The following is a 52,403-nucleotide window of genomic DNA, read 5'->3' as shown; positions in this document are numbered from 1 at the left end:
GTGATTTCTCTCTGTCAAATAAATAAATAAATAAATAAAATCTTTTAAAAAAAAAAAAAGAGAGAGAGAGAGAGTTCTCGGCTTCAAGGAACTTACTATTCTAAGAGAGAAATAAGAGCATAAGTTATCCCAGGTACAACTCCAGAGATAAACAAATGAATTGTCATGGCAACTCCAAGAAGGGAACAGTATGGGGAGTGGGGGTGGTGGTGAGGGATGATGGGAAAAATTAGGGAAGATTCATCCAAGATGGATGTTGGGTTCTGAAAACAGGAGATGACAGAAGGGCATTTTAGGAATAAGCAAGGGCACGGGAAGATGCTTGGAGGACCAAGAAGGGTTTATTTGGTAGGGAGTCCAGTTTGGCTAGAATGCAGTGTCACGTGCAAAGGAGTAAAATAAGTCAGAAAGGCAGGTCAAGGCCAGAACATGGAAAGCCTTCGATGCCAGTCTAAGAAGTTTATACAGAATTGGGTAGGGTGGGGAAAAAGTCCAAATTATAACAGCAGATTGAAGGATATGAGGGAAAGAGACAAAGGGAAAAGGAGAGGTTGCTTGGGTGTCACTGCCAACCCTTTGGAGGGACAGGTTCGACCTGTCTCCATCCCAGCTCCATTGGCATGAAGCACCCCATTGCCATCTCACCTTCCTAGTGCCTGGGGCAGAATGTGAATTGAGAAATCCAAAGTAAGTGGGGAACAGTCTCCACCTCCCCTTCCCAGAGCCCCGGGGGTGGGCGATGGGATCTGGGGGTGAGTCAGTGGGGTGGGGACCCCACTTCTGCTCACATCCACCTCCTTGGGAATATAAAGGGCAAGTGGTGAGGCCCCGCCTCAGAGCACCCCAAACTTGACACCATGAAGATCCCAGTTCTTCCTGCTGTGGTTCTTCTCTCTCTTCTGGCGCTCCACTCTGCTCAGGGGGCTTCCCTGGGTAGTCCCGAGGTGAGCACATCACCTAAATTCTCTTTCTCTTACTTATTACCTCGCTGAGTCCTCCATTTCTTTACCTTCAATGCATTACTGGATGCATGGCTCCTATTTTTGGAGATTATCAGAGGCTGAACAAAAAAGCAGGGGCTCTGAGGAAAGGAAGAAAGGAGGAAGGAAATAAAGCATTCCCAGGAAGACATGTAGACGGAGATGCTTTATTTCTGGAGGGGTTGATGAGTGTATAGGCAAAGGCTAGACAACTGAATCCAGGGAGGAGACAAGAGGGGGCTGAGGTCGTCATCTGGGCTCAGCTTCACCTGTGTTTCGTCTGTCTCCCAGGAAATGGCTTCCAGGTGACTGGGAGCTCCCTACTGTCTCTGGAGCCTAGGCCATAGCAAGGACCCTTAGGAGGCAGTCTCCAGTCAGGAGGAAGCTGGAGACCCCATCTTCTCCCAAGGTTGGGGGAGAGCATCCATGCTAGATTTAAAAGTCTGAGATGGGGTCACATACACAATTGCTTGGGATCCAAACAAATGAAGTCAACGAGCAGGAGGGCTGGTGGAGCGAACCTGCCTGATCTAAAAAGGGACAGTCTGTGTACATCGGACACTGCTAAGCAGAAAATGTACCCAGTGTGGCCAGAATTTTTAAGTTTTTTAATTTTTAAATTTTTTAAGTTTTTGGGAGAAACCAGAAATCTGATTTATAGAATACATAAATTCTAATTTAAATACTAATATTAATTTAATACTAATTAAAAATGTTTCACTCAAACTTAAAAACAAGCCAAACTACTGAGAGTTAAAAACTTGGGTCTAGCCTATAGGATAGCCTATTGTGAACTTTGTTGTGGAAAGGAAGAAATAAGGGACAATGAAACTGGGCAACTAAAGCAGGGAGAGGGACAAGATGGGGTGCACTGAGGTCCAGGGCACTGAGGTCCAGGGCACTGAGGTCCAGGGCAGTGACTATACAGGAGAGGGAAATGGTGACTCTGATTTTGGTGGCAATAAAGTCACAAAGCAAGCCAACCTCAATCAATTAAAGGCAGGCAGGGCACCTCAGCGCCTGGCTCCTACATGCATGCCAATCTCCCCCACCCAGCTCTATGCGCTAAGCGTAGGAGTCTCGAGAACACCCCAAGTCAACTGCACAGCAACACTAGCCTGATTTTCTTGGGAGGAGTCTTCTCTTCCCCACCCCATGTACCTGCTGCCTACCAAGAATGCAGGCCTGGACTTTTAGCTTCTCTGTCTCACACATGCCATCCCTCCTCTTCGCCTTGCTGTCCACCATCTGTCTTACTGGAACAGAGCAGGCTATCTGAGGCCCTATAGTGGAGAATGGGCTACAATCTTGGGGACTGGCCTGGGGAGGAAGGCAGGGCTGGCAGAGAGGGTCTGGGACAAGGACTTGCCATTATGTGATCTTTTTTTTCCCCTTCACTTTCCAGGAAGAAACCACCATTGGTAATTATGCAGCAGGCCCTGAGGTAAACAACCTGTTTTCCCACACTCCAGCCTATGTCTGTGCTCCTTTCTGTGCTCCTTCACCATTTTCTTAACACCCCGTCTTTTTGCCTAGGCCGTTAACGCGAACTTCCTGAACATCGACAAGTTGCGCTCTGTAAGTACCATTCTCCAGGGCTGCCCCGACCCCAACAGCCCCACCATAAAGGAGACCAATGCCTTAGTAGACAGCTTGCAAAGCTGCCTGGACCCCTCACCTTTTCCAGGGCCTGGGGGATGAGCTCTGCTCTCCCCTGGCACTGACCCTCTTCTTGTCTCCCTGTCTCTACAGGCTTTTAAGCCCGATGAATTCCTGAACTGGCATGCCCTCTTTGAGGTAAGTGTGTGGGCACCCCTTCTTCTCCTTGACTGCGGTCTCTCCAATGGACGGTCAACATTTTCTAGTTCTAGCCCTTTCGGTTCTTTCCCAAGTTCTAGGAGGTAGTAACTGCCCTGCTTGACAGAAGAAAAGTTCCTTCCGAACACTGACATGGCCACACCTATTTTCCTAATGCAGCAGTGGGGGAGCAGAGCCACAAAGACAATTCCAGAAAAGACAGAAGCTAACCAGACAGGAGTTTAGTTGAGTCCTTTTATCATCTATGAAGAAACTGAGGTCCTAGGTTGGGTGTCTTGGTCACACTTAGAAGGCGAAGTCAGACATGGGCATGGGCATTGGAGCCTGTGTCACATGACTCAGCACATGCTCGCTACGTGTCTTCACACAACTGCCTCTGAGCCTCAGCTTCCTCGTCTTTGATGTGGGCTTGACAGGACCTACCTCAAAAGGTAGCTGTGCAGACCAAATGAAAGCATGCCTATGGAGCAGTTAGTATAAGGCAGACAGAGAGTAAAGGCTCAGGAAATACTCGTCCTTCCTCTAATTATAAATGATAACACCATTGCCACTCCGGAGAGCTCACTCACTGATCTGCGCTCACCTGCCCGGTATCACATCACTCTCGTTCTTTTTTCCTCTTTTAGTCTATCAAAAGGAAACTTCCTTTCCTCAACTGGGATGCCTTTCCTAAGGTAAGAGACGACAGGCAATAGGACAGAAGTTGGTGAGGAGGGAAGAAGCCAATGATGTGGGAGGAAGGGTGAGGATGGGTAACAGAGGATAAGCTGTCCTCTCACTAGAGCTACGGGAAGTATCAGCTACTGTATTTAGAGAATGAGAACTCAGAGCAAGGCAGGGATTCCTATCTCTGCCCCATGCTGTCCTGGGCTTACTCATGGGAGACTCCAGCTCCCTGCACCCAAGGGTCCCCCATCTGACCACATCCTCTCTCCCTCCAGCTGAAGGGTTTGAGGAGTGCAACTCCTGACGCCCAGTGACTGTTCCCTTCAAGACCAAGTACTGCTGACACCCACTGGAAGAGGGGCTAGTGTGCTCTCTGGTCACCATTCTATAAGCACTCTCTTGGGGCTCAGTAACATCAATAAAATGTTTTCCAACCTACCAGCTCCTGTATCTGTGTCTGTCCTTATCCCACTGGGCTCTAGAAGGGAATTAGGATGAAGTAGGTTCCAAGGCTGGTAGGCAAAAATCTTGAATTCTAAGAGGGTAGTAAGCAGTGACGTAGGAGGAAGTGGGGAGAGCTTATCAAGATGGCAGTGTGTCTTAATTCCTCGGTACTGGCTGACATACTTGAAGGGCACAATGCTGTGAGTTGTTTACTAAGATATTCAAGGAATCAGACCTCTTCCCTGAACTACTGGTGTCTTCCCCACCTGCCTTCTGAGAACCTGATTCCCTTGGTGGGGGCAATTTGGTATATGAGAGCTATCTGGAATTCAAGGCTCACAAGCTACCTGAAATCATATGAGCTCATCTAAAATCCTTTTTTTAAGAATTAGGTAGGTTAGGGGCACCTGGGTGGCTCAGTGGGTTAAAGCCTCTGCCTTCGGCTCTGGTCATGATCTCAGGGTCCTGGGATCGAGCCCTGCATCAGGCTCTCTGCTTAGTAGGGAGCCTGCTTCCCCCCTTCTCTCTGTCTGCCTCTCTGCATACTTGTGATCTCTATCTGATAAATAAATAAAATCTTAAAAAAAAAGAATTAGGTAGGTTATAAATAAAGAAAACTAGTGATGTAATTCTGGGCCTTTCTCAACCTCCGATTCTTTATCTGTGTGAGGAGAGTGGAAATAAACAAGAATGATAATAACTACCCTGTTATTACTCTGTGGTATTGTTATGAAAGTCAAATAAGATAAGGTAGGTAAAGCCCCTTGCACAGGGCTGGGCATACAGTAGGTATGCTCAGCAATGATATGTTCCCTTCATTCCCCCAGAGAGCTGCCCCAATACCCACATTCATTAATGTGGGTATTAATCCATCTCACATCATCACCAATCCATCCATCCATCCATCCATCCATCCGTCCACCCACTGCAAAGGTCTTGAAACATGGAATGGATTCCATCTTGGTTCTATACGTATGTTCTATACGGAATCTCTGTGTTTATTCTGGGTACTTAAAATGTTGACTTAGTTGAGATTATTTCTGGTTTCTCAACTGGGAAACTGGGAAAATTGGAGAGCAATGAACTTGAGATTGGCTTAAATCCAAGCAACAGCTGCCCTTTTTACAGGATGTGGTCTCCAGATCAGTAAAATTTCCCTCGGCAAGTTTCACTTATTTACACTGCCTTGTGGCCTCTATCAGTGGCTGAGTGTGCAAACTGTGGCCCGTAGCTTACTTGAGGAAGTGGACTACAAAGGGAAATTAAACTTGTGTAGGGAAGCAAAAACTTCCTTCTACCCTCTGAAATTCTGTGGCTGGCCTAAGAATTAAACTGACATAATAAGACAGATTAACAGGAGAAAAACATACAAAGTTATTTAATATATTTTTACACATACACAGGAGTCTTCAGAGGGAAAAAGAAGACTCAAAGGGGCTATTAGGCGCCAAAGCTAATACACCTTTTTACGCAACGAATGACAGACAGATTGTAGAGATCTGACAAGACAAAAGGGCTTGGACTGGGGACAAGAAGCTGTGGGAGTAATTAGGACATACATGGGGGAAACTAATGGGAGATAAGGGTTGTTTTAGTATGCTTGTCTGTACAGACTGGAGTTGACTCCCAGGCTCTGCTGATAAGAACCGTCTTCTCTTCCTGGTACAGGGAGGGCACCTTTCTCAAGGAAAATTCTATGACTTGCTTTTAGGTAGAAAGGGCAATGTCACAGAATCCTTCCTGCATCTTCTATTTCTCAACTGCCCTCAACTTAAAATAATGAATATGCAAAAAGCAGTGTATTTTGGGGTGGCATGCTCGGAACCTTCACTTGGCTTCTGCTTCCAAAGAGCTTCCAGACTAGACAAATAAGACATGTACATGCTGCTTATATCCCTTTCTTTTGGTAACTAAAAATCTGAAAAACAATCTGAGGGTTTTGAAGGGGTGGGGGGTGGGAGGTTGGGGTACTAGGTGGTGGGTATTATAAAGGGCACGAATTGCATGGAGCACTGGGTGTGGTGAAAAATAATGAATACTGTTATGCTGAAAATAAAAAATAAATTTAAAAAAAAATTAAAAAAAAATCATAGACACACAACACAAATGAGAAGCAACTTATAAATGGGATCACTGACAGAAAAGAAAAAAATGGAGGGTGCCCATGTACCACAATCAATTAAAATATTTAGCAAAGATTGAATGCTCATAATTTTGGTATAGGAACTAGAGTAGAGGAAGAAGGTGGGGAGATACTTAAGATGTATGTATTGAGTGCCTAGGTTCTAGGGGAAGCCAGGAGTCAGCATACACAAGTCAGAAGCATTTTTGATCTCAAAGCAATAGTTCTTGAAGTGTAGAACTGAGGTCAGCAGCATCAGCATTACATGGGAATTTGTAAGAAGCACAAATCCTTGGGCACTAGCCCACATCTATTAAATCAGAAGCTGGGGGTGGGCACAGCAATCTGTATTTTAACAGGCTCTCTAGATGATTTGGATGCACTACAGCTTCAGAACCACTGACAAAAGGAAAGCCAGCTAATGATTACTGTAAAATTTGGGACCACAGTTACCTCTGGGGGAGAGATCATCATGTGATAGGGGAAGGGCCCCTGGAGGGGAGTGGTAACAGAAGGCTTCTAGTGTTTATGTTTTAATTTTTTCCTTAAATATATCATAGTGTAGGAAAAAATGTCTTCTTCTATCCTAGGTTTTGGATAGGTCTATGTAACAAAAGACAGATTAACAAGAGAAAGGTATACAAATTTATTTAATATAAATTTTATATGACAATTTATTTAATATAAACTTTATAAGGAAATGAAGACCTGAAGAAGTAGTTAAAACTGTGTGTTTCTGTGCTGGGTTTGACGAAGAGTGGAAAGTCATGGAGAAATGTGATAGGACAAGGCAGGTAAAAACTCAGTGTGGTAAACGGGGAAATTCAGCAAATTCATTCAAATTCCTCTTGGGAGGGGGTGTCCTCCTTCCTGGAGATAAAAATGATCGTTTCCTCAGTGTATAGGGATGGCACTTCTCACAGGAAGGTCTTAGGACCTGCTTCAGGAGAAGGTCAAAGAGTCCCTCCTGTACCTGTTTTCTCAAATTCCTTCAGCTTGAAATATTGAGTATGCCTAGGCACCATATTATGGGGTAGCATGTCCTGAACTCTGTCAATATGTTTTATACACACTTATGTATGTAACATTTCACAATAAGATATTACTAAAACAAGAGAATATCTTTGAGTAACTTGTGAGTAATAAGGGAATTACAGAGACAAGTAATAATTTGAGTTTATGAAGATGGGAATCCTGTGGGAAAAAAGAAGTATAGATATGTTTGTGTAAGTGAGTGATGGATATACTTAAGATCAAATGAAACTGACAGAAACATACCAACATGGGCCAGGTAATTCAGAGGATTCAAAGAAGGGAAGACGAGACTCCCTATTCCCTGTGAAATGTGTTGGATGAGGAAGAAGTCAGGATGGAGTCACACTTCACTGGATACTTCACACAAGCCACAAATGCATCTTGGGCAGATACTATGCCACCCATTAAATGGGATGTAGAGATATATGTTGAGATATGGAACAAAGTCTCTAAGATATAGTAAAATGAATAAAGAAAGCAGCGGAGCAGTGTGAACAATATGTTGAAAAAAAAAGAGATGGTACAAAAAGTCTCTAAGATATAGTAAAATGAAAAAAGAAGCAGCGGAGCAGTGTGAACAATATGTTGAAAAAAAAAAGAGAGAGATGATACAAATAGATGTTCTGACACGCATAGAACAACTCTAGAATAAAACTCAAGGAGTGTGGAGAGCCATCCAGCAGATGCAAGGAGTCACGTAGACGGGAGATGGCGAGAGCGACAATTATTAGTGCCACCCCCTTGCGCGGGGAAAATGTCAAAAACGTGATGACCCACTGCTTACGCAGCTTTGCCTGCTGGGGAGTGCCAAAGCACCTAAAAGCAGACAATGCCCCTGCTTACACTTCTGCAGGCTTTCGCAGTTTCCTGGCCTGCTACAATATCCAGCATGTTACAGGCATACCATATAATCCTCAAGGCCAGGGCATTGTGGAACGCGCGCACCTGACCTTTAAAACTACTTTGCAAAAAATACAAAAAGGGGGAATTGGAGAGGAGTATCGCACACCCAATGACCTCACCAATCTGGTCACCTTTATTTTAAATTTTCTCACGGTTGACAAGGACGGCACTTCGTCCGCCGAGCGGCATTGGGGCCAACAGAAAACACAGCAGTTAATGGTGAAGTGGAAAGATGTCCTTACTGGCTTATGGAAAGGACCCGACCCGGTGCTTAGGTGGCACCGAGGTTCCCTTTGTGTTTTCCCACAGGATGCGCCCGCCCCACTCTGGGTACCAGAGCGACTCACCAGGCTGGTGGCCACGGAGCCTGCGGAGGATGCTGGTGACAATGACAATAGTGATGACGACTGTCCTACAGCTCAACCCCGCGGCGAAGGCGGAACCAGTTCAGCTGTGGACCCTGGCGAAGGCTTGGCCGTCCCCTCTACCCCTGACTAATGAGTCAGATATTTTACCCCCCTTTTTCACCACTAATGCTTCTACAGGCCTACCATGGGTCCCCTTCTCTCCTGAGGAGAAACCCCTTACTAATATTACCCTCCATCTATCGGGTAGCCTTTGCTTTACCACTGTACTGCTTTGGATTGGGTTGTCATGCTACAGCAGTCACTCTCGTTCCTCAAAACTTGGGCACTCCCGTCTACGTGACTCCTTGCATCTGCTGGATGGCTCTCCACAAAGGAGTAACAGCTTTCACCGCTAGGGACTGATGCACTTTCATTGTGAGTCTTTCTGGATTTTATGAAAAAATTTTTTTCATTCTGTGCACTCTTACATATTCAAAAGAATTTGTTAAAAAACTCTCTAATAAGACAAACAAACGTAAAACAACACTTTGCATTTTAAGGTAATAGGGCAGAGCCCATGAACTAGCTGAGACTGTGCACTTTTTTTTTTTTTTATTAAAGATTTATTTATTTGAGGGACGCCTGGGTGGCTCAGTTGGTTAAGCATCTGCCTTCGGCTCAGGTCATGATCCCAGCGTCCTGGGATCAAGTCCCACATCAGGCTCCTTGCTCCACGGGGAGTCTGCTTCTCCCTCTGACTCTGCCTTCCACTCTGTCTGCCTGTGCTCGCTCTCGCTCTCCCTCTGAAAAATAAATAAATAAAATCTTTAAAAAAAAAAAGATTTATTTATTTGAAATAGAGAGTGAGAGAGAGCGAGAGAGCATGAGTGGGGGGACAGAAGGAAAGGGAGAAGCTGGCTCTTCACTGAGCAGGAAGCCGAATGCGGGACTTGACCCCAGGAGCCTGAGATCATGACCTGAGCTGAAGGCAGATGCTTAACCAACTGGGTCACCCAGGCGCCCCAGATTGGGTACTTCTTACTGAATGAATGAAATCAATTTCCCATATATTCACTATACTTCTTTGCTACTTTTTTAAAAAAGATTTTATTTATTTATTTGACATACAGAGAGAGAGCGCGAGCATGTGCACAAACAGCAGGAGTGACAGGCAAAGGGAGAAACATGCTCCTGGTTGAGGAGGTAGACTGACACAGGGCTCAATCCCAGGACCCTGTGATCATGACTCAAGCAGAAGGCAGATGCTTAACCAACTGAGCAACCAAGGCACCCCCCTCTTTGCTACTTAAAGTGTGGTCCTTATTGGTGGGGTCTACACCACAATGAGATACCACCTCACACCAGTCAGAGTGTCTAAAATTAAAAACTCAGGAAACAACAGATGGTGGTAAGGATGTGAAGAAAAGGAAACCCTCTTACACTATTGGTGGGAATCCAAACTGGTGCAGCCACTGTGGAAACAGTATGGAGGTTCCTCAAAAAGTTGAAAATAGAGCTGCCCTATGATCCAGCAATTGCACTACTAGGTATCTTTCCCAAAGATATAAATGTAGTGATCCGAAGGGGTACCTGCACCCCAATATTTATAGCAGCAATGTCCACGGTAGCCAAACTATGGAAAGAACCCAGATGTCCATTGACAAATGAACAGATAAAGAAGATGTGGGGTGTGTACATGTACATATAAAAAAATAGATATAGGCAGTGGAATATTACTCAGCCATGAAAAAAATGCCATCTTGCCATTTGCAATGATGTGGATGGAACTAGAGGGCATTATGCTTAGTGAAATAAATCAGTCAGAGAAAGACAAACATTATATGATTCCATTCATATGTGGGATTTAAGAAACAAAACAGATGAACATAAAGGAAGGGAAGGAAATATAAAATAAGATGAATTCAGAGAGGGAGACAAACCATAAGAGATACTAAATTCCAGGAAACAAACTGAGGGTTTCTGGAGGGGCGGTGGGTGGGAGGATGGGGAAACTGGGTGATGGGCATTAAGGAGGGCACTTGACGTAATGAGCCCGGGTGTTACATGCAAACGATGAATCACTAAATTCTACCTCTGAAACTAATATTATACTGTATGGTAACCAAATGATTTTTTTAAAAAAGATTTTATTTATTCATTTGACAGACAGAGTTCACAAGTAGGCAGAGAAGCAGGCAGAGAGAGAGGGAAGCAGGCTCCCTGCTGAACAGAGAGCCCAATGTGAGACTCGATCCCAGGACCCTGGGATCAGGACCTGAGCTGAAGGCAGAGGCTTTAACCCACTGAGCCACCCAGGCACCCTGCTTTTTTTTTTTTTTTTTTAAGTGCAGTCCTTAGACCAGTAGTATTAACATTACCTGGCAAGGGAGAAATTCAGCCCACACCAGAGCTAAGGAATCAGAATGCGCATTTTAACAAGACTTGCCCCCTCCCATGGTTCAGATGCACAGAGAAGTTTGAGAAGCACTGCCTGAGGCATTAAGTTTGGTGCTGTGTAGAAATGCTTTCTAAGAGCTTATGATCCAGCTGAAGATAAAGGAAGTACACAGATGGAGAGTGGTGGATGCCACTAGAAAAGATGTGTTTAATTTCAGCAGAAGGGAGAAATCCCTCTTGAGTCAGGGTAAGAGCACCAGGAGAAGTAACTTTTGAGCCAGGTATTCAAGATAGGACTAAAAAACAATGATTTCATGATCTGTGGAATTTAAGAAACAAAACAAATGATCATAGGGGAAAAAAAGAGAGAATCAAACCAAGAAACAGACTTAGCTATAGTGAACACACTGAGGGTAGTGAGAATAGAGGTGGGTGGGATGCGTGATAGGGATTAAGGAGGGCACTTGTGATGAGCAAAGGTGTTGCATGGAAGTGCTGAATCACTTAATTGTACACCTGCAACTAATACTACCCTGTATGTTGACAAACTGGAATTTAACAAAAACTTAAAAAAATGATAACAACAACAACCTCTTTGGTTAACTTTAGAGGTTGCCAGGAACCAATTCATGATTTTGAGAACTGATAAATAAAGGGAATGGCTCAAGCATTTATTCTCTTTCTTATGTAAATGTGCCTCAGGGCAAACTAACAAGTTTTCTTTATACAAGGATTTGTAGCTAATAAATGCTGATGGAATAATAGAATTATAATACTATCATTTTCTGCAAGACTTAATAAAATAATGGACTGAGGCAAGGCTGACAAGGCTGACAGGGACATTTAGAGTGGTGGGTCAGGCTGACCCTCTGTGAACCCAGGGAGCCACCCAACACTAAGACTTAGGAGGAGACCTGTCTCTGCAGATCTGATACAAGAGCGGGGATGGATTACCATTGTGAAGTATTCTGGCCACAAGTCAACCCCAAAACTGATTAAACCTCTGGAATCTAGATCTAACCACCGGTTTGCAGGGGGGAAAAGGGTACAGAGGAACCTGGTAAAGGGTTCTGGGGAGAAATTAGCAAACCCTCTCCTCTCCCAAGGCCTGCATTTCCTAAGGGAAATTCTAGAGGCCTACTAACTCTGTTTCCTTAACAAAAACACTGTAGTTAGGGACACCTGGGTGGCTCAGTTGGTTAAGCCGCTGCCTTCAGCTCAGGTCATGATCCCAAGGTCCTGGGATCAAGTCCCGCATCGGCTCCTTGCTCAGCAAGGAGAGTGCTTCTCTCTGCCTCTGCCTGCCTCTCTGCCTGCTTGTGTGTACTCTCTCTCTATCTCTAGCAAATAAATAAAATCTTAAAAAAAAACAAAAACAAAAAAACATTGTAGGTAAAAAAGAGAAAAGGGGGAAGGAACTTAAAAATAAAAACAAATTTAAGGAGAAATCATGTAAATGCAATGTATAGATTTTGTATCCTGATTTAAACAAATCAACTACAAAAAAATGTATGAAATGATAAACTGAACATTGATAGGGTTGATACTGAGAAACTACTCATCATTCTCTGATGTGAAATGGTATTGTAGTTATATTTTTAAAAAAGAATCTTTACCTTAGAGAAACATAATGATGAATTTGCAGATACAGTGATAAACTGGGATTTAATCTGGGTGGGATGAGTAGGCTGGGGTACATACAGGAAATAAAGTTGGTAACTACTAAAGCTAAGTGATGGATACATGGGGGTTCATTATACTAGCTTTTCTAACTTTTGAATATTTTGAAAATTTCCCTTATAACAGTTTAAAAAAATTTAAAACAAAAAGCATATCTTCATACTTTAGGAGCAAGGGAGAGGACAAAAGACAAAAGATGGTCCCCCTTCATGGGCAAAGCTATACACACAGAACTGGTAGTACAGGATCCTGGCCTGGGATGTTGTAATTCAGCTTGGCTATGGTGTAGGTGTTGAAGGCTAGAAATGCAGGTTGGGTCAGATGATGGAGGGCATGAATGCAAGGCTGAGAAATTTCCACTCCATCCTGTGGTCAGTGAAGGTGGTCATAGCCACAGCCACAACTGCAACAGCCACCCTTATTTGGCTATTATCATGAGCCGCACTGTATGCCAGTGTTTTGCATATATTATCTCAGTTGATCCACATAACAACGCTGGTAGGTTGGCATCACTTCCCCATTTTACAAATGAAGAAACTGAATCTCAGATAGATAAAGTGATTTGCTTAGGCTCACACAGCAGTACCTGGCAGAGTCAGGATTAAACTCGCCCATGCCTAGAATATCACCCCTACTTTAACTGCACTAGTTCTAACTTCGTTTGCTCTACCTACTAGGGTTCCATATAAGATTTATTGGACAAAATGCTACTATTCTCTAAAAAAAGATTTGGAAATCGCCGCTATGAATGATAGGCAGCTGCTGAAAACATTAAGGCAATACTGTCTAGTGATTAAATTACAGGGTTGGGTTTTTTTCGTTGTTGTTGTTTTGTTTTTATTTTGTTTGCTTTTTAAAAAATCAGTCAGACCTGGTTCAAATTCCATTCCTACCACTTTATTAGCTATGTGATTTTCGTGTGGCCATGCTGTCAAGGCCCTCAGTTTCTTCATTTGTAATGTGGGAATAATACTTTATAGGAGTTAAGAAACACTCAATAAAGATGAGCCCAACTTTATTCATATTAGCGAATAGCAACTGTTCTTTTTTTTTTTTTCAAAGATTTTATTTATTTATTTGACAGACAGAGATCACAAGTAGGCAGAGGGGCAGGCAGAGAGAACGGAAGGGAGAAGCGGGGCTTGATCCCAGGACCCTGGGATCATGACCTGAGCCGAAGGCAGAGGCTTTAACCCACTGAGCCACTCAGGCGCCCCGGCAGCTGTTCTTATTATGCTATACATCTCCAGTCAGATCAGGACCCAGACAGATTCATACTTGCAGAACTGATATTCACGTCTACATTCATTTGCTTTCTTCCAACAGATAAAGAGAAGGAAGCTCAGAAAAATGAAGTGCCTTTCCCAGGACAGCCTGGGAAGACATAGCAGAGCCAAGTTTTATACCCAGGTTGTTAGACTCCAAAGCCACAGACCTTTAGCCATTTTAACCACCTGTCTCCATAAGACATAAATAGCTCCCAGGTATTGAGGGCCCACCAAGTGTAAGCTACTGTGTTAGGGACTTTACCTCTTGCTCTTATTTAATTCTTACAACTTTATGAAGTAAATACTATTATCTTATTCATTTTACACAAAGCAAAGTAAAACAAAGGGCAAAGCATGGCTGGGTTTACCTTGCTTTCACTGAAGTTTCTCATCAGAGTCCTGAATGAAGAAACCAAGGCAGAGGTACAAAGTTGTGGATATGTGCCCCCAGTATCCTCCTAGTGATATGCTAGAAACTCTTGCATGTATACACAAAGAAGTAGGTATAATGATTCTCACAGTAGCAATGCTTATAGAAGCTTAAAGTTGGAAACCACCTAAATGTTCATCAAGAAGAGAATGGAAAACTAAAATATGGTACATCCATCCAGTGGGATGGTAGGTATTCAGAGGTAAAAATGAGATACAGTGGGGCACCTGGATAGTTCAGTCAGTTGGGCATCTGACTCTTGATTTTGGTTTAGGTCATGATCTCAGGGTCATGGGATGGAGCCCCGTGTCTGGCTTTGTACTCAGCAGGGAGAGTCTGCTTGGGATTCTCCCTCTTCCTCTGCTTCTCTCTTCCATGCATATTCTCTCTCCCCAATATAAATAAATAAATCTTTGGGAAAAGTTTTATTTTAGGGGTGCCTGGGTGGCTCAGTCATTAAGTGTCTGCCTTCGGCTCAGGTCATGATCCCAGAGTTTTGGGATGGAGCCCCGCATTGGGCTGCCTGCTCCGTGGGAAGCCTGCTTCTCCCTCTCCCACTTCCCCTGTTTGTGTTCCCTCTCTCTCACTGTCAGTTAAATAAAGAAATAAAATCTTAAATATTTTATTTTATTTTATTTTTTAAGTAATCTCTATGCCCAACTCAGGGCTCAAACTCACAACCCCAAGATCAAGAGTCAGATGCCCTACCCACTGAGCCAGATAGGAACCCCTGCAATGTTTGAATTCTTAAAACAATATGAAGCAAATAGGTTATGCAAAATGTTTTGATGGATAAAGGCAATGTGTACACCAGGCTTTGTCAGTACAGTTTATCATATTTTTACTATGTATGAAGTATCTCATAATCAATTATTTTAAAGCAATGACAGTAAAGACACTTTAATTTCAACCTGCCCAAAGCCATTTCAGCCATGAGGGGATTCTGTGGCTGACAGAGCACTCCTCAGGCTACCCCTTCAGCACATTTACCATTACTAACAACATCTACAGTTTGTTATTTTTATATTACTCTAGAGTTTCACTGTCTAATGCAGCAGCAACAAGCCACATGTGGCTACTAAGCACCTGAAATATGACTAACCATAACTGAGATATGTGTGAGTATAATATGCACACACCAAATTCTAGACATTACAAAAAGAAGAAAGAATGTAAGTATCTCACTAATATTTTTTGCATTATATACTGAAATAATATTTTGGATCTATTAGGTTCAATAAAATATATTAAACTTCAAATTAATTTCACCTGTTTCTTCTTGCTTTTCCAAAATTTGGCTATAGGAAAATTTTAAATTACTGATGTGGCACACATTACATTTCCAGTAGAGCTGGCCTAGAAGATCAGTCCCATGAAGTTCATGGGAACTCTATTCTTTCCCATTGTATGCCCAGCACATAGTGCCTGGCGGAGAGCAGGCACTCAAAAACACTTGTGGATTGAATGGACTGGCTCTATTGTCCAAGCCTATGCCCATATCTGGGCACATGCAATCTAGCCTCTGTCAAACAGACTGTCAAACAGTAACTTCCCTTCACCTGTTCCTGCGGAGAGCCCCTCTCCAAGGTACCACTCAACCCTGGCCCCTACAATAAGGGCTCAAACATCTCCCACAGCAAGAATCTCCCTTCATATGATTCTCTCACTTCCTCTCCAATAGGCAAGGATCTCTACCTTAAAATTCCAGAGTGTCTCTCCCCCATGATGTCCCAAACTCCTGATAGGATATGTGGTCATGGAGTCACTGTGACAGTCTTGGAGACCCTCTCTCACCATGACACACCTCACTTCCACACACAGTGCTCATCACTCATTCCTAACGTAACATCAGGGATCAATGTCCGTCCAGCCCTGGCGACCTGATGAGAAGACCCTTCAGGGGCTCCAACCAGCCACAGATTCCCCTTTACATCTTATTCTCAGGAAAGACCTCCTCACGAACTCCTAACAGGACACCTGGGGTCCCGCCCCTTTGGAAGCAAACAAGTGACAGGAAGACTAACTTTTGACGCCTTATATTATCTCCAGATGAGATTATTTTGAGAGGCAGGCTGACCATATTGAGAGATCGGGATCTCATCACTGTACTACTTAAAAACTATGTCCCGGGACGCCTGGGTGGCTCAGTTGGTTGGACAACTGCCTTCGGCTCAGATCATGATCCCGGAGTCCCGGAATCGAGCCCCGCATCGGGCTCCCAGCTGCACGGGGAGTCCGCTTCTCTCTCTGACCTTCTCCTCGCTCATGCTCTCTCTCACTGTCTCTCTCAAATAAATAAATAAAATCTTTTAAAAAATTATTTAAAAAAATAAAAATAAAAACTATGTCCCATCACCAAGCCACCTTGTTAATTCTTACAACTAAAATCGACTTCACAATCGTATTGCCCTAGATACACTTTTGTGTAATTCGTTCCATGTAAACTTTTAAAACACGGCGCAATGTTTTAACAAACTTTGCTTTGGTATTGCTTCATTTCTCCATATAAATGCCCCCCCCCCCCCCCCCGTCTCTCCCGACCTCGGAGAATCCCTGAGGTCCAGCTCCCTCCCATTAAGACCCAAACTTACAGTTCTTCTATCCCCTGTGGAGAAGTCAATTTCCCGTTTCAACTTGGCTTCGGACACCACCACTACCTTCTCTTCCACTCGCCCTGCTAGCTGGCCTGGGCCTTGAGCTTTGCCATGCGGGCCCATTCGCTTCTTGTCGGGAGGAACACCACAGCTTTCAGTCAGCTCACTGGACGCTTCCCTTCTTTCCTGGTGCACTTCCGGTTGGAGCTATCCTGCGCATGCTCCCTGGCTCTGGAGTCCCTGCTCCCAGTCCTTCAGGCCCGCTTCTGGTTAAGAGGGCTGCTGGCCCAGAGCTCTCCACTGACCGAGTTTTGTACGGGTCTGGGTTTAGCATCTGCCATGGGAAGGCGTCTTCAGACTTCACTTGAGGACTGCCTGCCCTCTTTCTCGGGATATAGGCCCTGAAGGGTGAGTGCACACGGGAAAGTACAAAAATGGCGGGAAAGCTGAGCCCCCGTTTTTTGGCTGCGGGCCACTGGGGGTTCGGTCCTGAAGAAGGAGCCTATGAGTCCCCATACTTTGAGACAGCAGCGCAGAACTCCTCATGACCCCAAAGGCAGAGAGGAGGGATGGAGGAGTACCAAAAATGTTTTCTCTCTTGTAAAGTCTGTTACAGGTTGTACTTTGAACATGTTAGATTAAATTAAATATGTTATTATTAATTCTGTTTCTTTTCTCTTTTAAGGTGGGTACTAGAAAATTAAAAATAGCTTACGTTATATTTTCATTGGATAGTGCTGGGTTGATAGGACACATTGCAAAGCGCCTAGACCAGTGACTGGCACATAATGAAAGTCTGACAAATTCTCTGAGCATTTTTTTTTTTTTTTTTTTTTTTTTTGCAGATTGCTCCCCTGTGAAAAAGCTTTCTGGTGGTCATTGAGGATGCAGCCCTGAGGAAAACAGAACTGCCCTGTGGCACTCAGCTCTAACTGGGGAGACACACAATTGGTAAGTGATTACAGAAAGAAGGCACTTTCTGATCATGATTAATTAAGTGCTGTAAAAGAAAGAAAACAAGGGCAGTGGAATAGCCAGGACTGACAGTGTCTCTTTAAGGTGTCAGGGAGGGCTTCTCTGAGCTGGTAATAGTTGAGCGGAGGCCTAAATGACTAACAGAAGGAGCTGACCCTGGAAGACCGGGGGCATAGTATCTCCAGCCAGAAGGAGCCGAATCTCCAAAAGCCCTGAAACAGGAATGAGGCTTCTGTAAGTGAGAAATGGAAAACAGCTCTCGTTCGCAGGAAAAAAGTAGTAGGATGAGCCTGCAGAGGTGGGAATGTGGTGTCCTATAGGTCATCAAGGCCCAGTAGGCTCTAGCCATTGGTATTTGAAACGTGACAGGAAACTTTTGCAGCCTTCTCCACCCAGTTCTTGCAGAGAATCAAGCCCTGACACTCTGAGGAATCCATTACACACAATGAAGTAGGTCATCTATTAGATTAGAGAGAAAAGGCTATTAGCTAGTATCATCCTTAGGAAAATTGAGAAAACAGTCACTCATACCAATCTCTGGGGGGCTTAATTCTCTTCTAAGACCCTGAGAAAGGCTGCGTGAGAGGATATTTATCAAGAGAGTTGAAAAAGACCATGTTGACCATCGTATAGATGGTAAATGGGATAGGGACCGAGAGGAAGGAATGGAAGCATGGAGATCAGTGGGGAGTCTTCACAGTGGCCCAGATGATTGCTGGTCATGTCTTCCACTGGGGCTGAAATAGCTGGATAGTGAGAAGTGAGCTTGTACCTTGGCAGCTAGAAGCTAGAACCAACTGGAGGTAGAGGATTGGACATGGGGAGGGAAAGGAAGGAAAGGAAGGAGTCAAGGATAACTACTGAGTTTTGGGCCTGAGCAACTGGGTGGGTACCAGTGTCATGTGTGAAAGGTGAAGTGACATGGGGTCACTTGTGTCAAGGGGTTTTAAGATGGAGCTGGGAAGCCATTAAATGGATGGGCCTTATGCACTCCCACTGGTGAAACCCGTGAAATTCTGAATTGGGTCAAACAGCGAATATTGCAAGGACACAGCCTGAACACCTGCAACAGTAAGAGGCTTTGCTTAATGATAGCCTTACCAAGCAATTATATTCAGTTCAGCTAGTTTTTTGTCATGAAAACCAATCAAAATTTTTTGTAAACAATATATGCTTGTATATATTAGTCCCTTGACTTTTGTTCCCTGGAGAGGGACACAATTTTGGTTGCTATCCAAATCTGTGATCCCTGAATTGCAAATAAGTGCTTTTTTGTTGTTTTTGGTTTTTTGTTTGTTTCAGAAAGAGAGAGAGTGTGCACATGCGTGCCTACAAGGTGGGAGAGGGGCAAGGGAGAGAGAGAATCCCAAACAAACAAACTGAGTGCAGAGCCTGCTGTGGGTCTCTGTCTCATGACCCTGAGATCATGGTCTGAGTGGAAATCAAGAGGTAGGTGCTTAACTGACTGAGCCACCCAGGCACCCCTAAGTGATTTGTTTTATTTTTGCACTCTCTCTTTTCTTGGTGGATATGTGTACAGTGATATGGATTCCGGTCCCAATTCTGTTGGGTGGCCATGGGCAAATAGGTGCCTTCTTCTCTGTTGAGCCTCAGTTTCCTCATCTATAAAATTGGGATTGCCATGGAGATTTTTTAAAGGTTTATTTATTTGAGAGAGAGAGAGAATTGGGGGGCGGGTGTTAGAGGGAGAGGGAGAAAAAACCCTAAGCAGACTCCAAGCTAAGCAAGGAGCCTAACTCGGGGCTTGAGCTCATAACTCTGAGATCACGACCTAAGCCGAAACCAGGATTCAGCTGCCTAACCAACTGTGCCACCCAGGTGCCCCACCATGGAGGGTTGATGACATTATGCATGAAGAACATGGGTCTGGCCCATGGTAAGCACTTAAAGTGTTATTATTTTCATCGTGATCATTCCTGCAAGACTAGCATACTTAGTAGGTGAAAGCATGGACTCTAAAACCAGTCGGACTTGAGTTGAGTCCCTGCGTTGTTACGTGACCTTGGTGAGGTCAATTCACATGCCTGAGCCTTAGGTTCCTTTTCTGTAAAGCGGGTGAACGATAATAACCTCCTTGCAGACACAGTTGTGAGAATTCAGTGAAGTCTTAAATGTGGAGTCCTTAACCCTCAGTGTAGGACATGATAACTGCTCAGTAAACAGGGCCTAAATGCTAGACTAATTTGAATTTTCTTCTCTGTGTGTTTTTGGGGAGAAGAAATATCACTTAAAATAAGTCTTTGTATTTTTAATCACAAAATAATGCCTGTCCCCTGAAAAAATATAAACAGTGCAGAATTATGTTAAGTAGCAGATGCAAGTTGACGTACTTCTCCTTCCCCTAACTTTTTAAGTAACCACTGTTGACTGTTGCAGAACCTTTCAGAATTCCACATACACACGCATATGTGTGTGTATGGTCACGCTCTGTTTGAGGAGGTGGTGTAAGATAATGGCTGAGAGTTCAGATTCCCGAGTCACACAGGCCCAGGTTCTAGTCTTACCCATGCCACTTAGTTGCTGTGAGATACTGGGCAAGTGATTTAATGTTCACTCTTAAGTCTCAATTTCCCTTTCTGTAAGTGGAAAAGTCAGGCAGTACCAGCGTTGTGCTTTGGTAAGGAGTAGCTGAATGGTGTGTGTGGAAGCACTGTCCGCATGGACGAAGGTCTCTGAACACGTAGGTGCTGTTACTCTATACAGGCATATACTTCATCTGTTCTTTGCTTTTTTATTGTGCCATGGAGATAAACTGCATTTATTTTTACACATTCAAGGTTTATGGCTACCTTGTGTCAAGCAGATCTCTCAGCGCCATTTTTCCAACACCATTTGCTCACTTTGTGTCTCTGTGTCACATTTTGGTCATTCTTGTAATATTTGTAACTTTTTCTTTTTTTTATTATGTTCAGTTAGCCATTGTGTTAGTACATCATTAGTTTTTGATGTAGTGTTCAATGATTCATGAGTTGTGTATAACATCCAGTGCTCATTACAACATGGGCCGTCCTTAGTACCCATCACCCTGTTAACCCCATCCCCTGACGCCCCTCCGCTCTGAAACCCTCAGTTTGTTTTCTGGGATCCATAGTTTCTCATGGTTCGTTAACTTTTTATAATTATATTTGTTATGGCAATCTGTTATTAGTGATTATGACTCACCGGAAGCTCAGATGATGATTAGCATTTGTTAACAATGCAGTATTTTTTAATGAAGATATGTACATTGCTGCTGCTTTTCTTTTTTAAACATAATGCTATTGCACACTTAATAAACTACAATATTCTTTCTATATCTGCTGGGAAGCCAAAAAATTCAATTGACTTCCTTTATTGCAGTGGTCTGGAACGAAGGCCAAAACATCTCTGAGGTATACTTCTGTATTTATTTTAATATTATAGATAACACTGTTTTCTTTACACCCTTCTGCAACTGCTCTTGTAGCTTAATAAGATGTCTTGAACCTCTTTCCACTCAAGACTTGATTTGGTACAGACTTCCAATTCCTCATCCCTTCTGAGAGATTCCTGGTGGCACGTGAGTAACAGGGGTCACGCCCTCTGTTCTGCCTGGCCCTACCAGGCTCTGGAGGCAGGTAATAACGTTATCTACCCAGGAGGTGGCAGGCAGATTCCAAGAGAGGACAACAGGGAAGGTGTGGGGTTTGAGACCTGTGCCCTTCCTTGGGATTTAGTGTGACTTCTGAGGTTGCGTCTTGTTTCCATCAAGGGTCCCTGTACCCTGCTTTTACTTTTCCCTGGGGGTCCTCAGACAGAGTTCAGATTCCCCAGAGTCCAAGCTAGTCTTAGAACCCAAGATCTTCATGTCATCATTTTATAAAACCTGCTGTTTTTGAGTGTTTTTTGATGGCTTTATGTTATATTATAGTTTGTCATTGCCTTTTTTAAAAAAAGATCATTTATTTATTTATTTGACAGAGATCACAAGAAGGCAGAGAGAGAGAGAGCGAGAGAGAGCGAGCAGGCTCCCCGCTGAGCAGAAAGCCCTATGCGGGGCTCCATCCCAGGACCCTGGGATCATGATCTGAGCCAAAGGCAGAGGCCCAACCCACTGAACCACCCAGGCGCCCCTGTCATTACTTTTTTTTAAAAAGGGAGTCCTCTGGTTATGGTAGATGGTTATTTCCTTCCCCTTCTCTCCCCACTGTACATATACTACTCATTAATTCTGGGACTTATTCCCATTCCTTTCAGGACCTAAGGAGGACCAACCTCTTCTCTATGCTCTACTAAAATGGAGAGAGACCCACTTTTCTTTTTTTTTCCTGCTCCAATCATGTCACAAAACTCAGACATCTTTTTTGCCCAAGGCCCTTGGATTATTTACCCATGTGTGCACCTGTTTCCTTCTTTATTAGAGAGCTGGTTCTGGTCCTTGAGGACTATTTCCTTGAGAGATGACAGGCCTTAAAGTTTCCATTTGCAGAGGTAGTTATGGGAGAGACCAAACCAAATGGCAACAAGCCTGAGGTGAAAAGTCAGGAACAAGGTTGGTGATTTCTTTGACTTAGGGTAGTTCTTGGCAAGGATTATAACTATATTAGGGCCAGTAATAATCCTTTTCCTATCTGGCTCTTGGGCTATTGTCCAGAACAAGTGAGATAACATTCTGAAACCACTTTGTAACATGTAAAGCACTTTATAACCTGTTAGATATCATTAGTTAGCAAAATTACCTACATCCCACACATGCTGTGGCAGGAAATGCACTGGACAGAAGGCAGGAGCTATGGGTCTGCTGCCAGCTTTTTGATAGAGAGTAGCAGGGTTCTGTCTTCGGCAAATTGGCTTAGTCATTTGTTGAACATCTACCTGTGTTATGAATGGTTCTTGGGATGCAGAGGTGAATGAAATAGATAAGGTATCCTGGAACTTACATTCAAGAGGGGAGACAGACAACAAACAAGTGGATAAATAATAATAAAGAAGAAATACTTGAGGCTAATGATGGTGGATTGAACATATCCATGTCCTTTGGCTCTCTCCTGAAATCACACTACAATGACAGTAAAGATATTTTTTAGAAAGGCCCTAGAGAATACAAATCAAAACCACAATGAGATACCACCTCACACCAGTCAGAATGGCTAAAATTAACAAGTCAGGAAACGGCAGATGCTGGCAAGGATGCGAAGAAAGGGGAGCCTTCCTACGTTGTTGGTGGGAGTGCAAGCTGGTGCAGCCATTCTGGAAAACAGCATGGAGGTTCCTCAAAGAGTTGAAAATAGAGCTACCCTATGACCCAACAACTGCAGTACTGGGTATTCACCCTAAAGATACAAATGGAGTGATCTGAAGGGGCACGTGCACCCGAATGTTTATAGCAGCAATGTCCACAATAGCCAAACTATGGAAAGAACCTAGATGTCCATCAACAGATGAATGGATAAAGAAGATGTGAGATACACACACACACACACACACACACACACACACACACACACACACTGGAAAACTATGCAGCCATCAAAAGAAATGAAATCTTGCCATTTGCAATGATGTGGATGGAACTAGAGAGTATTATGCTGAGTGAAATAAGTCAATCAGAGAAAGACAATTATCACATGATCTCCCTGATATGAGGAATCTGAGAGGCAGAGTTGGGGTTTGGGGGGTTTGGGGGGTAGGGAAGGAAAAAAATGAAACAAGATGGGATCGGGAGGGAGACAAACCATAAAAGACTCTTAATCTCACAAAACAAACTGAGGGTTGCCAGGGGGAGGGGGTATGGGGAAGGTGGTTGGGTGATGGACATTGGCGAGGGTATGTGCTATGGTGAATGCTATAAAATGTGTAAGCCTGATGACTCACAGACCTGTACCCCTGGGGCAAATAATACATTATATGCTAATTAAAAAATTAAAAAAAAAAAAAGGCCCTAGAGCCACAAGGACAGGGAGAATAATATAGGATGCAATGCCAACAAAATTTTGGAAGCTGGAAAGATGATGAATGAGTGGTAAGTGGAAACTGATTTAGTAGACCCATGGAAGTGGAATCCTAAGCCAATGGCAGGAAAAGCCAGGACTCAACCAAATTTTTACCACATGGTCCACATAAAGCTCATGAATGGATGGCAACAAAACCTTGAAAACTAACATAAAGATTCGTTGAAAATTTATTTTTAAAAAATCCCCAGATTTCTTCCTCAGTTCTCCTCACCCAGGAAAAGACCTACATTTTATTCTCTGGAGAGGATAACACAGAGCGTCTTTGGAACATGGGACACCAGACAATTGAAAGAGGGATCAGCAGGTAAAAAGGAAATTAAAGGAATGCTGGATGTTGACACCCCCAGCCCTCTTCTCCTCTTGCTCCTAACTGACTGGTAGTGCAACTTTCATCCTCCAGGCCGGAGATTAGAAGACTCATTTGTTAATTTTTTTGTTTTTCTGGGAAATTTGATCAGCCCAAGAGTAAAAACCCTTAGTGTTGATGTTGGAGGTTCCCCACCTAGATGACCCGGTAGAATCACCCTATGGTGAAGCCTAATTCATGTGCTCATAGCTTTCATTCATTTTTTTGTATCTATGGAAGGCAGCCTCCAAGATGGCCCCAGTGATCTCACCTTCTAGTATTCACACTCTTGTGTAATTCTTTCTCCCTTTCAGAAAGGGCTGAGAAAAAATGGTGGAAGAGCACGCTGACGATTAGGTTTATAAGAAGGCTGCTTTCTGTCTTGTCCACTCTTGCTTATTTGCTATGGTGGAAGTCAGCTCTGTGGAGAGGCCCACGTGGTATGGAACTGAGGGAGGCCTCCAGGCCACAGCCAGTAAGGAACTAAGGCGCTCAGTTTAATAGCCTTCAAGGAACTGAATCCTGTCAACAATCACATTGTTACTTTGAATATTTTCAAAGATGATCGAAAGTACAGGGAATAATACTATAGAACCTAATTTATCCATCACCTGGATTCAGGAGTCATTGAGATTTTACTATATTGGCTTCTTCACTTCCTTTCTTTCCTTCTCTTTTTCTCTGCTTTTAAAGTAAACCATGGAATGATGTCCTATTACCTTTTTATGCTTTTTATATACCTCAAAGAAATTAGTTCCCTAGGGACACCTGGGTGGCTCGGTGGGTTAAGCCTCTGTCTTCGGCTCAGGTCATGATCCCAGGGTCCTGGGATCAAGCCCCGCATCAGGCTCTCTGCTCAGTGGGGAGCCTGCTTCCCCCTCTCTCTCTGCCTGCCTCTCTGCCTCCTTGTGATCTCTCTCTCTCTGTCAAATAAATAAATAATCTTAAAAAAAGATTTCTTTCCCTTTAAGATGAATAGACAAACAAAAATTACCAGATACCTGATGAAAACTTCTAACATAAAGGAATAGAGACCCATGCCAAAAAAGCAGCTTGGAGCAGGGAGATGAAAATTCCTCAGGAAGATCAGAGTGGATATTGCAACCATGAAACAAGGTCAAGAATAAAAGAGAGTGCTTGGAAATGAAAAGGGGTAGCAAAAAGGAAAAAATTATATGGAACGGCTTGGAAGATAGACTTGACATCCACCACGGAAAGTGGGGCAAAGAAGTGGAGAGATTGGGGTGCCTGGGTGGCTCCACTGGTTAAGTGTCCGACTTTTCATTTTGGCTCAGGTCATGAGATCAAGTCCTATAGTGGGCTCCACACTCAACAGGGAGTCTGCCCGAGAAAGAGAGTCTCTCTTTATCCATCTGCAGCCCTCTCACACACACTCACTCTGTCTCTAGAAAAAAGTGGAGAGGTGGAAAATAGGAGAGAAGGGAAAATTAGCAGGCCAGCCTAGGAGGTCCAATATGCTCCAAATAATGGGTCTTCCAGAAAGAGAGAAGAAAGAAAATGAAAGAAAGGAAAAAACGACAACATGTTTTAAGAGAAATTCCCCAAACTGAGAGGTATTATTTTACAGATGGAAAGAGCCCATTGAATGCCTAGCACAAAAAGATGAAATTTTCAAATAGTTGTCAGAAACATAAGGCACCTACAGGCTTCCAATGAGAAAAAGGACAGAAACAAGGAATCAAAAGTGTTTTGGGAATTATCCACAGGACTGGAAGCTAGAAGGCAGTATCGTGATGCCTTGAAAATTCTGAACAAAAATATTTCCAATCTAGAATTCCTTATGTAGCCCTTACCAATTAAGCATGAAGGTAGAATAATTTCTGACATGCAGAGCCCTAAAACATTTACTATTTAAAGAAGCTGTTAGAGGGCATAAACCAAGGAAGAGAAAGAAGAACAGTAAAGCAAAAAGCCTCTCCAAGAGCATCCAGGGACCAGCTGTATACCTGACATAAACAGCCGCCAGTCCGCATAGGAGCAGGTCAGAAAGTTCTGGAAAAGATTTCTTCAGGAAAATGAAATCCATATCTTGCTAATACCTCTGAAGGTATTGGCAAAGAATTTGGTTAGAATTAGTGATATGCATGTAGAAAAGGAAGCAAATGAAAAATGAGGTAATTATTAATTATAGGGGTTGGGAAAAAGTTGTGTGGGGTAGAAGAGTAATCCCGGTGTCTTGTAGAGCTCCACTATTTATGTAGTCACAATAATAGAAGCATTGAATATTCTAACGCAGTTACTTTGTTGTTGTTTATTTTTAAAGAATTTATTTATTTATTTGAGAAAGAGCAAGTGTGGGGGTCGGGGGAAGGAACAGAGGGAAAGGAACAAGCAGACTTTGCCTGGAGCCTGATGCAGAGCTCAATCTCATGACCCTGAGATCGTGACCTAGCCAAAATCACGAGGTGGACACTTAGCCGACTGAGCCACCCAGGTGCCCTGTTCTAACACAGTTATGACGTAACTGAGATACCGAGTAGAAATGTGCATGTGCTAAAAGGTGCTAATCCTTATCTGCCATCAGGGGAAGTTCACAGATAAAACCTGATACGAAAAAAATGAAGAAGTATAGTAACATAAGCAAGTTTTTCTTAGAGACACAAAGGATAGGTCATTAGCTGAAAAGAGGTGAAAGCCCTTGCCTCCAGGAAGGGGTAGATGCCCTGGGAGAGGCAAGAGGGTGAGGGATACTGTTTTTCATAGCAAACCATTTGACTCATTAAAGTAAGTGTACATGTGTCTTTCATGAAAGTAGCGGGTAAGACAAAAATAGATGATCTTAGATTGTGGTAAAGGCAGTAAAATCAGGAACTCGGGATAATGTGAGTGAGGGTATCTATCAGAGGGAGGCACCTTTGGAGTGGGTTGGGGAAAAAAATCCAGCGAGTAAATGAAGTGTAAGTCCCAGGTAGCCTGAAAGATGAAGTTTCTGCCACTGTGAGAACTGGGGGAAGGGGACCTCAGGAAAAGGGAACATCCCTGCAAAGGCTCTGAAGCCAGAAAGCTGAAGTGGGAGGGAGGGGGCATGGGAGAGAGAGAAGAGCTTGGGCAGATGGATGAGTATCACATCCTGCAGGGCCTTGCCCGCCCTAGAGAGAGCTGGAGATTGATTCTTCGAGCCAGGAGAAGCATTTGGAGGCAGAAGCATCCTTCTCTGCAGAAACATGGCCATAACCTTTTAAAAAGATGGCCTTAGATAAACGTGTGTGGACACCTACTGTGGGAACATCTGTCAGACGCTGTTCAAACTGTTTTGTATGTACAACATTAAACTCATTCAGTCCTCGCGGTATTGCGATAACTTATGAGCCCCACTCTTCTCAGTTAGAAAACTACAGCCCGGAGAAGCTGAGGTGCACAGTGTAAGCCTGAATTCAGACCCCGTCACTGTGCCCTGCTGCCTTCCTGGAAAGCCAGCTGGCTTGTCCAGCAGAACATCAGGGCCAGATACAGTGATTTGTGACCCTCTGAGCTTCCTGAGCACCTGGGGACCTTTAACTAAATAAAACACCCAAATGCACTGGCATTTTTAGATGTTCCTCAGGTGGCTCCAGTGTGCAGCCTGGGTTGAAAATCACTGGACTGGAGGCTTTCTACGATTCCCCAAGGTGTCACGATTCTGTCCTCACACTGCTGTTTCTGTTCCAGGCCAGCAGACATGAGGACAGCATGGGATGTCTCTTTACCTCTATCTCTTCCTCAGAGCCCAGGGATCCCACCTCTCCTTGGCCACTGCTCCATCCCAGAAGCTGGCTCTCCATGCCGGTCTCTGCTCTCACACTTAGGTGTCTGCTCTGCCTCCGCTTCCTATCTTTCCTCAGAATCTTGCCAATCAGTCTTTCCCTCCCTCCACAACTTTCTATTCCCCCCAAAAAGCCCACGGCATGGATCGTGTGTCCTGCCCACCTTTCTCTTCCGCAGTGGGGTAACAGATTGAGAGAATGAAAGAGAGTGTGTGCTTCTCATTTCTGGGGTCCTAGAGCTGGGGTCAGAACACCCATCTCGATGGGGGTTGACACATGACACTTAGCCCCTCTGGCCCTCAGCATTTCTTGTTGTGAAGTAGGGAGAAGGCATCTGCTGTGCTGCTGCTGCTTAAAGATTTTATTTATTTGACAGAGAGAAAGTGCACAAGCAGAGGGAGAGGGAGAAGCAGGCTCCCCACTGAGCAGGGAGCCCGATGCGGGGCTCCATCCCAGGACCCCGAGATTATGACCTGAGCCGAAAGCAGATGCTTAACTGACGGAGCCACCCACGTGGTCCCCTGTGGCGCTGCTTAATCAAAAACCTTTGTGAATCCCTGTGATCTGACCCTTGCTGGCTCTTCTAGCAGTCACTAAGCCCCAGTCACCCTGGCCTTTGTGTTCTTGGTGCACGTTCAGCTTATTCAAGCCTTGCACTGTGTTGAACACTGGAGCATTCGTCATCTCCCCTCCCCAACCTTCCCACGCCAGTGCTTGGCATACATGATCCCTTCTTGGCATTCTGGTTGCAACTCAGATGGTCACTTTGGAGAGGACTTTCCAAGCCATTCATTCAAAAGTAGCCACCTCTTCCCTTTCCTGAGGTCATTCTCTATCCCTGAATCTGTCTTAGTGTCTTCACAGCTCTTAGCCCTGCCTCAGAGTGTCTTTGTATTAGTCTTCCTGTTCCACTTTCCCACTGGAGTGTGAGCTGCATGAGAGCAGGAATCTTCTTCTTCACTGCTGTGTTTTTAGCACCCGGAGCAGGGCCTGACACATAGTAGGCCTCAGCAAACTTTTGTGGGTTAACAAATGCTTACACCTGTGGAAGGTTGAATGGAACAATGTAATGTAACAATGTAATGTCTGCTGTGACACTAGAGACTCTAGACTACAGTACGTGCTTACTGGCTTTTTATTGAAAACATCTAGATTTGAGGGGCGCCTGGGTGGCTCAGTGGGTTAAGCCTCTGCTTTCGGCTCAGGTCATGATCTCAGGGTCCTGGGATCAAGCCCTGCATCAGGCTCTCTGCTCAACAGAGAGTCTACTCCCCCCACCCCCTGCCACCCTGCCCCTGCCTGCCTCTCTGCCTACTTGTGATCTCTGTCAAATAAATAAATAAATAAATAAATAAATAAATATTTTTTTAAAAATCTAGATTCGAGAGCAGTATATTAACTTTCCTAACACTGTCTCTTTGAGGCTGATCCTAATGTGGCCTCCCAGATGGCAAGGGACAACTTCTGGGGAGAGGGAGCCTGAGATTTTACTGGAGCTTGGGGCAGCCCCTCCTTGGGTTAGCTGCTGGTGGCCAGCTGCCCATGCCACACCCCCTTCCCTCTCTGACCTCCCATCTTCATCTTTACTAGACATTGAAACCTTTGCCAAGTAGGTTACTGGACTGCCAGTACTGAGGACTTAGAGATCTTTGGCCCAATTTCCTGGTCGAATGTGCAATTTGTAGATGAGAAATGTCCTCATTTCCTGTGACTAGAGAAAAAAAATGAAAAAAAAAAATGGGGCCAAAGTATTTAACCGCAGAAGGTAGAGAAAGCTGAAAAAAGAAAAAGGGGAGGGAGAACTGACAAAAACCTGGAGGTAAAGGGCAGGGAAGTCTAAGGGAGTGATTAGAATCTTGGCTGTATGTTTTCCTTCAGACACTCTCCAGCCTGCCCACCCCCACCTTCTTGAACCACAGCGATCGCCACACACAACACTACTATAGGAGAGCTCTGGCTGTGTGGTCAGATGAGACTTTCTGAGGAAGGGGCACAACAGCATCTTTTCCAGAAAGAGGAAGTGAAATAGTCAATGCCAGGTTCCCCTTTCCTGCTGGTCAGGCCCCCAAGTCAGGCTAAGCCAGCTCCCTACACTCCTGTTTCCTGGTAGCGGCTCTAGGCTGCCGTCTGTGTTATTCATTAACCAGGCACTAATATTTCTGTTTACCCATCTGTCATCCTACAGCGGATTCAGAGAAGTCTCACAATCACACAGCCACCCAGATCCTCTTGGATCAGGCCCAGCGAGCCACATTTAGCCAGTGTTTATTATCTCAAAAGTCCTATGCCAGAGCCTTGTACTATAGGTAGCCAGGGAGAGAGAAAATGTTCTCAAACAGGATGTGTTCCGTCTGCCACTTGAGCATACGTGCCGGGAGGTACGTCCAGTGATGCTGGCTTGCAAGAACTGATAATAAACCTCACTTTCCAGACCCACATTCAGCATCTCGATGTTGGTAGAAACCAGCCCTCAGGGGAGTATATAGACCACGGAAACTGGCAAGTGCTACAAATCAGGGCTTCACCACCCCCCACCCTGCTGTTACCCATTCTACCAAACCCCTCCCCACCAATCCTGAAACCTAGTTGTTAAACATTTTCTAGCACACGCTAGGGACATCTGTTTATCAAATAGATTTATAATAACTTAGAAGGGCCTCCTCTTGGCCGTTTCGTCCTTGGACAGCCAATTCTAGTGAAGGAAGAAACAGTCCCTACTGTCAGGGAGCTACCACTCTGATGCAAAGCCTGCATGCTCGCTGTGGTGTGGTATGGTTCTTAGCTCTGGCATGCACATTCTCTCCTTGATCCTAATAAACATCTCCATTCAGTGGTGGGCACAGATACCAGAGTGACTGACTTAAGACAGAAATTAGATCATTCTGCTTTCTTGCTTAAAAACTTTTAAATGGCTTCCAAAGCTCTTAGAATAAATTCAGACTTCTATATATGGCCTAAAAGGTTTGCATGGTCTGGTCTGTGCTGACCTCCTTGACCTCATCTTCCATAGCTCTCTGCCTAAGTCACTGTGTTCCAGCGCCCTGGTTCTCTAAGTGTGGTCATGGCCACCAGCATCAGTATCACCTAGGATGGTTGGAACTATAGTCTCTTAGGTCCCTTCCCAGACCTACTCATTCTGAAACTGTAGGGATGTGAACTCTCCACATGATTCTCATATATGCCCAAGTTTGTAGACCATGGCTTGAGCCCCACACTAGCCTTCTGTCAGCCTTTAGGAAGCTACGGTTTTCTCCCTCCTCCTTCCCTTTGCATCAGCAGTTCCTGTTTCTGGAATGCTCTTTCCGTGGGCCTTTGTATGGCAACTTCTCATCATTCAGCTCTCTGCTGAACATCACTGACTCAGGAGAATCTGCTAAACTCCCTTAACCTCTTGTTAGACTTTCTCCCATGTTCCTATTTTAGTCCAGTTGTAAATACCATTTGGCATATTCTGAAATTACCTTATTTTTTACTTGCTTATTAACAATTTTTTCATACTGGAATGGAAGCCCCAAGAGGGCAGGTCCCTTGTCTGTTATGTACTGTATCCCTAGCCCCTGGAAAAGTATCTGGCTCATAGTAGGTACCAATATATATTTGTCGAACAAATGAATTATTAATTTACCAGAAATGGGCTGTATATCAAGTGACTTTTATACAGACCAACTACTTGTTAGTGAGTAGCAAAAACTTTATCCAGAAAATCTCAAACCAGGTCAGGAAATTTTCTTTCACTTTTATGATTGGGAAGAGCAGCTGTGTCTCTGAAACCCTGGGAATCGCTGAGCTGGAAGGGGGTTAGCAGTTAACTGGTTCTACTCTTACCAGATGTGTGTTTCCTCAATGTCCCAAGATGGGTGTTTTCTATCTTCCATTTCAGTATTGCTGGAATTGAGGGATGACTTCCTTGTTGAGTTAGCTCAGTTCCATTTAAACAGCCCTGACGGGGGTGGGGGCAGGGGGGTGCACCTGGGTGGCTCAGTGGGTTAAGCCTCTGCCTTCGGCTCAGGTCATGGTCCCAGGGTCCTGGGATCAAGCCCTGCATTGGGCTCTCTGCTCAGCGGGGAGCCTGCTTCCCCCTCTCTCTGCCTGCCTGTCTGTCTACTTGTGATCTCTCTCTCTCTGTGTCAAATAAATAAATAAAATCTTTTAAACAGCCCTGTTTGAGAGGCAGCTCCATGCTTCTTTTGCCGGTGGTGGTTGTTCTTCCCCATGGAGCTACTTAGAACGTGTCTTCCGTGTGATGGACCTCATCTTGGTTCAGCCACATATCCAGAATTCTCTTACTTGCTTCTCATGAGTCAATGAAAATAGCAGGCACTTTGGAGAAAGGCAGACCTGGATTCATGCTTCTTCTCACTTGCTGACCTTGAGAAGCTCCCTTAATCATCTCAGGCTACTTCTCTGGAACAGTGTCTGGCTTTTATTACATGTCACTGTCATCAATCGTCATTGTCATTATATGGTTTTAAATCCGAAACATTTTGGTTAATTCTTCTGGGCTTGATTCCTTGCATTAATGTCCTTTTTTCTTTTTTAAAGATTTTATTTTTAAGTTATATCTGCACCCAACATGGGGCTCAAACTCACAACTCTGAGATCAAGAGTCACATGCTGTACTGACTGAGCAGGCCAGGCACCCCTGAGTTAATGTTTTTTTAAAAAATGTGCTGCTCATGGGGCACCTGAGTGGCTCAGTCGGTTGGGTGCCTGACTCTTGGTTTCAGCCAGGTTGTGATTTCATTGGATGTGGGGTCCTCGGACTCCTCACTCAGTGAGGAGTCTGCTTGAAAGATTCTATCCCTTTGCCCCTACCTCCACTTGCCCCCCCAAATAAATAAAGAAATCTTCTTTAAAAATGTGCTGCTCAGGGTGCCTGGGTGGCTCAGTGGGTTAAGCCACTGTCTTCGGCTCAGGTCATGATCTCAGGGTCCTGGGATCGAGCCCCGCATCGGGCTCTCTGCTCAGCGGGGAGCCTGCTTCCTCCTCTCTCTCTCTCTGCCTGCCTCTCTGCCTACTTGTGATCTCTCTCTGTCAAATAAATAAATAAAATCTTAAAAAAAATAAATAAAAATGTGCTGCTCAGATGCTGAACATGCTACTGATTTAAGACCTTAGTGAAGTGGGATTATCTTCAACTTGTTTAGACTCTATTTCTTTTAATGGCATCCAAAATCAAATTAGCTTTTTTGGAAGGTGTAATACATCCCAGATGTACAGTCAGCAGGAAATCCCAGATTTCTTTCTCACACATTTTTAAGTTAAAGCAGCCTATATAGTTGGCTCTCTAATATGTGATTTCCATCATTTTTAATTTCTACTTACTATAGGGGTGCCTGGGTGGCTCAGTAGTTCAATCCTCTGCCTTTGGCTCAGATCATGGTCTCAGGGTCCTGGGATCGAGCCCCACATCGGGCTCTCTTGCTCAGCGGGGAGCCTGCTTCCCCCTCTCTCTGCCTGCCTCTCTGCCTACTTGTGATCAATCTCTTTCTGTCAAATAAATAAATCTTAAAAAAATAAATTTCTGCTTACTATATTTTTTCTAAGCAGGGGTATAACTGTATTTCACTTGGGTCGCTATCTTAAAGCTAAGTGTTACTATAAAGTTTTTCAGCAATTTTAAATACATAGTCTGACTGGCACTGCATAGTAACCCTGAGAGGCGTCCGTCATCCTCGTGATTATGGTTTGGAAATAGAGGCTGGAGGTCGGGACTTGCTCAAGGCCATCCAGCTAGGAAGCAGGACCAACAGTGAAGTCAGGGCTCTTACACAAGTCCAGTGGTGTTTGAGGAAGGAAAACAGCGAAAGTGAGCTCTCTGTTGGGTGGGAATAATAAAGAAAATCCTTCTGGAGAAAATGACTATTGAGTGGGGTTTTATGAAAGTGGAAAAAGTAAGCAGAAGTTGAGGGAGTAAGGGGTTGTACTGGGAGGGACTTAGAAGGAGGAAGGGTCTCTCTGAAGGATGCTTTCTTGGACAGATTGGGCCTCCGAGCTGGGCCAGTGATTCCTTTCCTGAGCTGTCTAGCATACTCACTGGGAAGCTTTTCAAAGCTCATCTGCTGTCCTACCCTTAAAGAGCCAGTAAATTGTAGGGGGCCATGTGTACTATTTTTGTAGGTCTGCATGCAATTCTGCTGTATGACCTCTCTTGCAGACCACTAGACTAGGGCTAGGGGCAGTTAACAAGAGAGTGCCCGAGGGGTCCTTATTGTGGAGAAATGGAAGATGGGATTGGGCAGGGAGACAGGATAGAAGTAGGCAATGGAATGATAGGATAAGAGTTCCTGGGACCAAAACTTTGGACAATAGGAAAACATTGCAGGTTTCTAAGTGGGAGAATCACGTGGTTAGGCCCCTGTCCACCTGATAATGTTAAGTTAGGATTCACCGCCCCCCCCACTCTCTTTCTAAGTCCCGTCTCTGTTCACCAATGGAAACAGGATTCTAAACCCCCCCCAACTCCACTCATTACACCCTGACCTTAAAATACTTCTGTGGTTTCACATGCATCACCCTCCCCCTGTGCTGCTGAGTCGGCTTCTTCCTTGCATGTTCACCCTCCCCAAACCTGTAGAAAAGCACAGAAATTGTGAACACTTGCTTCAGCGTTTTGCCATCTTTATTTTCAATCTGCCAGTCCAGCTTGTCTACTCCTGTGCTAGTCTGTGTTGACCTCTGACTGGCCAGGCTGTGTCCTGACCTGTGTGGAGGTGCCACAGAGGGAGAAGACGAGACCCAGACTTCAGGCAGGTTTAATACGGGGAGACAAGATATACACATGATGACTGGAGCATACTTACAAAGCGGCAGGTCAAAGCAATACAGTGCAAACCTAGATCGTTAGAAGGCACAGTCCTCAGTCCTCCCGCTTAGTCCTCTTGACTCATAGTCTTCCTGAGTCTTCCTTGACCTCATTTGGTGTTCTCATCCATCTCGTCCCTGTTGTCTCCTTTCTACTATCCACAGCTAGACCAGTGTCTGGGTGGTGTTTCAAGGTGTGTAGCAAGATTCCTTTAGGACTCTGCTTCAGCCTGATCATCCTCAGTTCCCAGCTATCTCACAAGGACTGCCTTTGTGTTACCTACATTGCTTCCGAAACCCCAATCTGAGAGTGCTTCTAGGCCCAACCATTTCTCCTCTTGTCCTGGAGCTGTGCTCCTTTGGGAAGAAAACTTCAGTCAGAAAAGGATACCAAGCCTCAGAGAGAGATTTTTTTACAGCCCCAGCAGTGGCTTGGTCTGTGGATTTCTGACCCTGGGACGGGAACCCTGCTGTTTCCCCCTCTCCTAGCCTGTTCAATGCCTGTGTCACCCAGAGTGCCTCCAAAGGTCTAGAGCACCCTTAGTCTGTGGTGAAGTCAGAACTCGGAGCTCCCTCTGCTTGACTCACACCCCTGTCCACATTTGTCCCCTCTGCTGTCTCTTGGCCTCTGCGTCCCAGCAGGGAAGAGCCCCGATGCCGCAGGACCTGCAGCCCCTTTCCAAAGGCTCTGCGCACAGCTGACGAAGAGAAATAGAAAAGCAGCGGGTCCAGACTGGCATTGAGGGAACTGAGCACCACGGCTTCAGCCCTCCACAGGGGGCTCTTCTTCGTGAAAAACCCCACCAGGTGGGATATGTTGTAAGGCCCGAAGCACACCAGGAAATTGAGGAGCGTCACGACAGCCAGCCCTACAGCTCTGCGCCGCCTCTGGGCCCCCACATGCGGCTGGGTGAGCATGATCCACACGAAGCGCCAGTAGCAGAAGATGGTGATCACCATGGGGACGAAGAAGAGGAAGAGGCACAGCTCCAGCCGCACTGCGAGCACCAGTTTCAGTTGAGAGCTGTTGAAGTCCTCGTAGCAAGTGATGCCGTCCTCATTCGTGCTATTCCGGGTTGAGTTCCAGTACTGACCGATGATCACAATGGTACAGTGACCAAAGGACATGATCCAGGCCACCAGGGCAGCAATCACTCCATACACAGGCTTGCGGGACAGCTTGTACTGCACAGGGAAAGCCACTCCCAGGTAGCGCTCAATGCTAATGCCCGCCAGGAGCCATGTGCTGCAGTAGATGCTGCTGTAGAAGCCGAAGCCCGTGAGGGCACAGAGCAACTCGGGCAGATACCAGCGGAAGTTATACGCGGCCTCAGTCATCTTGAAGGGCAGCAGCAGCAGCAGCAGGAGGTCCGCCAGTGTCAGGCTGAGCAGGAGGATGTGGATGGGGGCAGGGTGGGGCTGGCGGACGCGTCCAATGAAGGCCCGCAGGGCCAGGAGGTTGGCCGGGAGACCGGTGAGGAAGATGACGATGTAGGCCGTGAGGATGAGGGGGTTGCGCCAGGAGGTCATGATGGCTCTGGAAGAGGTTGGAAAAGGGCAGGGTCAGGAGGTCCCACTCCCAGCCTGCGGTCCCCCTCTCCCAGCTCTGGTTCAGGATGGAGACATCCTCCCTGGTGCTCTCCCTTCCCAGACCAAAGCTTTCTGCTGCCACCACCGCTTGCTCACACCACCTGCCAGAACTGCCCAGAGCAATTATTGACTTTGCCTGGGGCGGGATATTAAGCAGTAGTTATTACGTTTGCCATCATGTGTCTCTGGGGGGGACCAACCCTTGGCTTTCTCCTCTCCTCACAGATACAGGAAGCTGCAGTTATCAGTTTCCACCTTTCCTTAAGTTCTTTACTAGAGATCTGCAGAGAGAAAAGGCAAGCCTCATCTCACGAGGGGAGGGCCGTGAGCTACCTCTCGGGAGAATCCAGGCCGTGAGACCCAGTGCCAGCTCTACACCGGATCCTGCCACATGCCCAGGAAGCAGGTGCCTTGCCCCCCCCCAACCCATCCCCCTACCTCCTCTTCCTCTCCTTTTGCAGAACACAGATTCTCCTCCGCCTTTTTCTCCCCTGACCAATGCCAGACTCTGGGACTAGTACTGAAAAGAGGAAGCTAAGGAGGTGTAAGGGAGGGGCAGAGGGAAGGAAGGGTGAACCTGTGTTATCTTTTGGGGCTTGTCCCCTCAAAGACTTTAGAGCATATTCATGAAAGTCCAGTGTTTTGACTCTCAACAGAAGAACTCTTAACGGGGTCACTCAGGTTCCACTTGGCTTGTAACCCTTGCTGCCCAAACACAGCCCGGCCCCTCCATCCTCTCTCTGGGCTTGAGGTCCCCGTCTGTTTCCTCAACCCCACCTACACTGGCTCCTGTCTCTAGGTATGAGCCTCACATCCAGTTTCTCACAGGCTTCCAGCAGCCCCCCCCCAGTACCTCCCCCTCCACTCCAGATCCTAGCATCACTTCCCAGAGCACAAGCACTGAGCCAGCCACCTTGCCTTGTCTTCAGTCCAGAGAGATGGCTTCTTGGGGTTAGTCCTGAAGGGAAGTCTGAAATCTTCTGGGAAAGAGGAATAGCGCTCTAGCCACTGCTACTGCCCATTTCACACAGGAAAAAATTGTAAGGAACCTGCTGGTAGAAAGCTTTTATACTAGCACAAGTCATGTGACCAGAGAGAGGAAGGTCAGTAATTGAACGCTGTCTTCTCTCAAACCTGAAGGATGGGGCACCCGCCAGCATCTTCAGTCTCCCCCTAGAGATCCTCGCTCTGACTTCCAAACCCAGCTTCTCTGTCTCTGGGTCCTGAACTATTTTTTCATTCCCAGGCATTTTTCCTATTTCTCAAGTCAGATGATCTTATATTCTCTTTTCTAGGCAATTTCTTTTCATTTTCAGAAAAGAAGTTTCCTCTTTCCCTTTTAGTCTTCAGTTTTTCTCTTTTCTATGTGGTCTCTTATCCTCTGCCCCCAACAGGTTTCTTTTGCTCTCCTGATTGAGACAGATGGGTTTCGCCTAGCCTGAGTCTTGTTCTGGTGGAAATAGCATGGGTTTTAGAGTCATGCAGGTGTGGGCTCAAATCCAAGTCCCTTTCCTGGGGCCTTGGGGCAGAGGACTTTTCTGAATTTTAGCTTCCTTTTCGGTCAAGTGAGGATGGGAATACTTACCTCCCAGGGTTTCAGTGAGGCATAGATGAGATAGCATGTATGAAGCATATGGGCCAGCGCTGAGTGCTTAGTGGGTGCCGGTAACTGGAAGCCTGCTGGCAGCCTTAGAGAGAATGAGCCACTTGCTAAAATATCCAGAGGTTGAGGGCACTGATGTGCTGTCTGACTTGGGGGAGTGTCAGGGATTCAGGAGGCGGGATGTGCCTGTGTGGCTTTCTACAGGGGAGTTGGACTCAGACTCCCGTGTCTTTCCCCCAGGTGTTCCCTCTCCCTGTAGGCTGGGTCCAGCCTCTGAGCCACCCTTGCTCCTTCCTTACTTTTCCCCCTCTGTGGAGATCCAGGTTAGAAGCTCCTCGATTCCTGTCCAAATACACACATCTGAGGAAACCAAGTCAGAACACGTTTTCCTCTTGATTTAGGGAATGGCTGTCTGTTTTGCCATCTGTGGCTTGATCCCTGCTCTCAGAATTCTTTCCCCAGCACTTATACTCGCCCCTGTTGTTTGTTCAGTCATTTCCTCAGTCAGTCATTAGTTTTGTAGCCTAGAACCCTGGGGTCCAGAGATCTTAATATTTAGCTTTTGTTTCTCTTCAGCTCTACCCTCCTCTAGAACCAAGGAGTTTGATCTTTGCATTTATCTCCTTCTCCCGGCACACACGTGCACTTCCCAGATAAATGAGAACTAAGGAAGAGACCGTTCTCTGTTGCTTGCTACCAAAAATATTTGTGTCATTTTGCCTTTATGATTTTCTGCAACTATTCTTGAGGATCTGGATTGAATGGCCCAGCAGAAACTTCTGGCACACAGGTGCTGAGGAGTAGGACCACTGTTTTATTTCTGTATGTCCTTCCCCTGCTCTGTGCCTTCCTCCTGTCATTGGCATGTCACCTGTGTTGAAGGGGCCAGTGAACCCCGTCCTCCACATTTGGGGTAGTTATGAAGGTAACATAATAAAGGAAACTTTGAACTCATGACTCACAACACCCACCTATGTCACAGGAAAAGGAAACGCAACCTCTCGGGCTGAATTCAAGGGCTGAGCTTTCACAAAGGCGATGTCTTTCACAATCTCGTCCAAGTTGTTTTCTTTCATCATCATCATTACAACCCAGCTTTAAAATAGGAAGTTGAGCCCATTATTTAAAATTATATATGATCACTTTCTCTACTTCCTTATTCACGCTCTTGTCCCCTGCCCGCTCTAATCTGGGTTATATCCCTATTTTTCCATAGGATCTCTTCCTCCTAAGATTAGCAGTGATCTCTATGCTCCTAAATTCAGTGGACATTTTCTTCCTCTCTTATTAGCCTTCAACACAGTTTCCATAGCCTTCTTGAAAACACTCTTCTTCCGTGAGTTCTCCTATATTATGTTCTTCTGGTTTCCTAGCCTTTTCCCAGGTCACTTCGTAGTGACCTTCACTAGCCCACATTTCCCTGGTCATCCTCTAAATGCTCGAGTCCCTTAAGACTTGGTTCCATGTTGTCTCTTATTCTGGTCTTATGTTCTCTCTAATCTGTTTTATGCATTCCTGCTGTGTTAATTACCATCTTCATAAAGCCCAGTTTTGAATCTATTCTGGGCTCCTGTGAACTTGAACATTCATGTGTCCAAATGCCTCGTAGACATTGTCATTCGGATGTCTGCCAGGCACATGAAATTCAGCGCGTTCAGAGCTGACTTAAGACCTCCATCAAATGAGGTCTCCTTCTAGCATTCTGTGTGTTGGGCCATGGACTATTCCCGTTCCATCCCCTGAGCCATAACCTTGGAGTCAGTGCCAATACTGTCTTCTGCCTTATCCCCTCAGTACAGTCCCACATAGTTCTCAGAGCCCATTGAAGGCATCCATTCCTGCCCATCTCCATCATCCTAGCTCACCTATCCCAATATAAGCCACAGTCTGTTACCAGGAGGTTGTCAGGGGCCGTGACTGTCTCCTTCCCAGCCACTCACACCCTGACAGCTAATTCTCCATACTGTAGCTAGTGGGCTTAAAAATGTCAAGCCAGTTATATCACCCTCTTGTTTAGAACCCTTTCTGATGTTTCTTATAGCCTTGTGGATAAACATCAAAACTCTTAACAAGACCTATAAGGGCTACCTGGCATGGCCCTTCCATGCCTCAACTCCTATCTCTCTTCTCTCTCCTTGCTCTCTAAGCTAGACCATCTCTTGCTTCCGTGAATGTGCCACCTTCCCTCTGCCAGGGATTCCTGACCAAGCCGCTGCCTGCAGTGCTCTTTCTCATTACCTACTCCACCTCCCTGGGCAGGCCCCAGCCTTCCTTCAGATACCCACCTTCTCCTTAAGAAAGCTGTCCCTGACCTCCAAGGTTCACTTAGATTCTCTTCTTGGATGTTCTCAGAGCACTGTTGCTGAATAGTTTTCTGTTCCATAGCCATTTTATAGTTTATTTATCCATTCACCTGTTAATAGACATTTGGTTTTTGGGTTTTGTTTTTCAGTTTTTGTCTAGTGTGAACAAAGCTGCTACATACATTGTTGTTTAGGTCTTTGTGAAGATAGCTGTATTCAGTTCTCTTGGGAAAATACCTATATTAGCTGGGCTCTATGGTCATCTTTTTGCTTATTTTTTAAAAGAAACTGCCTGTTTTCCAAGGTGGCTGTGCCATTTTTATTCCTCCGGCAGTGTATGAGCTTTCTAGTTGCTCCACAGTGTCGCCAACGCTTGGTATTTGTTAGTCTAGAGTTTTTGGCATTCTTATTATGTGGCATGGTACCTCATTGTGGTTTTCATTAGCATTTCCCTGATGACTGTTGATGTTAAATGTATTTTCAAGTACTTATTGGCCATCTCTGTGTCTTTTGTGAACTGAATCTTTTGTCCATTTTAAAAAAAATGAGATTATTTTCATAGTACTGAGCTCTGAAAGTTCATTATTATGTTCTGAGTACTGCTCATCTGTTAGATATATGTATTCTATTTTCTCCCACTATAAGACTTATATTTCCATTTTCTCAATCATTTCTTGAAGAACAAAAAAATTTTGAATTTTGGTGAAGTCTAACTTTGATAGAGTCTAATTCATTTAGTTTTCCTTTTATGTTTTGTGCTTTTATGTCCTAAGAAATCTTTACCTACCTATCCAGTTCCAGACTTTATTTTCCTTTCTGAATTACCTTCATATGTTTACTACAAATGAATTGATTTTATCTGAGTGGATCTGTTTCTTCTTCTTCTTTTTTTTTTTTTAAGAGATTTTATTTATTTATTTATTTTTCACAGAGAGACAGAGAAAGAGAGCACAAGAAGGAGGAGTGGCAGGCAGGCAGGCAGAAGGAGAGGGAGAAGCAGGCTCCCCACCAAGCAAGGAGCCTGATGCAGGACTTGATCCCAGGACCCTGGGATCATGACCCAAACTCTTAAAGACAGACGCTTAATCAACTGAGCCATCCATGTGCCCTTAGTGGGACTGTTTCTTGAATTTCTGTTCTGTTCTAGCAATCCTTTGTCTTTCCTTTCCTCATTTCCACACATCTTGACAGCTGTAGTTTTATGTCTCAAAATCAGAAGGTGTAAGTTCTCTAGCTTTGTTCTTTTCTAAGATTGCTTTGGCTCTTCCAGGTCGTTTGCATTGCCATAGAAAGCAGTTTCTATAGAGAAGCCTGCTAGGATTTTGATTGGGATTGTGTTGTATCCATAGATCAATTTGGAACTGTTGACATCAGGATCACAGTGAGCCTTCCCGACTGGGAACATGACATAGCTCCATGATTTAGGTGTTAAATTTCTCTCAGCAGGAGAGAGCTTTTACACATCTTTTCTTACATTGATTCCTAAATAATTTATTTTTGGTGCTCTTGCAGATTTAGTTTTTTTTTTTTAATTTTGTTTTCTAATTATTATATTGTAGCATCTTTTACAATTCCTTCACAGCACATATCGCAGTGTTATAATCCATTTATTGTGTGAGGATTTGCTTAATGTGCATCTCCCTTGGAGGCTCTCCACAAAGGTGGCAGAGGAAATGGCTGTTTTGCTCACCATTGTATTCCCAGGGTCTGGCAGAGAGCCTGGCACATACTAGACACTTGATAATTATTTCCTGGATGATGTGTGGATGGATAAGTAGAAGAATTGTAATGGAGAGAAATCGATTTTCAAAAGCTCGGAGATCTTGGTTTCCAGCTGCCTCATTTTATTGTCTTTTGGGACTGTCCTAAGAAATCCCAGGCAGGAATCACTTGAGAGCTCTTTCGTAGATTAAGACACTCCTACTTTTGCAGGAAGCTGCCAGGATCTTCCCTCATCGCCAGTATTGATAAATCAGGATAATATACCTTTATGACCTAGATCCTGCTTGGCAGGTACAAGGGCATTGTGGATAAAAAAATATTCGTAAGTGAAGGGGAATGCAGGACTTCAGCAGTAGTGGCACTAATGGTAAATAAAGAGCTATTGTTTCATTCATTCGTTCAACAAATATGTGTCTATTCCCTTGAAAGTGGTGGGATCTGTGCCAAGCACCAGGATATCAGGGTCACAAAGACAAACATGGTTTCACACTCACCAGCATATGCTGATGGAGAAAGATGGGCAAGAGCGAGCAAATACGCAGATGGGAGTCATTTTGCAGAGAGAGACATTGAAGGAAATGAAGCCAAGCAATGGCAGGGAGAGTGGTCACCTCATGCCAGGGATTTCTTTGGCCAGAGGCATCGGAGAAGTCATCTTGGTGGTTACTGTTAGCTGACATCTGAGAGTTTGGGCTGAATTCTGGGGCTGGCCACTGTGAAGTTCCTGCAGAGGAATCATCTGGCCTGTGGAGCTGGCAGGTGTGCAAGAAGGCAGAAAGCACCTCTGGAGGGGGAGGGGAAGGGGACAGAAAGGCAGGTATGACCGGAGTGTGGTAAACCAGGGCTGTGACCATGAAGACTAGGTGGCTTTCAGTAGGGACTTGGGATTCTATCTGTAAGCAATGAGAATCCCCTTCTGGGCCATAAGAGGAGAGTGACGTGATGAGATTTATGATATGAGAAGACTGGGACGATGTGGGGAGTGGTCTCCAGAAGGACTGGTCTCCAGAAGTTGAAAGCAGAGAGAGAGAATAGAAATGCATTGCGACCATCCAGGGGAGGACTGATGATGGCATGGATTCAGGAGAATGTGGCAATGTAGGCAGAGAAGATCGGCTGGGATTTGGGATCTGTAACTTTAAATAAATGCCACTGCATGAAGAGCACAGGATGCCAGAGAGACAGGGAACTCTTCTGGGGAGTGAGAGAGATGGTTGTAGACCAGTAGTCTGCATCCAGGTGGACTCGGATGTCTCTACTCTCCTGGGCCAGCAGAGTTCACTGTCCTTCCATTTGTGTGTTACCCTTTTTGAGCTCCTTCAGTGGCCTAATGAAGGTGTGGAGGTGACAGCTGATGACCACCACCCCCTTGTGTGTCCTCTTTTAGTTGCCACTGGCCCAGCCTTGCAGTTCCAGTCAACAGTAGTGGCCTCCAGTTCTACACCCTTGCCACCTGCATCCCCAGCGTTGTTGCACCACTGAGGAGGAGGAACAAGGAGGAGTAGCCCAGGCCTAGCTCCTTGGGAATGTTCTTCAGGCCTATCCCTGTTGGCCTTCTCAGTGGGCAGCGTGGGTTTTGCGGCTCACTGCTTGTAACGTGCCCCAACCTCCCTCTGCAGAGGCCTCTCCTTCTTTCACTCTGTCTAGCCGTTTGCTGTTCACCAGATCCCACTTCTGGTCAATAATGCCAGCTGTGGTGGCTGGGTAATTGTCCCCCCTCCCCTCCAGAAGATATCCACGTCCTAATCTCTGGAACCTGTGACTGTCACTCTTTATGGTGAAAAAGATCTGTTGAGTGTGATGAAGAAGCTTTTGATGGGGAGGTTTTCCTGAATAATCTGTGTGGGCCTTAAAGGTGATCACAGATATTCTGCCAGAAGGAGGCAGAGGGGGATTTCGGACAGCAGAGGGGAAGATGGTATGATCAACAGAGACTGGTATGAGGTGGCCACAAGCCAAGGAATGTCAGCAGCCACCAGGAGTTGGACGAGGCAAGGAATGGGTCTTCCTCAGACCAGTGATACTGGTTTTGGACATCTGGCCTCCAGAACGGTGAGAGGCTCAGTTTATGTTGTGCTGAGCCACTGCATTGGTGATAAAGTGTTATAATGGACATAGGAAATGGGCACACCAGCCAACATTTTCTGCTCATTCTGTGAGTCTGTGTATCAGGTACTGTGCTAAGAGGTTTACAAAGATGAACTCATTTAATCCTGAAGACGTTCTATGAAACAGACTCATGAACACAGACAGAGAACAAACTAGTGGTTGCCGGAGGGGAGAGGATGTGTGGGGATGGATGAAATGGGTGAAGGGGATTAAGGGGTAGGAGCATGCGGTTATAAAATAAATAAGTCACGGGGATGAAAGGTGCAGCATAGGGAATATAGGTAATAAAGAGAATTCTGTGAGTTTGGCACACTCATCCCCATTCTGTAGATGAGAAAACTGAGGTGTGGTGGAGTTAAATAATTTGCCTAAAGTCAGCTGGTAAATGGAAGAGCTGAAATATGAAATTGGGAGCCAGACCGTCTTCACCACTGGACTCTGCTCTGCCTTGTGCCAGGGGAGGGAGTTCCAAGTGAGAATTGGCTCCCCCAACAACCCCTGAAAGTCCTATAGATCCCACACAGGAGGATACAAGTACATAGGCAAGGGTGTAAGATCATGTCATCTGCTTCCCGCAAGGAATGTCTGCATGGTTTCCAGGCTTCTTGCTTTTGGCCTTCACTCTTTGCCTGAACCCATGAGGAAATGACCTTCCACACCAGTTTCCTAGGATCCTGGCAACTCTCAACCTGTCACATGATCTAGTTCATGCTCTCACCCCGGATCCTGGATGCTGTCATCTCTCTCTCTCTCTTTTTTTTCCCCCCAAGATTTTATTTGTTTATTTGAGATAGAGAAAGCAAAAGCAGGATAGAGGGTCAGATTCCCCTGCTGAGCACAGAACCTGATGTGGGGCTCTGTCCCAGGACCCTGAGATCATACCTGAGCGGAAGTCGCAAGTCAGATGCTCAAGCAACTGAGCCACCCAGGCACCCCTGTCAGATGTGGTCGTCTTTCATCCATTCCTCCTTCCCTGCCTTTAACCACTTTGGAAACGCAGGAGAATACAGGGGAGGGAGCATCTTCTGTTGCTCTCTACTTAATTTTCTGTGTCATCTAGCACTTATGAGCATGAATACTAATAAAGATCTGGATTTGATGGTGAAATAGGACTCAGAACTTGGGAAGAGACTGTTCCTTTATTCCTGGAATCTTGACGAGGTGGTCTGACCCCCTGCCCCCTTCTCTATCCTCTGTCCCTACAAAACTGACCTTCAGACCCAGAGCAGGACTGAAAATCCCCCCCCCCCACCCTCTGTCCCCTTGGCTCCACACAGCTTCTAGCCAAGACACCAGGTAGCATTCAGGGGCACAGGCCTCCTTCCAAACAGCAGAAGGCAGCTGGCTCGGACTGCCTTTCAGTGTTAGCCCTGAGCAAAGGAGGAAGAGCAGAGAGTCTTCAGAAATGAAAGTCGTACAGATTTCCTCTGTAAAACTGGATGTGGTTGCAATCTGGTGGTAGCTGATCTTGCAGAAGCTATGCTGACTCGGGGCCAAACTGATGCTCCATGTTCCTTTTCCCAGCCCAGCCTTCCCTCTGCTTTCCTCCCCTTTGCCTGCCTCTGTCACATAGGCCACTCCTCTTTCCCCCACTAGATGTAGCATCACAGGAGCTGCCCGGGTTTCCGTCCAGTTTGAAGAATCTCGGGAAAACTCTGATTACACCATTGATCCTCCAGAGGCTTGGGGGAAAGTGTCAGAAACTCTTGGGTGGGGAAAGCAGTAGTACATGTGGTTTAATAGTTGGAATTTCCCAGGAGAAGGGAAAGCCCTGGTTTTCTTAATGCAAACTGTAGAAAGTGGAATTTCTGTTTATCAAAAGAGGAAATTGGTTAAAAATAGATTGAGAAACAGTGATGCAGTTGATGTAATCCTTTACTATTAGCTCTCAGAGAAGTTTATTTGAACTGAGATCTTCCGCATGTTGAGCACCCTCCCTCTACCCCCCCTACGCTCCTTCCATTCCTCTCCAGAGGAATTCAGGTCCCTCAGTAAGCAGTGAGGCTGTTGGGAAGAGAACGGGTTGGGAGCATGCAGATGGGGTCTTGGTTTTCGGGGTTTCCCTCTTCTCCCCTGGGCCCTTGCTCTGCTATGATAGGAAGCCACAGTGAATTAACACCTTAGCCTCCCCTTGTGTCTCAAGAAGTCTTTGTCATATATAAAACTAAAAGCCTTGTATTTCACCTGAGCCTAGAATCCCAAACCACAGGGGCTTAAACATACACGGTTTTCTTTTCGTCCGTCACATGAAGGAGACAGGGCCGGGGAAGCTTCTCAGAAGGAGCTCTCAGCAGCCCTGGCTTTTAGCTTTCTTCTCCACCATCCCTAGATTTGACTTGCTGCTTCATGATCTTACAAAGCATTTACATTCTAAGCAGAAAAATAGGGGGTGGAGAGTGGAAAGAGCAAAGCGGCATGTGAGCTGAATCTAAACCTTGAGAGGCTTTTAGAGGAGGTTTAGGTTCACAGCAAGATTACACAGAAGGCACAGAGATTTCTCTTACACCCCATGCACACATAGCCTCCTGCATCATCCAGAATGATACGTTCGTTACTATCGATGAACTGAAATTGACACATCATTATCAGCCACATCTATCCCTTTATAAATCAAGATAATGACAGCTTTTCTAGAAGCCCTATTCAGCAGACTTCTCATTTCTTATTGACTAGTCTTGTATCTCATGACAACTCCTGGCTGCAAAGCTGTCTGGGAAAGTGATTATTAACCAGGCATTTTCCCAACCTGACAAAATTGGGTAAGGAGGGAGGGGAGAATGCCAAAATTATAGAAATCTTGAAGAGCACATATGGAGGAAAAGTAATTCTAAAACTAAAATATCTATGATGACCACAAAAAGGGGTAAGATTTTACAAAGCAATCTACAGATTCAGTGCAATCCCTATCAAAATACCAACAGTATTTTTTCACAGAACAGAATAAATAGTCCTAAAATTTGTATGGAACCTCAAAAGACTCTGAATAACTAAGGTAACCTTGAGAAAAGAAAAAGTTGGAGGTATCACAATCCCATATTTCATGACTGCTGCAAAGGTGTACTAATCAGAATAGTATGACACTGGCACAAAAAAAGACAAATGGATCAATGGAACAGGAGAGTCCAGAAAGAAATCCATACTTACATGCTTCGTTAACCTAGAACAAAGGAGGCAAGAATATACAAAGGGGAAAAGACAGTCTCTTCAACAAATGGTTCTGGGAAAACAGATAGCTACATGCAGAAGAATGAAACTGGACCACTTTCTTACACCATACACAAAAATAAATTCAAAATGGGTTGAAAGACTTGACTGTGAGACCTGAAACCATAAAACTCCTAACATAAAACATAGGCAGTAATCTCTTGGACATGACGCTTCACAGCATTTGTGGATATGTCCCTCCGGGCCAGGGAAGAGAGAAAAAAAAATAACTATTAGAGGGGCACCTGGGTGGCTCAGTGGGTTAAGCCTCTGCCTTTGGCTCAGGTCATGATCTTAGGGTCCTGGGATCAAGCCACTTTCTGCTTGGCAGGGAGCCTTCTTCCCCCTCTCTCTCTGCCTGCCTCTCTGCCTACTTGTGATCTCTTTCTCTGTCAAATAAATAAAATAAAAAAATAAACTGTGGGGACCACACCAAAATAAAAAACTTTTGTACAACAAAGGAAACCATCAACAAAACAAAAAAGGCAACTTAGTGCATGGGTGAAGATATTTGCAGTGATATATTTGGTAAAAGGTTAATTTTCAAAATACATAAAGAAACAAAACAAAGAATTCAATTAAAAAATGGGCAGAGACCTGATCAGACAGGTTTCCAAAGAAGATATATAGCTGGCCAGGAGGTACAAGAAAAGATGCTCAACATCACTCATCATTAGAGAAATTCAAGTCAAAACCACAATGAAATATCACCTCACACCAGTCAGAATGGCTGGTATTAAAAAAACAAGCACTGGCGAGGATATGGAGAAAAGGGAGCCCTTATGCACTATTGGTGGGAGTGTAAATTGGAGCCACCACTATGGAAAACAGTATGGAGTTTCCTCAAAAAAATGAAGAATAGAAATACCATATGATCCAGCATTTCCCTTTCTGGGTAGTTACCCCCCAAAATTGAAAACACTAATTGAAAAAGATACATGCACGCTGATGTTTACTGAGGCATTATTTACCCTAGTCAAGATATGGAAGCAACCCAAGTGTCACGATGAATGGATAAAGGTGTGGTATATGTGTACAATGAAATGTTACTCAGGCATTAAAAAGAATGAACCTAGAAAGCATTATGCTAAGTGAAATAAGTCAGACAGAGAAAAATATTATATGATTTCATTTATATGTGGAATCTAAAAAACAAAAGCAAACAGAAACAGACTCAGATGCAGAGAACAAACTGATTGTTGCCAGAGGGGAGGTGGGTGAGGGGGCCAATGGGCAAAATAGGTAAAATGGATTAAGAGGTACAAACTTCCAGTTATAAAATAAACAAGTCATAGAGATGAAAAGTACAGCACAGGGAATATAGTTAATATTGTAATAATGTTGTATGGTGACAGATGGTGACTATCCTTACCATGGTGAGTACTAAGTAATATATATAGAATTGTCAGATCACTATGTTATACTCCTGAAACTAATATGACACTGTTTGTCAACTGTGTTAATACTTATAAAAAATAAATATTTTTTAAAAACTCCAAAAAAAGGTGTGGGACTTTAGAAAGTATGTTTTTATAAATTGTTTTTATTGAAGTGTAACTTACATACAATGAAGAATACTAATCTTAGAGGTTCAACTTAATGACTATTAACATGTGTATTTGTGTAACCACCATATGGGTCAAGATATAGACCATTTTCAATGTCCTGCAAGAACTGTCTATGCCCCTGCTCAGAGAGCAAACTTTTCACCTCTGAGATAACCACTATTCCAACTTCTACCACTAGAAGAGGGATATTGACCATAATAAATCTTGGAAGGAGAACATGATGGATAGAGAGGAACAAAAGGGAAGAAGAAGGCCAAATTAATGGTTGCTTTTGTAATATTGCTGTTCTCCTTTGCCTCTTAAATTACTCTAATTACAGTTTGAAAAACTTCCTCTTAAAATGTCATCAAAAACTGAAAATAGAAATTTTAGTTTGCTATAAAATTGATACAAGCTGAAACTCCAGTTAGTCAGGACTGGATTCTACTGTGTGTAATAGAACAACTCTAGGTAGTAGTTGTATAAATAGGACAGAATTCTCGTTCTCTGTCGCCTAAGAGCAGCCTGAAGGTTTGTAGTCCAAGGTAGCCAGGATTGTCTTTGTCAGCTGCAGAAAGACTTAAGAGACCCGTCCTCTTCTAGTACCAGTCCTAGAGTAGCCCTTGTCTTCATGGCCCAGTATAAAAGCTGAAGCACCAGCCATCACATCTGTGTTCCTGTCAGCAGAATAAGAGTAAAGGAAAAAGAAGTGCTCACCCCTTCTCAATTTAATAGACTTCTTAGAAGTTCCACACAACACTTCTAATAACTCAGTGGCAAGAACTTAGTCAAAGGACCACACCTAACTGTAAAGAAGGCTGGGAAACAGCCTTTTAGCTGGGTTCAGTGTATTATTAAAAATCAGACTTTGGAGGGACTACCAGGTGGCTCAATCAGTTGAGTGTCTGGCTCTTGGCTTTGGCTCGGGTCTTGATCTCAGTATTGTTGGATTAGGTCCTGTGTCAGGCTCCGTGCTGGGCATGGAGCCTGCTTGAAATTCTCTCTTTCCTCCTCCCTTCTACTCCTCCCTGTTCACACACACACTCTGTCTCTCTAAAGAGCCCCGAAAAACAGACTTTTTTACTCAATGAAGAAACTGGTAGTCTTTTCCAAATTGCACTTGTACAACTTGTATGGATGAGCCCTCTGTCCTCCAGTCCCCAAAGGCCTGGCATATGCCCAGGGAAGAGCACATCTTAGGGAAAACCTCAGCACGTGGGGGAGAAGGTACCATGGGGAGTGTTGCCATCAGCCATACTTGTCTGGTTCTGTGGGCCCTGGGGTTGGATGAATAGAATTCAGCCTGGTTGCGGAGGTCAGTTTTGTGTTAGGAACACAAAATCAGACGTGAGCATTCTATGAACATCCCAGCCAGCTGTTGCTGGGCCAGCTTTAGATGACTTGTATTTGTGTTTCCTTTGACACAAGCGCCATTTGTCTCCCAGTGAAAGAATCAGCCACAGCGCTGTGGGGTAGGAGCCAGGAGCCCAGCCACCCACATGGAGGACAGAGGGGGAGCACCCGCTGGCCAGGAAAGCTGTACTGCCATAACCCTCAGTGCCTGAGCAGCTGTGAGCTGTGGGTCCCAGAGAGTCTGCTGTGGAAGCAGAGGCGAGACTAGCAGATGGCAAAGCTCTCCTTTGTGCAGAGGCAGCTGAAAGGGGCCAGGGGCCATGGCCTCAGCTGCCTTGAAAGGGTGGAAGCAGCTGTCTGGCAGCGACGGGAAGGAAGTTGCTAGACTTGTCACAGATGAAGAGAAGTGTGGAATCAGGTGAGGCTGTCTGGGATGTTCTTAGTGAGTTAAGAAAAATTAGGATACATCACCTCCAGATTTTGTTTTCCTTTTCCCCATGCTTAACTGACTGAGCTTCTACCATGTGCTTATCGATTTATTTATAATGGAAAGGTGGTTGACCAACAATGTTACAGTAGTTTTGGGTATACAGTGTAGTGGTTGGGCAAGTCTGTATGTTATGCTCCGCTCCCCACAAATACGGCTCCCTTCTGTCACCACACAGCGCTGTTACAGTACTGTTGACCGGATTCCCCAGGCTGTACCTTTTATCCCCATGACTCATTCGTCCCAGAACTGGAAACCTGTACCTCCCCCTCCCCCTGCCCTCTGACAGCCATTTGTTTGTTAGTTCTCTGTATTTATGCATCTCTTTCTGCTTTTTGTTTGCTTATTTGTCTGCCATTGGCTTTTTTGGAACGTCTGTTGGTGCCTCCATTCACGCTCCCTTAATAGAAGTGTTCTGGGAGTCCTGGATGGTTCCCCATCCTGGGTCTCAGGAAGGGCTGACTCTTCACTTTCTCTCCTCGACACCTCAGACTTTTCTCCTCTACCCCCACTGGACAAGATGTGTTCTTACAGGAGTTTGAAGTTTCAGAAGTGCCCTCCCGTCACGTGAGCACGCAGAGGTGACAGGCATCACCGCCTTCGAACTGTGTCCTGTTCTGTGTCACTCCCCCAGAGGCCCCTCGAACTCTTCTGAGAAGGGCGGACGTGGCTTAAGGGAAGGGAGGAGCTTGGAGACTCTTTCCTCAGTGAGATGATTCTGCCCGGCGTAGGGTACCAGGCAGCATGGATAGCGTCTCTCATCCAGAGGTCCCAGGGTTCAGGTCCTCCCTGCTCAAACCTCAGAAAGCGAGGGGGGAAAGGCACATTCCCAAAGCCCCCCGGGGAAGCAGTTCTGCATCAGGATCTGCTGTGCCCATGTCTAGAGCAATTTCTGGTCTGCACTGGGATGTTCCCCTTTTCTGTTCGCTCTAGAAAGGTTGATGGAATGCTCACAACTGACAGTGACATTTGAAGGGCTTCCCTTGTATCTGATCATTTCTTTGTTTACTTAACTTCACAAACTCTGGTCCTTTCAGTATCACCATGAACCACTGACCTGCATTTCTTGCCTCTGGTTGCCACACACCAGTGTGTCTCAACACATCTTTGGAGAACTGTTGAGTTAGAGAACCGGATGAGCTGAGATGCTCCAGGCCTGGCTGGCGATGGACCAGCACACCTGGGCTCCTGAAGTAAGGCGGGGCGGCGGTGCAGGTAAACACCTGCCCTTGTTCACCTTCGGACCTCTTCACCCCTGACAGTATCACATTGTTTCCAAGAGTGGCACCCTCAGCTTAGCCCCCCAACAGTCCCAGGGCTTCTGTGGCATGTGCTCCAGCACCCTCCTCCCCAGACACAAATAGTGGTGGGGGAATGGCTCCCATGGTGCTCCCCGAGAAGGTTTCAGGTCTTCGGGGAGAGGACGCAGGCCTGTAAGCCACCTTCGTGACTGTTCTCTCCTAGGGCCACAGAGTTCTCCTGTCTAAGGAGTCACATCCAAGAGGGGAAGTGCCCTCACTGAATGCTGCTGAGTCAGTCAGGCCCTCTCTGCTTCTCCCCACGTCTCTGTCCCTGCAAATCTAATTCATCTGTCTCCAAATTCAAGTTCTGACTGCTCTCCCAGGCCTCTCTTTCCAATCACAATCATACAGCCCACACTTTCTCTTTTGGAGGCTTCTTTCGGTTGTTAGCTGCTTTTCACCCTTTCTTTCTTGTCTGTCTTCATTTTCTTCCTCTCCACCCCCACCCTGGACAATGTCAAGTTTGTCAAGTTCCTGTTCCCTTCCTGGCAGAGTCCAGCCAAAGCAGATTCATCTCCGGTTTTGCATCATTTGGCATTCCCTGGCCAGCGAGCACATTTTGTAGAAATGGGGCACTCCTGGCTTTCAGTTCCAGGGGTCCCAAGGTTGCCCGGAAGT

General features: G+C 45.1%; 2 protein-coding genes and 1 long non-coding RNA gene across 6 annotated transcripts; 2 read left to right on the top strand and 1 right to left on the bottom strand.

Annotated features, from left to right (window-relative positions):
- Positions 1–838: 838 nt before the first annotated feature.
- Positions 839–3,905, top strand: KRTDAP (keratinocyte differentiation associated protein). Its single transcript, XM_082711242.1, has 6 exons — positions 839–944; positions 2,386–2,424; positions 2,517–2,558; positions 2,733–2,777; positions 3,425–3,472; positions 3,740–3,905. The coding sequence occupies exons 1-6, from the start codon at positions 858–860 to the stop codon at positions 3,776–3,778; spliced, it is 300 nt and encodes a 99-aa protein (XP_082567368.1). The 5' UTR covers positions 839–857; the 3' UTR covers positions 3,779–3,905.
- Positions 3,906–31,251: 27,346 nt separating this feature from the next.
- On the top strand, positions 31,252–35,347 carry LOC309852345. Its single transcript, XR_014305180.1, has 2 exons — positions 31,252–32,634; positions 32,849–35,347. It is a non-coding gene; the product is annotated as an uncharacterized lncRNA (long non-coding RNA).
- On the bottom strand, positions 34,367–37,203 carry LOC309852344 (free fatty acid receptor 2-like). 4 transcript variants are annotated; one of them, XM_082708720.1, is made up of 2 exons: positions 37,070–37,203; positions 34,367–36,103 (listed from the first exon to the last, which is right to left on the bottom strand). In XM_082708720.1, exon 2 carries the CDS (start codon positions 36,094–36,096, stop codon positions 35,107–35,109), a length of 990 nt encoding a protein of 329 aa, XP_082564846.1. In that variant the 5' UTR covers positions 36,097–36,103; positions 37,070–37,203; the 3' UTR covers positions 34,367–35,106. The 4 variants fall into 4 exon arrangements, with proteins under 4 accessions (XP_082564846.1, XP_082564847.1, XP_082564848.1 ...); XM_082708721.1 differs by having other exon boundaries at positions 37,075–37,203; XM_082708722.1 differs by lacking the exon at positions 37,070–37,203 and adding an exon at positions 36,595–36,687.
- Between the last annotated feature and the right edge of the window lie 15,200 nt (positions 37,204–52,403).

This window comes from Mustela nivalis, assembly GCF_964662115.1.
Source record: "Mustela nivalis genome assembly, chromosome: 18".
NCBI lineage: Eukaryota > Metazoa > Chordata > Mammalia > Carnivora > Mustelidae > Mustela > Mustela nivalis.
Note: the sequence above shows the minus strand (reverse complement) of the source record. Positions and strands in the feature narration are given on the sequence as shown.

Bases quoted from the DNA above. Each gene is read 5' to 3' on its own strand.
- KRTDAP (XM_082711242.1), top strand. From the start codon at position 858: ATGAAGATCCCAGTTCTTCCTGCTGTGGTTCTTCTCTCTCTTCTGGCG. The intron at 2,559-2,732 runs GTAAGTACCATT...CTGTCTCTACAG, and splicing joins ACATCGACAAGTTGCGCTCT to GCTTTTAAGCCCGATGAATT. The intron at 3,473-3,739 runs GTAAGAGACGAC...CTCTCCCTCCAG, and splicing joins ACTGGGATGCCTTTCCTAAG to CTGAAGGGTTTGAGGAGTGC.
- LOC309852344 (XM_082708720.1), bottom strand. From the start codon at position 36,096: ATGACCTCCTGGCGCAACCCCCTCATCCTCACGGCCTACATCGTCATC.